General features: G+C 50.0%; 3 protein-coding genes across 3 annotated transcripts; 2 read left to right on the forward strand and 1 right to left on the reverse strand.

The window, feature by feature from the left end:
• Positions 1-6,671: 6,671 nt before the first annotated feature.
• Positions 6,672-14,946, reverse strand: LOC149436437 (acyl-coenzyme A thioesterase THEM4-like). The gene is made up of 7 exons (XM_089661625.1): positions 14,827-14,946; positions 12,861-12,949; positions 11,712-11,850; positions 10,817-10,970; positions 10,615-10,725; positions 9,187-9,311; positions 6,672-7,369 (listed from the first exon to the last, which is right to left on the reverse strand). The coding sequence occupies exons 1-7, from the start codon at positions 14,873-14,875 to the stop codon at positions 7,344-7,346; spliced, it is 693 nt and encodes a 230-aa protein (XP_089517751.1). The 5' UTR covers positions 14,876-14,946; the 3' UTR covers positions 6,672-7,343.
• A 196-nt stretch (positions 14,947-15,142) lies between these two features.
• LOC149436438 (acyl-coenzyme A thioesterase THEM4-like) lies at positions 15,143-29,088 on the forward strand. Its single transcript, XM_089661626.1, has 7 exons — positions 15,143-15,215; positions 22,507-22,607; positions 22,772-22,910; positions 23,964-24,117; positions 24,224-24,334; positions 26,274-26,398; positions 28,483-29,088. Exons 1-7 carry the CDS (start codon positions 15,164-15,166, stop codon positions 28,527-28,529), a joined length of 729 nt encoding a protein of 242 aa, XP_089517752.1. The 5' UTR covers positions 15,143-15,163; the 3' UTR covers positions 28,530-29,088.
• Positions 29,089-56,520: 27,432 nt separating this feature from the next.
• On the forward strand, positions 56,521-59,106 carry LOC149436439 (C2 calcium-dependent domain-containing protein 4C-like). The gene has a single exon (XM_089661631.1). The coding sequence runs from the start codon at positions 56,544-56,546 to the stop codon at positions 57,666-57,668; it is 1,125 nt and encodes a 374-aa protein (XP_089517757.1). The 5' UTR covers positions 56,521-56,543; the 3' UTR covers positions 57,669-59,106.
• Positions 59,107-71,804: the final 12,698 nt, after the last annotated feature.

The following is a 71,804-nucleotide window of genomic DNA, read 5'->3' on the forward strand; positions in this document are numbered from 1 at the left end:
TCATATCCAATTAGAAATGTGTGAATCTTGGATGAATCTGAAGACCTCCACTCTGGTGAACAGTTGTGTTTGTCCAACCCTGATGCTCGGGAGAAAGGGGGTGGGGCATGCTGTGCCTGTGCTCCGCCCACAATGCTGAATGTCCTCTGCACTTCGAATGTAAGGAAAATCCCAACCCAGCCACTAGATGGGGCCGTCCCGGGAAAGAGGTGATCACCAGAGCGCCATCTAGTGGCCGTCATGAAGTATTTCCACATTCACACCTCCAAGTGCCGACCGTCCAACCGCAGAACATTCACCTTCCCCGTCCGCACAACATGCATGTACACCCAGCTGTGCGGGACCTTCATACACACGCCAGAGGGGGAGGGGAGACTGAGGAAATGACTCCTCCCCCTTCTACAAAGTTACAATGTACAGTCTGATCACTGGGGGAGGGGAGACTGAGGAAATGCCTCCTCCCCCTTCTACAAAGTTACAATGTACAGTCTGATCACTGGGGGAGGGGAGACTGAGGAAACGCCTCCTCCTCCTTCTACAAAGTTACAATGTACAGCCTGATCACTGGGGGAGGGGACTGAGGAAACGCCTCCTCCTCCTCCTTCTACAAAGTTACAATGTACAGTCTGATCACTGGGGGAAGAGTGACTGAGGAAATGACTCCTCCTCCTTCTACAAAGTTACAATGTACAGTCTGATCACTGGGGGAGGAGACTGAGGAAATGACTCCTCCTCCTTCTACAAAGTTACAATGTACAGTCTGATCACTGGGGGAGGAGTGACTGAGGAAATGACTCCTCCTCCTTCTACAAAGTTACAATGTACAGTCTGATCACTGGGGGGAGGAGAGACTGAGGAAATGACTCCTCCTCCATCTACAAAGTTACAATGTACAGTCTGATCACTGGGGGAGGAGACTGAGGAAATGACTCCTCCTCCATCTACAAAGTTACAATGTACAGTCTGATCACTGGGGGAGGAGAGACTGAGGAAACGCCTCCTCCTCCTCCTTCTACAAAGTTACAATGTACAGTCTGATCACTGGGGGAGGAGACTGAGGAAATGACTCCTCCTCCATCTACAAAGTTACAATGTACAGTCTGATCACTGGGGGAGGGGAGACTGAGGAAATGCCCCCTCCTGCCTGCAGCAGACCAATGACATCATTTCAGGAATGGTGGGATTCGCTCTCTGTGGATATATGTAGATGGAGGGGGCGGAGCTCTGCGATGACTCGGAGGTCAGAGAGGTGCGAATATTTCCCCGCCATTCCCGGATACAGAGAGCAAAGTCCGCCCAGTGTGAATTCCCAGAGGCCAAGTCTCCGCCCAGAATGTGCGACTTAAAGGAGCACTCCACCCCCCCCTCCGGTGTTTATATATCGGTAGATGCACCATGACGAGGAAAGGTCCAAAAAGGCCAACGTGCCCCTCCCCCCCATGCACTGTGAACCCCTCTTTGCACCCCCCCCACTGATGCCCCCAAGGCAGCGCCCCCTCTGCCCCGCCCAGAAGGAATAGATCAGAGAGGCCGCGCTGACTTCCTGCTTGTATGTGAGAGATAACACGCAATCTACATGGAATGGTGGGAGAAGCGTGACATGAGAGGAATGGGGGGGGGGGGTGATAGTGGGTGACAACATGAAAATCTGAAATCCGCAAAAGGGGGCGGAGACTTCTGTCACCTCTTGTCGACCATGGAAGGCATCACGGAGGGAGGGCCTTAACAGCCGCGTCCTCGGAGGCAGAGCTAGGGGGGCTCCGGATCACGTGATGGGCGACCTTAAAGGGGCGTGGCAGGCAGGAAGGGGGTGGATCTATGGAAGGGGGGGTTGGGAGAGCTCAACTCCAACTGATGAAGGGTTAAAAACCTCCGTGTCCCCGCTGGGGAGATTTCCATTTCCTGTCTGGACAGGATGAATATGCTTAGACCACACCCACTTAATGGGTGGTCAGGCTTAGACCACGCCCACTTAATTGGGGGCTATGATTAGACCACGCCCACTTAATGGGTGGCTATGCTTAGACCACACCCACATAATGGGTGACTATGTTTAGACCACACCCACATAATGGGTGAATATGCTTAGACCACACCCACATAATGGGTGAATATGCTTAGACCACACCCACTTAATGGGTGGCCATACTTAAAGCACATCCACTTAATGGGCGGCCATGCTTAGACCACGCCCATTTTACGGCACAGTGCCACCGATATATATGTAAGGAAAGCCCACTTTTTTCGGAGCTCCTGCACCCAATCAGCAATAAATATGGGCCTGGCTGCGATTCATGGACCCGGGACAGAGGGCAGGTCGTGGGACCGTCCCGGCAAACCCACCATCGCTGCGTATCTGTGGGGGGTGGACTGCTGTCTGTCCGTCCCGGTGACAACCCCTCACCTTCTTTCTGGTATGGGTGTCACCGGGACAGGAAGTGGGGAATAATCTCTCTAATGGGGGGGTGGGGGGGGTCACCTGCGCAATCTAAAAAAAAAAATCACAAAAAGACGTCCCTTTTGGCCGGCGTCTGGCTTTAAGGGCTCCGCAGGCCGCCATGTTGGAAGAGTTCTCCCAGCTGTGCAAACATTGGCGCGGAGGGCGTGGCTCGGGCGGAGGGATTTTCCAGGTCCGCTGGAATGCAGAAGAGCGGAAACAACATGAGGAGGGCGGAACTTTCCGTGGTGGCGGAGCGCGTTCCCTCGCCAGCTGGGCCCGCTTGGTGTTGGAATGACCCCCCTCCCCCCTCCACGCTGTTTGGGGAAAATAACCGCCGTTTCCACGGCGATGCTCGCCAACAGACGGGTGTGCTGACAGCTCAGGGTGAATCACAGGAAAATGACGCTCCGTGACGCAACACGCAGGGATTTCCTCCGATGGGTTAACCCCTCGCCTCCCAGGTGCACAAATGGCGGTTTACAGCACGGGACGCCGAAAAGGGGCGTGAACCGCGGTCGCCGTTAGAAGCGGAGGAGGGGTAGCAGATGCGACTTTGTCACGTTGCAAGCGCGCTAAAAAACCGCTAGGCCTTCTACGGCCGCAAAAGATTCTGGAGCTTCCGCGGGGCGTTTTTCACCCATAGGGCGGTCCCAGGCGCGACGCACGTTCACCCGCGAAAACCGCTGATGGCTCTGCAAAGTCGACCTGACAGGGGAGCAGCCAACCAGCTCGATCGGCTGCTCTGGAGGGCGGGAGGGACAGCAGGGGTCCAATAGAAGAGGACCTGTCACCTGCCAAAGGAGCTCACAAGGGAGCTTGTTCACTTCCTTGTGATAGCAATAAAGCTAAATTGAAACAAAAGTGTAAAAAAATTTTTTAATTTGAATAAAATAAATAAATAATAGTTAAAAACGCATTGGAATGCATCAAAAACACACTGGAACGCGTAAAAAATGGACTGGAACTCGTCAAAAAACGCACTGGAACGCGTCACAAAACGCACTGGAACGCGTCACAAAACGCACTGGAATGCATCAGAAATGGACTGGAATGCGTCACAAAACGCACTGGAATGCATCAGAAATGGACTGGAACTCGTCAAAAACACACTGGAAGGCATCAAAAACGCACTGAAAATCGTCAAAAAAGCACTAGAATGCGTCAAAAACACATTGGAACTCATCAAAAATGTACTGGAGCTCGTCAAAAACGAACTGGAACGCATCAAAAATGCACTGGAACGCGTCACAAAATGCACTGGAACGCATCAAAACGCACTGGAACTTGTCAAAAACGCACTGGAATGCATAAAAAACGCACTGGAACGCATCAAAAATGGACTGGAACTCGTCAAAAACGCACTGGAACGCATCAAAAACACACAAACTTGTCAAAAACGCACTGGAATGCGTCAAAAACGCACTGGAATGCGTCAAAAACACACTGGAACTAGTCAAAAACACACTGGAACTCGTCACAAAACGCACTGGAATGCGTCAAAAACACACTGGAACGCATCAAAAATGCTCTGGAACTTGTCAAAAACGCACTGGAACGCATCACAAAATGCACTGGAACTTGTCAAAAACGCACTGGAATGCATAAAAAACGCACTGGAACGCATCAAAAATGTACTGGAGCGCGTCAAAAACGAACTGGAACGCATCACAAAATCCACTGGAACACGTAAAAAATGGACTGGAGTGTGTAAAAAACGCACTGGAACGCATCAAAAATGGACTGGAGTGTGTAAAAAACGCACTGGAACGCATCAAAAATGGACTGGAACGTGTCAAAAACGCAATGGAACGCGTCAAAAACGCACTCTAACGCGTCAAAAAAATATCTGGGGTGAACCGGAGCTGGACACGGAGGGTAACAATATTCTCAGCGGCTGACGTGGCCCCTCGCTTAGACCAATCAGCAGGGAGTACAAGCTTTACGGACTAGAGCAAGGGCCCTCCGAACCAGGGCCCTCCAGATGTTGAAGTACTAAAAGTCCCATCATGCCTCTGGGTGTCTTGCCCGTGGCTGTCAGAGTCTTGCAAGGCCTCATTCGAACCGTTCGAGGTTCCTGCGAATGAACACGGGGATTTGCGCGGCCTCATGAAGCTGCCTGCATGCTGTCCTGCCACTGTGCGATGTTTGTGGCTGCGATCTCTCAGATAATACACTCAGCTGTTTATTGCTGGATCCGGCCTCGTCTCTCCTTCTTGTATTGAGGCTCAATAAAGCTGCTTACATACAATACAGCCACTGAACACGATTTCTAACTATTGTCTCTTAGATAACACACTAATTTTTAATGCAAGATAAATCCGGCCTCATCTCTCCTTCTCGTCTTGAGGCTCAATAAAGCTGCTGCTTGCATACAGTACAGCCACTGAACACGATTTGTAACTATTGTCTTGTTTATTACTACATGAAACCTGTTTCTCCCTCTTCTATTGTGGCCTAATGAGGCGGTTTACATCATGTCCAGCCACTGCACAATATTTGCAACTATTGTCTCTCCGATAATGCGTTCATTTTTATTGCAAGATAAATCCTGCCTCGTCTCTTCTTATACTGAGGCCCTATAAAGCTGCTGCTTACATACAGTCCAGCCACTGAACAATATTTGCAGCTATTGTCTCTGGGATAATACTCTCTAATTTGCATTGTCAGATAAAACCTGATTGGTCGCTTCCTCTTACACTGCAGCCTAACCTTACTGCAAGATAAATCCTGCCGGGTCTCTCCCTCTTATATTGCGGCCTAACCAAACTGCTTACATGTTTTCCAGCCACTGAACAATATTTGTGGCTGTTGTCTGACAGATAATACTCTCCAAAATAATTGGGGATATAGGAAGGGGAGGGAGTTCAGGGAAGGCGGGGTTGTGGTTTTTGAAGTGTTCTTGTGCACTCTGTTTTGACTTTTTAATAAACTTTAAAAAAAAACATAACATACAGTGTTGTAGAGTCCGTGCCATGTCTGTGTTTTGTTTTATTCCCACTGTTGCTTTCACTTCCATTTCTTACAATGTGGTCTTCCTTAGTTGCCATTTTTCAGTAGCTCCGCCTCCTTACAGGCTCCTGACGCTGCTTGCACCAAGATGAAACAGATAGCCTCAACCCGCTCCCCCATCCTCCACCCACTTCCCTGCTACCCCGTCCTACACCCACTTCTCTGCTCCCCTGTCCGCCACCCGCTCCTCTGTCTTCCACCCGCTCCCCCCTCCTCCACCCGCTCCCCTGTCCTCCACCCGCTCCCCCATCCTCAAACCACTCCCCCGTCCTCCACCTGCTCCCTCATCTTCAACCCACCCACCCCTCCTCTGCTCCCCGTCGTCAACCCGCTCCCCCCTCCTCCACCCACTCCCCCGTCCTCAACTCGCTCCCCCCTCCTCCACCCACTCCTCTGCTCCCCCCGTCCTCCACCCACTCCCCCCTCCTCTACCCACTCCCCTGCTCCCCTGTCCTCCACCCGCTCCCCCGTCCTCCACCCACTTCTCTGCTCCCCCGTCCTCCACCCACTTCTCTGCTCCCCTGTCTTCCACCCGCTCCCCCCTCCTCCACCCGCTCTCCCATCCTCCACCCGCACCCCTGTCCTCCACCCGCTCCCCCATCCTCAAACCACTCCCCCGTCCTCCACCCACTCCCCCCTCCTCTACCCACTCCCCTGCTCCACCATCCTCAACCCGCTGCCCCATCCTCCACCCATTCCCCCAACCTCAACCCACTGCCCCGTCCTCCACCCGCTCCCCTGTTTTTCACCTGCTCCCCCATCCTCAACCCGCTCCCCTGCTCCCCCATCCTCCACCCGCTCCCCCATCCTCCACCCGCTCCCCCATCCTTCACCTGCTCCCCTACTCTCCCGTCCTCCACCCGCTCCCCTACTCTCCCGTCCTCCACCCGCTCCCCTACTCTCCTGTCCTCCACCCGCTCCCCTACTCCCCCATCCTCCACCCACTCCCCTGCTCCCCCGTCCTCCACCCACTCCCCTGCTCCCCCCCGTCCTCCACACGCTCCCCCATCCTCAACCCGCTCCCCTGCTCCCCCGTCCTCCACCCGCTCCCCTGCTCCACCCTCCTCCAAACGAGTCACTGCCAGTGGCTGAAGCCTGCGCCCTCCGTGGTCCTCTGCGCATATGAAGGACAGAACCAATCAATGCAGGAGCATGATCTGTGGGATTTTTTTCTCTCTTTTAGATGGTGGCAACAACAGTAACAATAATGATTTCCATGGGATTGTTTTATCATTTTAATTGATATTTTAATCATTTTGTTCTTAATAACAAGTCCACGTGACTGCAGGAGCACTATTTGGACCCGTGCAGCACCCCCCCTACCCCTCCCTTCCCCCGGGACAAGTAACAACACTGACATCTGCAAGCAGGACGCGTCACATGCTACCACAGGGTACCCGGTGCAGCGGATTTACTAAAGGAGTGGAATGTAGTCACTACGAGAGGGATTTTCACTTACTCTCCACAATGTGTTGGAAAATTCTCTTTGCAAAAAAATGCGAAATATTGTACAAAAAGCTTCACTCGTTTAGTAGATCGTCCAATCGGGGATGGGGGGAGGGGGGGAGGGGTAAGACATCGAACACACTGCTGAGGTTCCTGTTCAGAAGTGCTGGAGGTCGGCTTCGGAGAGCATGGCACCCACGGTGAGGTAGAGCGGATAATGAAGTAGGCACGGTTGAGGTTATTGGACCCAGAGGGGGCCCCGTGACAAGGGCCCGCCGGTCTGCAGTATGGAGTGATCTTCTCCCCTGCGTCCTACATTGCAGGATCTGCTGCCCTCTACTGACAGGCAGGACACACTACAGTGCAAAGTGCAGCTGCCAGCCAACAGAATAGGAAATGTTTCCAGATGTCTGTCATGTGTTACAATTTGTAGTTCGGCCGCAGATTCTCACAAACAAAACTTTATGTACAAAGCTGGAGGGGGACACAAAAAAAATGTCAGTATCCTTTACAGGGCAGGACAGAGGAAGGGTGACAGAGGAAGAGTGACAGGAGTGACAGAGGAAGAGTGACAGGAGTGACAAAGGAAGAGTGACAGAGGAAGAGTGACAGGAACAACAGAGGAAGAGTGACAGGAACGACAGAGGAAGAGTGACAGGAGTGACAGAGGAAGAGTGACAGGAGTGACAGAGGAAGAGTGACAGGAACGACAGAGGAAGAGTGACAGGAGTGACAAAGGAAGAGTGACAGGAGTGACAAAGGAAGAGTGACAGGAACAACAGAGGAAGAGTGACAAGAGTGACAGAGGAAGAGTGACAGGAGAAGAGAGAGATGAGCAGTGACAGGAGCGACAGAGGAGAAGAGAGATGAGCAGTGACAGGAGCGACAGAGCAGAAGAGAGATGAGCAGGGACAGGAGCGACAGGAGAAGCAAGATGAGCGACACAGGAACAGAGAGAGATGAACAGTGACAGGAGAAGCAAAGGCAGGAGCGACAGAGGAAGGCTGACAGAAGAAACAGAAGAGGAGGAGACAGGAGAGATAAATGAGCAGTGACAGGAGCAACAGAGGAGAAGCGAGATGAGCAACAGAGGAGAAGCGAGATGAGCGACAGAGGAACAGAGATGAGCAGTGACAGGAGCAACAGAGGAAGAGCGACAGGAGCAACAGAGGAGAAGTGAGATGAGCGACACAGGAACAGAGAGAGATAAGCAGTGACAGGAGCAGCATAGGCAGGAGCGACAGAGGAAGGGAGACAGAAGAAGCAGAAGAGAGGAAGACAGGAGCGATAGATGAGCAGTGACAGGAGCGTCAGAGGAGAAGAGAGATGAGCGACACAGGAACAGAGAAAGATGAGCAGTGACAAGAGCGACAGAGGAAGAGTGACAGGAGCAGCAGAAGAGGGGGATACAGAAGAGATAGAGGAGCAGTTACAGGGGTGACAGAGGAGCAGAGAAAGGAGCTACAGAAGGGTGACAGGAGAATCAGAGGAGGACGAGCAGGGGCGACAGAAGAGGAATGACAGGAGCGACAGAGGAGAAGAGACAGGTGCAACAGAGGAGAAGGGACAGGTGCAACAGAGGAGAAGGGACAGGAGTGACAGAGGAGAAGGGACAGGAGTGACAGAGGAGAAGGGACAGAGTGACAGAGGAGGAGGGACAGGAGCGACAGAGGAGAAGGGACAGGAGCGACAGAGGAGAAGGGACAGGTGCAACAGAGGAGAAGGGACAGGTGCAACAGAGGAGAAGAGACAGGAGCGACAGAGGAGAAGAGACAGGAGTGACAGAGGAGAAGGGACAGGAGCGACAGAGGAGAAGGGACAGGTGCAACAGAGGAGGATGGACAGGAGCGACAGAGGAGAAGGGACAGGAGCGACAGAGGAGAAGGGACAGGAGCGACAGAGGAGAAGGGACAGGAGCGACAGAGGAGAAGGGACAGCAGCGACAGAGGAGAAGGGACAGGAGCGACAGAGGAGGAGAGACAGGTGCGACAGAGGAGGAGGGACAGGAGCGACAGAGGAGAAGGGACAGGAGCGACAGAGGAGGAGAGACAGGTGCGACAGAGGAGGAGGGACAGGAGCGACAGAGGAGAAGGGACAGGAGCGACAGAGGAGAAGGGACAGGAGCGACAGAGGAGGAGGGACAGGAGCGACAGAGGAGGAGGGACAGCAGCGACAGAGGAGGAGGGACAGGAGCGACAGAGGTGCTACAGTAGTAACTGAGAAGAAGTGACAGGAGCGACAGAGGAGGATGAAGCAGAGTTATGGAATGAAGATGTCAAAGCAGCCCTCACCGGTGGCCTCGTTGTGCAGCACAGCGTCATCATGGCTGCGGACCTGGCAGCTTGCGTAGACTTTCCGGCCGTCTACCTTCTCCACTCGGCTGTCTATGATGACTGTGGATCCCAGAGGAATGGGACTACAGACAGGAGGAGAAGATCATCACACCTCTCTGGTGTCACAGCGTCATATCATCAATAGACCCTAAATGTCCCCTCATGAGTCTCCCCATTATTATCTTTCTTTCCCAGTCACTATCACATCTCTTACGGAAGGTTCCTCCAGCCTCCTCCTGAGGAAGGTTCCTCCAGACCTCCCCCTGAGGAAGGTTCCTCCAGACCACTCCCTGAGGAAGGTTCCTCCAGACCTCCCCCTGAGGAAGGTTCCTCCAGACCTCCCCCTGAGGAAGGTACCTCCAGACCTCCCCCTGAGGAAGGTACCTCCAGACCTACCTCTGAGGAAGGTTCCTCCAGACCTCCCCCTGAGGAGGGTCCTCCTGACCTCCCCCTGAAGAAGGTTCCTCCAGACCTCCCCCTGAGGAAGGTTCCCCCAGCCCTCCCCTGAGGAAGGTTCCTCCAGACCTCCCCCTGAGGAAGGTTCCTCCAGACCTCCCCCTGAGGAAAGTTCCTCCAGACCTCTCCCTGAGGCAGGTTCCCCCAGCCCTCCCCTGAGGAAGGTTCCTGCAGACCTCTCCCTGAGGAAGGTTCCCCCAGCCCTCCCCTGAGGAAGGTTCCTCCAGACCTCCCCCTGAGGAAGGTTCCTCCAGACCTCCCCCTGAGGAAAGTTCCTCCAGACCTCTCCCTGAGGCAGGTTCCCCCAGCCCTCCCCTGAGGAAGGTTCCTGCAAACCTCTCCCTGAGGAAGGTTCCTCCAGACCTCTCTCTGAGGAAGGTTCTTCCAGACCTCCCCCTGAGGAAGGTTCCTCCAGACCTCTCCCTGAGGAAGGTTCTTCCAGACCTTTCCCTGAGGAAGGTTCCTCCAGACCTCTCCCTGAGGAAGGTTCTTCCAGACCTCTCCCTGAGGAAGGTTCTTCCAGACCTCTCCCTGAGGAAGGTTCTTCCAGACCTCTCCCTGAGGAAGGTTCTTCCAGACCTCTCCCTGAGGAAGGTTCTTCCAGACCTCTCCCTGAGGAAGGTTCCTCCACACCTCCAATCTCATCTTGTCTTCTTCACTACTACATCTCAACCCCCCCCCCCCTCACCTCCAGCCACTATTTTCACAAGGAGGAGTTTTCTGTCACCCTCGGGATTTCCTGCAGGGACCCCGACTGTGACTACGCTCCATTTCTCATAGGACTTGATTTGGGTAATTATATCTAGAGCTGGCCACACACATTACAATCTCCGGACAACTATATAGTGTGGAAGTCTACCTGAACACTCCACTCGATGTCTATCCAGCCAGGTAGGTCCTCGCATCATGCCGCCCACCGTGTGCACTCACCTCCGAAAGTTGATGTTCAGGTTGGCCGTCATAGCCGGTCCATAGCTCCGTACTATTCCCGTCCCCACCGTGGCGTCTATCAAGGAAGCGATGCAGCCACCGTGGGCGTACCTAGAGAAAGCAAAAGGGACAGGAGAGGTGGAGGCGGAGCAAGATGACCAAAGGATTCTGGGTAGGACAGGCTGGAGAAAAGAACGCTCACCCTGAGTAGCCCCCCAGATAGGGCCCGGGCTGGAATATGCAGACCGTCCTCTTCTCCGCCTCGTTATAGAACATACAATACTCGAAGCCGACTCCGTCCTGATCGATGTTCCTGGTGAAGAGGCGGGTTTTCCTGTCCACCTCCGGAGACATACCTGTACAGAGGTCACCTGACCAGTCACAGGAGCTTACACTCTAATGTCCCCTCCCCCACAGTCCCATCAATCTGTACCAGAGGAGCTTACGCTCTAATGTCCCCTCCCCCACAGTTCCATCAGCCTCTGTACCAGAGGAGCTTACACTCTAATGTCCCCTCCCCCACAGTCACATCAGTCTCTGTACCAGAGGAGCTTACGCTCTAATGTCCCCTCCCCCACAGTTCCATCAGTCTCTGTACCAGAGGAGCTGACACTCTAATGTCCCCTCCCCCACAGTCACATCAGTCTCTGTACCAGAGGAGCTTACACTCTAATGTCCCCTCCCCCACAGTCCCATCAGTCTCTGTACCAGAGGAGCTTACACTCTAATGTCCCCTCCCCCACAGTCCCATCAGTCTCTGTACCAGAGGAGCTTACACTCTAATGTCCCCTCCTCCCACAGTCACATCAGTCTGTACCAGAGGAGCTTACACTCTAATGTCCCCTCCCCCACAGTCACATCAGTCTGTACCAGAGGAGCTTACACTCTAATGTCCCCTCCCCCACAGTCACATCAGTCTGTACCAGAGGAGCTTACACTCTAATGTACCCTCCCCCACAGTCCCATCAGTCTCTGTACAGAGGAGCTTACACTCTAATGTCCCCTCCCCCACAGTCACATCAGTCTCTGTACCAGAGGAGCTTACACTCTAATGTCCCCTCCCCCCACAGTCGCACACTGTTATCACTGTACTGTACTCTGTCTGCTGCGGGTGAACTCCTCGTAGGACGGCAGTCTCCTCCAGCTCGGGTCTCGGCACAGTTGCTCGTGCAGTCTCCTGGTGTCGGGGTTCCAGGTGGAGTTGGGCAGAGCGTAGTCCCGCGGTTGGTGGGCGACCTGCGGATATCGGAGATGTCAGACTCGCGTTTTTCGGCGGTTTCTATGATTGGTGTAATAATAGTGACAGAGCGGTTTGGGGCGGAGTCTTTTTCCCCATTATTGGTTACGTTTCCCGTGCGGCGTAGCGGCCTGTGTATGGGGGAACAGATCGCTGTCATGTGATCACCTCCCGCTGTCATGGGATCACCTCCCGCTGTCATGGGATCACCTCCCGCTGTCATGTGATCACCTCCCGCTGTCATGGGATCACCTCCCGCTGTCATGGGATCACCTCCCGCTGTCATGTGATCACCTCCCGCTGTCATGGGATCACCTCCCGCTGTCATGGGATCACCTCCCGCTGTCATGGGATCACCTCCCGCTGTCATGGGATCACCTCCCGCTGTCATGTGATCACCTCCCGCTGTCATGGGATCACCTCCCGCTGTCATGTGATCACCACCCGCTGTCATGGGATCACCTCCCGCTGTCATGGGATCACCTCCCGCTGTCATGGGATCACCTCCCGCTGTCATGGGATCACCTCCCGCTGTCATGTGATCACCTCCCGCTGTCATGGGATCACCTCCCGCTGTCATGGGATCACCTCCCGCTGTCATGGGATCACCACCCGCTGTCATGTGATCACCTCCCGCTGTCATGTGATCACCTCCCGCTGTCATGGGATCACCACCCGCTGTCATGTGATCACCTCCCGCTGTCATGGGATCACCACCCGCTGTCATGGGATCACCACCCGCTGTCATGTGATCACCTCCCGCTGTCATGGGATCACCACCCGCTGTCATGTGATCACCTCCCGCTGTCATGGGATCACCTCCCGCTGTCATGGGATCACCTCCCGCTGTCATGGGATCACCATCTCAGAGTCGCTGTGTGTGGCCCCTTCCAGAGGTCCTGTAGCCGAGGGCGCATGCTGGTAGCAGCTCCTGGGGGGTGTGGCAACACATGGACAGTCCCTCCCCCACTGACGGGGTAAACCCCTTCACCAACCAATCAGTACTCACGGAGAAGTGGCGTTGTTCCCCGGCGGTGGTTTGGCGGCAGACGGCGGCGCCCCCCCAGATGATCCTGGCCAGTCGGTACAGCATGGTGCCTGTGAGAGGAGACAGGAAAATGAGACGCTGGCATTCTATACATCACCTGAGCGGGGGGAGGGGCCAACACACGTCACATGACCATACAGAGGTGACACGGTTCAGACATGAGGGGGGGAGGGGCTGCCAGACACACAGGTCATGGATGACAGGGCGGCATATCGCCAACATGGTCTGTGGAGCTGCACAAAGTTCACGGGAATGATACAAATACATGAGCTCCGCCCCCGAGGAATGCCACCTGGTGTCAGCTCCTCCCACTACAAACACTGGGGCACTACATATCCCAGCATGCCTCATGTACCCTCCCCCACCAGAGCACTACATATCCCAGTATGCCTCATGTACCCTCCCCCACCAGAGCACTACATATCCCAGGAATACCAGATCCTCCGCCTAGAATTGAACTAAAAGTCCCAGGAATGACAGAACCTCCACCAAGAACTGAACTACAAGTCCCAGGAGTGACAGATCCTCCACCTAGAACTGAACTACAAGTCCCAGGAGTGACAGAACCTCCACCAAGAACTGAACTACAAGTCCCAGGAATGCCACAACCTCCACCTAGAACTGAACTACAAGTCCCAGGAATGCCACAACCTCCACCTAGAACTGAACTACAAGTCCCAGGAATGCCACAACCTCCACCTAGAACTGAACTACAAGTCCCAGGAATGCCACAACCTCCACCTAGAACTGAACTACAAGTCCCAGGAATGCCACAACCTCCACCTAGAACTGAACTACAAGTCCCAGGAGTGACAGATCCTCCACCTAGAACTGAACTACAAGTCCCAGGAGTGACAGAACCTCCACCAAGAACTGAACTACAAGTCCCAGGAATGACAGATCCTCCACCTAGAACTGAACTACAAGTCCCAGGAGTGACAGATCCTCCACCTAGAACTGAACTACAAGTCCCAGGAGTGACAGAACCTCCACCAAGAACTGAACTACAAGTCCCAGGAATGACAGATCCTCCACCTAGAACTGAACTACAAGTCCCAGGAATGCCACAACCTCCACCAAGAACTGAACTACAAGTCCCAGGAATGACAGATCCTCCACCTAGAACTGAACTACAAGTCCCAGGAGTGCCACAACCTCCACCTAGAACTGAACTACAAGTCCCAGGAGTGACAGATCCTCCACCTAGAACTGAACTACAAGTCCCAGGAGTGACAGAACCTCCACCAAGAACTGAACTACAAGTTCCAGGAGTGACAGATCCTCCACCTAGAACTGAACTACAAGTCCCAGGAGTGACAGATCCTCCACCTTGAACTGAACTACAAGTCCCAGGAATGACAGATCCTCCACCTAGAACTGAACTACAAGTCCCAGGAGTGACAGATCCTCCACCGAGAACTGAACTACAAGTTCCAGGAGTGACAGAACCTCCACCAAGAACTGAACTACAAGTCCCAGGAATGACAGATCCTCCACCTAGAACTGAACTACAAGTCCCAGGAGTGACAGATCCTCCACCTAGAACTGAACTACAAGTCCCAGGAATGACAGAACCTCCACCTAGAACTGAACTACAAGTCCCAGGAGTGTCACAACCTCCACCTAGAACTGAACTACAAGTCCCAGGAATGACAGATCCTCCACCTAGAACTGAACTACAAGTCCCAGGAGTGACAGATCCTCCACCAAGAACTGAACTACAAGTTCCAGGAGTGACAGATCCTCCACCTAGAACTGAACTACAAGTCCCAGGAGTGACAGAACCTCCACCTAGAACTGAACTACAAGTCCCAGGAATAAGCCTCAGCAAGGCCTACAATCTCCAGAGTCCAGCGCATAGCCTGCTGGGAGTTGTAGTTCCCCTGTTGCTATATATGAATGAGGAGCTCCCCTGCCCCCTCCTCACCAGTCCCACCAATGTCCTCCTTGACAGCATCTTCCAGGACTGTTCTCATTCTCAGCTGTCTCTATATCGGGAGACATTTTCTTGAAGCTAGCTTACGGATGACAGAGCCTGGGCTACAACAACATGGCCGCCACACGGTGAATACTGTACAAGACAGTGCGGCCTCTAGCGGTGATATTGCTATTCTCTGATGTACGGCCTGCGGTCACCGCTAGAGGGCGCACTGTCTTGTACAGTATACACTGTGGGGCGGCCATGTTGTTGTAGCCCGAGCTGCCTATCTCCAGGCAGAGGCTCCAGAAAAATGTCTCCTGCCACAGGGACAGGGAAGAGGGTGATGGTCCTGGAAGATGCTGATAAGGAGGACATTGCTAGGACTGGCGGGACTGGTGAGGAGGAGGGCAGGGGCAGCTCTACAGGAACAGGGGAACTACAACTCCCAGCAGGCCATGGGATGGATAGAGCATTCTGGGACCTGTAGGCCAGCAGCACAGGGCCATGCTGAGACTTCTAGTCCCTCAGCTGGGTGGTTTAGTTCTAGGTGGAGATTCTGGTGTTCCTGGGACCTGATACAGAGAATGCTGGGCTATGTAGTGCCCCAGTGTGGGGGAGGGGAGGTGATGCAGGGAATGCTGGGATATGTAGTACCCCAGTGTGGGGATGCAGGGAATGCTGGGATATGTAGTGCCCCGGTGTGGGGGGAGGGAATGCTGGGATATGTAGTGCCCCAGTGTGGGGGAGGGGGTGCAGGGAATGCTGGGATATTAGTGCCCCAGTGTGGGGGAGGGGATGCAGGGAATGCTGGGATATGTAGTGCCCCAGTGTGGGGGAGGGGATGCAGGGAATGCTGGGATATGAAGTGCCCCAGTGTGGGGATGCAGGGAATGCTGGGATATGTAGTGCCCCGGTGTGGGGGGAGGGAATGCTGGGATATGTAGTGCCCCAGTGTGGGGGAGGGGGTGCAGGGAATGCTGGGATATTAGTGCCCCAGTGTGGGGGAGGGAATGCTGGGATATGTAGTGCCCCGGTGTGGGGGAGGGGTGATGAGAGCAGACGCTCAGCTTAGTCCATTATAAAGGGGGGTGATGCTCCTTTCGGGGGGGATATATAAAGGGTCACCTGATTGGCCGGCTGATCTTTTGCAGCTCATTATCTGTCCCGGTGATTTTATTGTTTTGTCTTTTATTGAATGCCTTCATTTGATATATTTTATCCCCAATTTTAATTTCACCCCCATCCTGGTCATCGCTGATCTTAGATTTTGTCCGTTATTTTATTCTTATATTATTTTTAATTTTTTATATGTTAATAAAGTTTCATATTTATGTAGAATATTAATAAGTACTTATAGTGTATCATGTCATTAGATTTATTCTGTAGTCACAAATGTGCTGATATATTAACCCCTCCCAGTCCGGACACTCCCCCCCCCTTCCAGTCCGGACACTCCCCCCCCTCCCAGTCCGGACACTCCCCCCCCTTCCAGTCCGGACACTTTCCCCCCCTTTCCAGTCCGGACACTCCCCCCCCCCCCTTCCAGTCCTGATACTCCCCTTCCCCCCCCCCTTCCATTCCATACACATCCCCCCTTCCAGTCCGGACACTTTCCCCCCCTTCCAGTCCGGACACTTTCCCCCCCCCTTCCAGTCCGGACACTTTCCCCCCCCCTTCCAGTCCGGACACTTTCCCCCCCTTCCAGTCCGGACACTCCCCCCCCTTCCAGTCCGGACACTCCCCCCCCCCCCCCCTTCCAGTCCGGACACTTTCCCCCCCTTCCAGTGCGGACACTTTCCCCCCCCCTTCCGGTCCTGATACTCCCCCTCCCCCCCCCTTCCAGTCCGGACACTTTCCCCCCCTTCCAGTCCGGACACTTTCCCCCCCTTCCAGTGCGGACACTTTCCCCCCCCCTTCCGGTCCTGATACTCCCCCTCCCCCCCCCTTCCAGTCCGGACACTTTCCCCCCCTTCCAGTCCGGACACTTTCCCCCCCTTCCAGTCCGGACACTCCCCCCCTTCCAGTCCTGATACTCCCCTTCCCCCCCCCTTCCATTCCATACACATCCCCCCTTCCAGTCCGGACACTTTCCCCCCCTTCCAGTCCGGACACTTTCCCCCCCTTCCAGTCCGGACACTTTCCCCCCCTTCCAGTCCGGACACTCCCCCCCCCTTCCAGTCCGGACACTCCCCCCCCCCCCCTTCCAGTCCGGACACTTTCCCCCCCTTCCAGTCCGGACACTCCCCCCCCTTCCAGTCCGGTCACTCCCCCCCCCTTCCAGTCCGGACACTTTCCCCCCCTTCCAGTGCGGACACTTCCCCCCCCCCCTTCCGGTCCTGATACTCCCCCTCCCCCCCCCTTCCAGTCCGGACACTTTCCCCCCCTTCCAGTCCGGACACTTTCCCCCCCTTCCAGTCCGGACACTTTCCCCCCCTTTCCAGTCCGGACACTCCCCCCCCCCCCTTCCAGTCCTGATACTCCCCTTCCCCCCCCCTTCCATTCCATACACATCCCCCCTTCCAGTCCGGACACTTTCCCCCCCTTCCAGTCCGGACACTTTCCCCCCCTTCCAGTCCGGACACTTTCCCCCCCCCCTTCCAGTCCGGACACTTTCCCCCCCCTTCCAGTCCGGACACTTTCCCCCCCCCCTTCCAGTCCGGACACTTTCCCCCCCTTCCAGTCCGGACACTTTCCCCCCCTTCCAGTCCGGACACTCCCCCCCCTTCCAGTCCGGACACTCCCCCCCCCCCCTTCCAGTCCGGACACTTTCCCCCCCTTCCAGTGCGGACACTTTCCCCCCCCCCTTCCGGTCCTGATACTCCCCCTCCCCCCCCCTTCCAGTCCGGACACTTTCCCCCCCCTCCAGTCCGGACACTTTCCCCCCCTTCCAGTCCGGACACTTTCCCCCCTTCCAGTCCGGACACTTTCCCCCCCTTTCCAGTCCGGACACTCCCCCCCCCCCTTCCAGTCCTGATACTCCCCTTCCCCCCCCCTTCCATTCCATACACATCCCCCCTTCCAGTCCGGACACTTCCCCCCCCTTCCAGTCCGGACACTTTCCCCCCCCCCTTCCAGTCCGGACACTTCCCCCCCCTTCCAGTCCGGACACTTTCACCCCCTTCCAGTCCAGACACTTTCCCCCCCTTCCAGTCCGGACACTTTCCCCCCTTCCAGTCCGGACACTTTCCCCCCCTTCCAGTCCGGACACTCCCCCCCCCTTCCAGTCCGGACACTCCCCCCCTTCCAGTCCGGACACTCCCCCCCCCCTTCCAGTCCGGACACTCCCCCCCCCTTCCTGTCCGGACACTCCCCCCCCCCCCTCCAGTCTGGACACTCCCCCCCCCTTCCAGTCCGGACACTCCCCCCCCCCCCCTTCCTGTCCGGACACTTTCCCCCCCTTCCAATCCGGACACTCCCCCCCCCTTCCTCCCCCCAGGCCAATTTTCAGCTTTCAGCGCTATCACACTTTGAATGACAATTGCGCGGTCATGCAACACTGTATCCATATGAATTTTTTAGCATTTTTTTGAGACAGACAAAGCTTTATTTGGGTGGTATTTATTCATCACAGGGATATTTATATTTTTTTTTGCTATGTAAATGAAAAAGTCCAAAAATTTTGAAAAAAAGTGTTTTTCTTATAAAATGTTGCAAATAATAATATTTCACCATAAATCTCGGCCAAAATGTATTCCGTTATCTTTTTAGTAAAAAAAAAAAAGAACCCAAATTAGCTTAAAAATTATGATTTTTGAACATTTGTTTTACTTTTTTTATATTATTATTTATTTTTTACATACTGTCACCCTAGCAGTGTGGGGTCACCATGGTGACACTGTACTACTTGTGGGGGGGTGATGAAGATTTTTTTTTACACTGATTGCTTTTACACCCATAAAGGCTGTAAGAGGAATCATTTCTCCTTCTCTCTGTCTGCATTCTTGCAGCCATTGAGAACTACTGAGTGAGCTGTGATTGGTCACAGCTTGTCACATGGTACAAGGCTGTTGTGAATGGCCCTGTACCATGTGACCTCTGTGATCATTCACAGATTTCACACGTAGTAAGCAATGGTCTCAGAAGTGACATCATTGCTTACTACTCTGCATGTGATCACTGATTGGCCAATCAGTGATCGCATGATCGGGACCTCGCAGAGAGGTCCCGCCCGACGATCGGTGTTCCGCTGTGGAACAAATTGGGATTGTGGATATCAGTATACATCCGCCATTGGATGTCATGTTAACTTCTATGCGCACGACAGGTTAATCTTGCATGCATACGTATTCGGGCTCCATTGCGCATGCGCTGTGGTTGTTCTGGGACGGGTCTCCATTGGATACCGCATTCTAATAGCCCCCGTTACAAATACACCATCACTGATATCAGAAGAAGCGATTCTGACACTTTTGCACCGACTTTAGATATTATAACAAACCTTTCTACTTACTTCCTGGTGATCTCGGTGGCAATAACTACGTCTTCTCTTCAAAAAGATGGCGCCGTTAACGATCTATAACAAAATGGCGCCGGATACGGAGACGCGGGTCTCCAACAAAACGCGCATGCGCCATTTTCACTATATAAACACGCTGACGCATGCCCCCTATGATTATGTGCAATAGCACGAAACGCGTCAGAGAGGAGCTACAGCGTCGTGACGTCACGCCGCCGGCACCACGTGGGTCCCGGCGGCCATCTTTGATTTCTGCTTATGGTTAGTAGCTTTTGTTCTGTTCCCTATTTTTTCTTGCCATCTACGTTGGAATAAACATACGCCTTACCAAACGGGATCACGCTATTGGCCTCCTCTTTTCTGGGCTCCCTGCGAGCTTCTAGAGCTACAGGGAAGGAGTGATAAAGCCATACGGACAGCGGAGCGAGGGGAATACCTGACCAGACCATATCCATCCGTAAAGGGGCCTCCAGTTCATCTACTGAGAGTATTGTCGCTAAATGCGCTCGCTGATTGCGCATCTGGTGAGTGCGCAGTCTTTATACCTGGTGATGTGACCAATGGTGTGAAGACTGCGCACTCACCAGATGGAACACCTATAACTGAAGATGATCAGATCTTCCATACGCTTCTATTTGGAGAATATTTTAGCGCCATCGGTCACTATACCGTGACGGACTTCACCTTACCGCCGAGTCACTTTAATTTGAATGACGTATTTGGCACCTTGTCACGAGTCACTTTATTTATATATTCATATGTTCGTTGATATGTATCACGTATGGAGTTTTCACATACGCGCTTGGAGCGCCGCGCCTTATTTGTATTGATGCTCTGGAGGGTATTTGGTATCTGTGACGGAGGGTTGGCAGGACAGAACACACAAGGCGGATGGCAAAAACACACAAAGCTTTATTGAGACGAATGACAGTCACTCAATGGGGGGATTGCAGGGAGTGGGGCAGTGCCCAGTGTGGGGAAGAGCAAGGAGAGGGCCCAAAAGACTTGTAGTCCGGCCCCCAGGGGCAAAGGTAAAGTCTCTACAACAGTTTGTAATCCAAACAGGGAGGTGGAGGGGGAGTACAAGAACAGTTCGGGGAAAACGGGAGCATACACTCACGGATCCGACAGGGACGCCCTGGTCCACCGGGGAGCAAGATAGTATGGCACAAGTACCTGTCCGGAGTCCGGAGTATGCGTGGCGTAGTCCGTGGTGATATTCCCCCCGAGTCCTGGGAGCCTGCAGCGGGCAGCTGGTGTGGTTCTCCCCCTTATCCTTGGGGGGTCTTTACAGAGTGGCAGCTTGCTGAGACCCCCCCTTATACTTGGGGGGTCTTTACAGAGTGGCAGCTTGCTGAGGCCCCCCCGTATCCTTGGGGGGTCTTTGGCAGAGTGGCAGCTTGCGGAGGCTCCCCCGTATCCTTGGGGGGTCTTTGGCAGAGTGGCAGCTTGCTGAGGCCCCCCCTTATACTTGGGGGGGTCTTTGGCAGAGTGGCAGCTTGCTGAGGTTCCCCCGTATCCTTGGGGGGTCTTTGGCAGAGTGGCAGCTTGCTGAGGCCCCCCCTTATACTTGGGGGGTCTTTGGCAGAGTGGCAGCTTGCTGAGGTTCCCCCGTATCCTTGGGGGGTCTTTGGCAGAGTGGCAGCTTGCGGAGGCTCCCCCGTATCCTTGGGGGGTCTTTGGCAGAGTGGCAGCTTGCGGAGGCTCCCCTTATCCTTGGGGGGTCTTTGGCAGAGTGGCAGCTTGCGGAGTCTCCCCCGTATCCTTGGGGGGTCTTTGGCAGAGTGGCAGCTTGCTGAGGTTCCCCCGTATCCTTGGGGGGTCTTTGGCAGAGTGGCAGCTTGCGGAGGCTCCCCCTTATCCTTGGGGGGTCTTTGCAGAGTGGCAGCTTGCTGAGGCTCCCCCGTATCCTTGGGGGGTCTTTGGCAGAGTGGCAGCTTGCGGAGGCTCCCCCTTATCCTTGGGGGGTCTTTGGCAGAGTGGCAGCTTGCTGAGGTTCCCCCGTATCCTTGGGGGGTCTTTGGCAGAGTGGCAGCTTGAGGAGGCTCCCCCGTATCCTTGGGGGGTCTTTGCAGAGTGGCAGCTTGCTGAGGCTCCCCCGTATCCTTGGGGGGTCTTTGGCAGAGTAGCAGCTTGCGGAGGCTCCCCCGTATCCTTGGGGGGTCTTTGGCAGAGTGGCAGCTTGCGGAGGCTCCCCCGTATCCTTGGGGGTCTTTGGCAGAGTGGCAGCTTGCTGAGGTTCCCCCTTTTCCTTGGGGGGTCTTTGCAGAGTGGGAGCTTGCAGAGGCTCCCCCTTATCCTTGGGGGGGTCTTTGCAGAGTGGCCACGAGGGTCCCGCCGCAGCTGGGATCCCTCAGTGGCTTGGCAGCGGAAAGGATGACTGGGAAGAGCCCGGCATAGGTCGCTTAAACCGATGCAGGACGCCTCCTGGTCGTCCTGGCAACAGTGGGTGGGCCGTGGGTGGCGTGCCTCATTGCCGATCAACGAGGCACGCCCCCTGGACACGGGTCGTGCTCTCGTGAGCGCGGCCTTTGTCCTGGCAGCATCCGCAAGCGCGGGAACTCCCGTGCCCGCGCTGCGGATGCCGGGACCGGAACACCTATGCAGGAGGTTCGCACCTCTCCGCAGAGAGGTGTGAACCTCCCTATCTTTTCCTCCCTGGATGAGGAGAAGATAATGGTGGAGGTGAGAGGAGCCGCGGCAGGACGAGAGGCAGCAAGGGGGGGGGGAGGTCATCCTGATGGGGGGGGGGGAACAGCTGGGAGCTGCTTACTAATCAGATGACAATGTGCTAAATGAATTTGGGGGGAAACTGGCTAATGAAATTGGGACTGGAATGCACTTTATTTGAGGGGCTGCAATGTCCTATTTTCGGGAGGGGGACATGACTGGGTTGGACACCCTGGCAGCACCTATTCTGTGACAGTTTCCTTTGGTGTTCCAGCAGCTTTGTAGACTTTTGCCGCTGACTTGCCCTATTCTGCGTTTCCTCACCCCGATGACATATTTGTATCGCTCACATGAACTTTGTACAGCTCCACAGCCCATGCTCGCGACAAACTTCTCATCCATGACCTGTGTGTCTGGAAGCCCCTCCCCCTCTCTGTATAAAGGGCTCGTGTTTGAACCCCGTGTCACCTCTGTATGGTCATGTGATGTGCGTTGGCCCCTCCCCCCGCTCAGGTGATGTGTAGAATGTCGGCGTCTCATCTTCTTGTCTCCTCTCACAGACACCATGCTGTACCGACTCGCCAGGATCATCCAGGGGGGCGCCGCCGTCTGCCGCCAAATCACCGCCAACACCGGGGTACGGAGCGGACGCCACCTCTCGGTGAGTACTGATTGGTGGGGGATGGGGTTATAATGCGCACTCACTGAAGGACTGTGTATTGCGGAGCGGTACGCCGGTATCGCGGGCTACATGGGCATCGGGGGGACTTATCCTTTAAGTGGCATAATAAGATCACCAACCTGACACCCCTCTGATATCCGCAGGTCGCCTGCCAACCGCGGGACTACGCTCTGCCCAACTCCACCTGGAACCCCGACACCAAGAGAATGTACGAGCAACTGTGCCGAGACCCGAGCTGGAGGAGACTTCCGTCCTACAACACCACCGTCCATCACCTAGATGGTGAGACAGAATGGGACTGCGGGGGAGGGGACATTAGAGTGTAAGCTCCTCTGGTACAGAGACTGATGTGACTGTTGGGGAGGGGACATTAGAGCGTAAGCTCCTCTGGTACAGAGACTGATGGGACTGTGGGGGAGGGGACATTAGAGTGTAAGCTCCTCTGGTACAGAGACTGATGGGACTGTGGGGGAGGGGACATTGGAGTGTAAGCTCCTCTGGTACAGAGACTGATGGGACTGTGGGGGAGGGGACATTAGAGCGTAAGCTCCTCTGGTACAGAGACTGATGGGACTGTGGGGGAGGGGACATTAGAGCGTAAGCTCCTCTGGTACAGAGACTGATGTGACTGTGGGGGAGGGGACATTAGAGCGTAAGCTCCTCTGGTACAGAGACTGATGGGACTGTTGGGGAGGGACATTAGAGCGTAAGCTCCTCTGGTACAGAGACTGATGGGACTGTGGGGGAGGGGACATTAGAGTGTAAGCTCCTCTGGTACAGAGACTGATGGAACTGTGGGGGAGGGGACATTAGAGTGTAAGCTCCTCTGGTACAGAGACTGATGGGACTGTGGGGGAGGGGACATTAGAGTGTAAGCTCCTCTGGTACAGAGACTGATGGGACTGCGGGGGAGGGGACATTAGAGCGTAAGCTCCTCTGGTACAGAGACTGATGGGACTGTTGGGGAGGGACATTAGAGCGTAAGCTCCTCTGGTACAGAGACTGATGGGACTGTGGGGGAGGGGACATTAGAGTGTAAGCTCCTCTGGTACAGAGACTGATATGACTGTGGGGGAGGGGACATTAGAGCGTAAGCTCCTCTGGTACAGAGACTGATGGGACTGTTGGGGAGGGACATTAGAGCGTAAGCTCCTCTGGTACAGAGACTGATGGGACTGTGGGGGAGGGGACATTAGAGTGTGATGGGACTGGCTCAGTGATCTCTGTACAGTGCTGCGGTATATGTCAGAGCTATATAAATGTATAATAATAATATATTGGGGGGGGGGCATTGGAGTGTAAGCTCCTGTGACTGGTCAGGTGACCTCTGTGCAGGTACGTCTCCGGTGGTGAACAGGAAAACTCGACTCTTCACCAGGAACATCGATCAGGACGGAGTCGGGTTCGAGTATTGTATGTTCTATAACAAGGCGGAGAAGAGGACAGTCTGCATATTCCAGCCCGGGCCCTATCTGGAGGGCCCCATAGGGTGAGCATTCTTTTTCTTTTGTCCAGCTTGTCCTTCCCAGAGTCCTTTTTGTATCTTGGCCATCTTGTTCTGCTTCCACCTCTCATGTCCCCCGTGCCTTCTCCAGGTACACACACGGCGGCTGCATCGCCACCATCATAGATGCCACCGTGGGGACCGGAGCTGTGTATACCTACGGAGCGGCTATGACGGCCAACCTGAACATCGACTATCGCAAGTAAGTGCGCAGGGTGGGAGGAGCTACCTAACGTACATTGACTGGAGGCGGACTTCCACACTGCATAGATTTCCAGAGAGTGAAATAGGAGATGGTAGTAGTCGCATTCAGGGAGATTATTTCATCTGACCTTCCTCAGGATAGGGGTTGGGCTGGAGGAACATTCCTCAGGGGAAGGGCTGGAGGAACCTTCCTCAGGGGAAGGGCTGGAGGAATCTTCCTCAGGGGAAGGGCTGGAGGAACCTTCCTCAGGGGAAGGGCTGGAGGAACCTTCCTCAGGGGAAGGGCTGGAGGAACCTTCCTCAGGGGAAGGGCTGGAGGAACCTTCCTCAGGGGAAGGGCTGGAGGAACCTTCCTCAGGGGAAGGGCTGGAGGAACCTTCCTCAGGGAAAGGGCTGGAGGAACCTTCCTCAGGGAAAGGGCTGGAGGAACCTTCCTCAGGGAAAGGGCTGGAGGAACCTTCCTCAGGGAAAGGGTTGGAGGAACCTTCCTCAGGGAAAGGGCTGGAGGAACCTTCCTCAGGGAAAGGGCTGGAGGAACCTTCCTCAGGGAAAGGGCTGGAGGAACCTTCCTCAGGGAAAGGGCTGGAGGAACCTTCCTCAGGGAAAGGGCTGGAGGAACCTTCCTCAGGGAAAGGGCTGGAGGAACCTTCCTCAGGGAAAGGGCTGGAGGAACCTTCCTCAGGGAAAGGGCTGGAGGAACCTTCCTCAGGGAAAGGGCTGGAGGAACCTTCCTCAGGGAAAGGGCTGGAGGAACCTTCCTCAGGGAAAGGGCTGGAGGAACCTTCCTCAGGGAAAGGGCTGGAGGAACCTTCCTCAGGGGGAGGGCTGGTGGAACCTTCCTCTGGGGGAGACTTGAAGGAACCTTCCTCTGGGGGAGACTTGAAGGAACCTTCCTCTGGGGGAGACTTGAAGGAACCTTCCTCAGGGAGGGCTTGAAGGAACCTTCCTCAGGGGTGGGTTGAAGGAACCTTCCTCAGGGGAAGGCTTGAAGGAACCTTCCTCAGGGGAAGGCTTGAAGGAACCTTCCTCAGGGGAAGGCTTGAAGGAACCTTCCTCAGGGGAAGGCTTGAAGGAACCTTCCTCAGGGGAGGCTTGAAGGAACCTTCCTCAGGGTAAAGGCTTGAAGGAACCTTCCTCAGGGTAAAGGCTTGAAGGAACCTTGCTCAGGGGAAGACTTGAAGGAACCTTGCTCAGGGGAAGACTTGAAGGAACCTTGCTCAGGGGAAGACTTGAAGGAACCTTGCTCAGGGGAAGACTTGAAGGAACCTTGCTCAGGGGAAGACTTGAAGGAACCTTGCTCAGGGGAAGACTTGAAGGAACCTTGCTCAGGGGAAGACTTGAAGGAACCTTGCTCAGGGGAAGACTTGAAGGAACCTTGCTCAGGGGAAGACTTGAAGGAACCTTGCTCAGGGGAAGACTTGAAGGAACCTTGCTCAGGAGGAGGCTTGAAGGAACCTTCCTCAGGGGGAGGCTTGAAGGAACCTTCCTCAGGGGGAGGGCTGGAGGAACCTTCCTCAGGGGGAGACTTGAAAGAACCTCCCTCAGGGGGAGGCTTGAAGGAACCTTCCTCAGGGGGAGAGCTGGAGGAACCTTCCTCAGGAGGAGGTCTGGAGGAACCTTCCTCAGGAGGAGGTCTGGTGGAACCTTCCTCAGGGGGAGAGCTGGAGGAACCTTCCTCAGGGAAAGACTTGAAGGAACCTTCCTCAGGGAAAGACTTGAAGGAACCTTCCTCAGGGAAAGACTTGAAGGAACCTTCCTCAGGGAAAGGCTTGAAGGAACCTTCCTCAGGGAGAGGCTGGAGGAACCTTCCATAAGAGATGTGGTAGTGACTGGGAAAGATAATAATGGGGAGACTCATGAGGGGACATTTAGGGTCTATTGATGATATGAAGCTGTGACACCAGAGAGGTGTGATGATCTTCTCCTCCTGTCTGTAGTCCGATTCCTCTGGGATCCACAGTCATCGTAGACAGCCGAGTGGAGAAGTTAGACGGCCGGAAAGTCTACGCAAGCTGCCAGGTCCGCAGCCACGATGACGCTGTGCTGCACAACGAGGCCACCGGTGAGGGCTGCTGGGAAATCTTCATTCTGTAACTCTACTCCTTTCTCTTCTGTTGCTCCCCTGCCTCTCCTGTATTCTCCTTCCCCTCCCGTCATCTCCTTCCCCTTCCTCTCCCGTCATCTGCTTCCCCTGCCTCTCCCGTATTCTCCTTCTCCAGCCTCTCCCGTATTCTCCTTCCCCTTCCTCTCCTGTCATCTCCTTCCCCTTCCTCTCCCATCATCTCCTTCCCCTTCCTCTTCCGTCATCTGCTTCCCCTTCCTCTCCCATCATCTCCTTCCCCTTCCTCTCCCATCATCTCCTTCCCCTTCCTCTCCCGTCATCTGCTTCCCCTGCCTCTCCCGTCATCTCCTTCCCCTGCCTCTGCCGTCATCTCCTTCCCCTTCCTCTCCCGTCATCTCCTTCCCCCTTCCTTTCCCGTCATCTCCTTCCCCTTCCTCTCCCGTCATCTGCTTCCCCTGCCTCTCCCGTCATCTCCTTCCCCTTCTTCTCCCATCATCTCCTTCCCCTTCTTCTCCCGTCATCTCCTTCCCCTTCTTCTCCCGTCATCTCCTTCCCCTTCTTCTCCCGTCATCTGCTTCCCCTGCCTCTCCCGTCATCTCCTTCCCCTTCCTCTCCCGTCATCTCCTTCCCCGGCCTCTCCCATCATCTCCTTCCCCTTCCTCTCCCGTCATCTCCTTCCCCTTCCTCTCCCGTCATCTTCCCCTTCCTCTCCCGTCATCTCCTTCCCCTTCCTCTTCCGTCATCTGCTTCCCCTTCCTCTCCCATCATCTCCTTCCCTTTCCTCTCCCGTCATCTCCTTCCCCTTCCTCTCCCGTCATCTCCTTCCCCCTTCCTCTCCTGTCATCTCCTTCCCCTTCTTCTCCCGTCATCTCCTTCTCCTGCCTTTCGTCGTCTCCTTCTCCTGCCTCTTCTGTCGTCTCCTTCCCCTTCCTCTCCCGTCATCTCCTTCCCCGGCCTCTCCCGTCATCTCCTTCCCCGGCCTCTCCCGTCATCTCCTTCCCCTTCCTCTCCCGTCATCTCCTTCCCCTTCCTCTTCCGTCATCTGCTTCCCCTTCCTCTCCCATCATCTCCTTCCCCTTCCTCTCCCGTCATCTGCTTCCCCTTCCTCTCCCGTCATCTCCTTCCCCCTGCCTCTCCCGTCATCTCCTTCCCCTTCCTCTCCCGTCATCTCCTTCCCCTTCCTCTCCCGTCATCTCCTTCCCCGGCCTCTCCCATCATCTCCTTCCCCTTCCTCTCCCGTCATCTCCTTCCCCTTCCTCTCCCGTCCTCTTCCCCTTCCTCTCCCGTCATCCCCTTCCTCTTCCGTCATCTGCTTCCCCTTCCTCTCAGATCATCTCCTTCCCCTTCCTCTCCCGTCATCTCCTTCCCCCTTCCTCTCCTGTCATCTCCTTCCCCTTCTTCTCCCGTCATCTCCTTCTCCTGCCTCTTTCATCGTCTCCTTCTCCTGCCTCTCCCGTCGTCTCCTTCCCCGGCCTCTCCCGTCATCTCCTTCCCCTTCCTCTCCCGTCATCTCCTTCCCCGGCCTCTCCTGTCATCTCCTTCCCCTTCCTCTCCCGTCATCTCCTTCCCCTTCCTCTCCCGTCATCTCCTTCCCCTTCCTCTCCCGTCATCTCCTTCCCCCTTCCTCTCCCGTCATCTGCTTCCCCTTCCTCTCCCGTCATCTCCTTCCCCCTTCCTCTCCCGTCATCTCCTTCCCCTTCCTCTCCCGTCATCTCCTTCCCCTTCTTCTCCCGTCATCTCCTTCTCTTGCCTCTTTCGTCATCTCCTTCCCCTGCCTCTTCCATCATTCCACCTCTGTTGATCCCATTGTCCTTCTCCTGCCTCTCGCCTTGTCCCTCCCCTGCCTTTCCTGTTGCCCCTCCCCTGCCTTTCCTGTTGCCAATCCCCTGCCTCTTCCATCATTCCCCCTCTGCCACTCCCCATGTTCCCCCTCTGTCTTTCATTCCCCCCCCCCCCCCGCCTCCATCACTGACCATTGTCCTCTTGTTTCCCCCACTCCCCATGTTCCCCCTCTGTCTCTCATTCCCCCCCCCCCCCCCCCCGCCTCCATCACTGACCATTGTCCTCTTGTTTCCCCCCCTCAGGTTTGTTCATTCGGGTGACCCTGGGAGACCCTGAAGCCAAGTTGTAACTAGTTTTACATTCCTGACATCTTGAAATATTCACTTTTATTTTCCCATCCTCCACCTCAGGCCTGACACCAGTCTGCCTGTCCTGCACTTTTATTGGTCGGCAGCTCCGCATTGTACTGTAGTGTATCCTGTCTGCCTCTAGTGGGCGGCAGATCCTGTATTGTAGGACCCCTGAGAGTCGTGTCCTAGGGGCCACCTCCTTTGTAGTGTAGTCACCCGCTCCTCTTCTGTACTGTAGACCGGCCGTTGGTTCCTGTCCCGGGTCCAATAACCCCGAACATCCCGACTTCAATATCTGCTCTACCTCACGATGGGGGGCCACGCTGCCCCCCGCAGGTGTCAGCCAGCACTGCTGTGCAGGAACCTCGTCAGTATGCTCGAACGTTCGATGTCTGTGTTCTCCGTTACATTGTGTGCCTTTTAGTCGTGTTATTTATTATTCTTCGCAGGATATTTCAAGGATTTGACTTCTTTTACCTCCCGATACTTTCATACCGTTTTAGCCGCGAACAAAACTCCCCCTGGAAATGTCAATAAAGTTTTCTTCTTTTGAAGGTTGCGGCTGTTGTCGGTGTCTTTGCTGTTTATACCGGATTTATCGGGAGGTGCCATGCTGGGGGGGGTGACAGGTTCTCTTTAACCGCTTCCCCATAGCAGAGATATTGCAACAGGGCGGCACGGGTGCGCAAAATCACGTGTATAGATTTCTGGGTAGGGGGCGCGCACCGCCCTATCCGCGCCGCCATTGGCTGCTACAGAGGTCAATCACCGGGTCCCGGACGGAGATTCCCCACCGGCACCCAGTGATCGCCGAGAAACAGTGACTGGGGAGAGACCTCTACAGGGGCGGACTGACAAGTCATGGGGCCCCCGGGCAATAGGGAATCATGGGGCCCCTGTGTCCTCACCCACACTCAAACCACATCCAAAAAAGCCAATGAATGGTACCAGGGGCCATGCAAGATCTCACCTCGTGGAGTGTCAATGATCATGAGAACAGTGAGGAATCATCCCAGAACTACACGTGAGGATCTTGTCAATGATCTCCAGGCAGCTGGGACCACAGTCACCAAGAAAACAATTGGTAACACACTACGCCGACAAGGACTGAAATCCTGCAGTGCCCCCGCACGGTCCCTCTGCTCAAGAAAGCACATGTCCAGGCCCGTCTGAAGTCTGCCACTGAACATCTGAATGATGCCGAGGAGGACTGGTGGGAAGTGTTGTGGTCAGAGGAGACCAAAATCCAGCTCTTTGGTATCAACTCAACTCGCCGTGTTTGGAGGAGGAGGAATGCTGCCTATGACCCCAAGAACACCATCCCAACTGTGAAACATGGTGGTGGAAACATTCTGCTTTGGGGGTGTTTTTCTGCTAAGGGGACAGGACAATTGCACCACATCAAAGGGACGATGGACGGGGCAATGTACCCTCAAATCTTGGGTGGGAACCTTCTTCCCTCAGCCAGGGTATTGAATATGGGTGGTGGATGGGTGTTCCAGCATGACAATGACCCAAAACACACGGCCAAGGCAACAAAGGAGCGGCTCAAGAAGAAGCACATTAAGGTCCTGGAGTGGCCTAGCCAGTCTCCAGACCTTCATCAGATTGAAAATCTATGGAGGAGCTGAAAGTTCGAGTTGCCAAACGTCAGCCACCAAACCTTAATGACCTGGAGAGGATCTGCCAAGAGGAGTGGGCCAAAATCCCTCCTGAGATGTGTGCGAACCTGGGGGCCAACTCCAGGATACGTCTGACCTCTGTGATGGCCAACAAGGGATTGGCCACCAAGTACTAAGTCATGTTTTGTGAAGGGGATCAAATCCTTATTTAGAGTGTAAGCTCCTCTGTACAGAGACTGATGGGACTGTGGGGGAAGGGACATTAGAGTGTAAGCTCCTCTGGTGCACAGACTGATGGGACTGTGGGGGAAGGGACATTAGAGCGTAAGCTCCTCTGGTGCACAGACTGATGGGACTGTGGGGGAGGGGACATTAGAGTGTAAGCTCCTCTGTACAGAGACTGATGGGACTGTGGGGGGAAGGGACATTAGAGTGTAAGCTCCTCTGGTGCACAGACTGATGGGACTGTGGGGGAGGGGACATTAGAGTGTAAGCTCCTCTGGTACAGAGACTGATGGGACTGTGGGGGAGGGGACATTAGAGCGTAAGCTCCTCTGGTACAGAGGCTCAGTGATCTCTGTACAGCGCCGTAGTATATGTCAGAGCTATATAAATGTATAATAATAATAGTGTGGGGGAGGGGGCATAAGAGTGTAAGCTCCTGTGACTGGTCAGGTGACCTCTGTACAGGTGCGTCTGGAGGTGGACACTTATATATATATATAAATAAGTCATCGCTGATCGCCGTCATTACTATATATATATATATTCTTTCTACTAGTAATGACGCCGATCAGCGACCTCCAGTGACACCAATACAGGGATCGGTGCTAATAAAAAGTACTGACACCGTACTAATGGCACTGGTCAGGAAGGGGTTAACATGCGGGGCGATCAAAGGGTTACCTGTGTGCTGTGTGTCTTTCACTGTACGCATGCTGCTATGCAGAGCCATACAAAGCAGAGAGATCTGTGTTGTTTATACACAGGTCTCTCCCCTGTCATTGATACCCGGTGATCACCGGCCGGGACCCCGTGATCGACAGTCGAGGCCGCCAGGTAGGGAAGTGCAAAATCATGTATATATACCCATGCTGCCCTGTAGCAGTGTAAGCGGTTAAATGTTTTTTCCTCCCCCCCCCCCCCACGAAAGTGGAGTTACCCTTTAAATGCTTTGTTTCTGTAACTACAAGGAGATTTTCCTGTGTGGTCACCAAGACAGGAAGTGGGATAAAATCATCTCTCCCATGGGTATGTAAAGTCTGGAGCTGTTTTCTGCAGTACATCTTTTCTGCCACCAGGTGTCCTCAGTGTTCCGAGTTGAAGGACACCCAGCGTCTTTCAGCATGAGGACATACAGTGAGTGCGGGGCCACAGTGGAGGGGGCGTTGGGTGGGGGATGTTGACGGGGGTGTTTGGTGGGGGACGAGGGGAGGGGGCGTTGGGTGGGGGATGGGGACAGGGGTGTTGGATGGGGGGGAGTTGGGTGGGGGATGTTGGGTGGGGGATGGGGGGGAGTTGGGTGGGGGATTGGGACGGGGGGAGGGTGCGTTGGGTGGGGGATGGGGGGGAGGGGGCGTTTGTTGGGGGTGATGGAATCCAGAGCTGACCCTGGTAAAGGATTGGAGTGTTTGTGTTGCTCTCCGGAGGCGGCAGTCACAGATCCTCGTGTTCAGCAATGTGAGGAACCGGGAAGTGCGTGACGGCGCGCCGTAGCGTCAGCCAAGTTCCGAGGACCCCTCCCCCGTACACGTGGCCCCGGGCTGTTGTTCTGATCTCAGTACACACATGTCGGAGTCAGAGGAACACAAAGCACATTGGGGATTACACGCCTGACAGGTACAGTACGGGGAGCTGGGCCAGCGCCAACTGTAACCGCAAATACTTCCGCTTTCTTTACCCACAATGCCCTCTGCCTGCGCCAATCACACCAACAGTCCATGTTTCCACATGTATACGACCCCGTGCAGGAACCCCCCCCCAAGGTGGGGACTGCAGAGAGCGATGGGCCCCCGATGGGCCGGGACCTGAACTGTATTACAGAGGAGGAGGAGAGCAGCAGATGGCATCTTAAGTCGCCTCCATGATAATGACCCCTCTGGAGATCCCGCCATGGAGGTCCTTGTTCAGCCACTTCCTGTCGTAGGGTGACAACGATCTGTCCTTGTCTCCTGATTGTGCTCCTGCATTGTTACCCTGTCCTGTGGCTGACTCGGCACACAGCTTGAAGTTGGAGGGTCTCCATTGTGCCGTTCTCCTCCTTCACAGCCGGTACATAACATGGGGCTGGTTGCGGCACATTTCCATTATAACCCCATGACTCTCCTGGGCTCTGAAGGGGCGGGGCTTACTGCAGTGGGTGGTCTTGTGGGCAGGGCTTGGACTTCAGGTAATGTTTAAAAACATACATGAAGAGGCGGGGCTTATGGCAATGGGTGGAGTTCTTATGGGCAGGGCTTCTACTTCTGGTGATGATGATAAACATATATGAAGAGGCGTGGCTAATGGCAATGGGTGTGGTTCCTGTGGGCAGGGTCTGGACTCCAGGTGATATTTGTAAACATACATGAAGAGGCGGGGCTTATGGCAATGGGTGTGGTTCCTGTGGGCAGGGCTTGGACTTTGATGTTTATAAACATGCATGAAGAGGAGGAGCTTATGGCAATGGGTGTGGTTCCTGTGGGTGGAACTCAGATGTGTGGTGATGTTTGTACGCATACAGGTGCTATTTGTAAACAAACAGAGGCGGGGCTTATGGCATCAGGTGGAGTCCTTGTGGGCAGGGCTTGGACGTCTGGTGGTTTATAAACATACATGAAGAGGCGGGGCTTATGGGAATGGGTAAGGTTTCTGTGGGCAGGGATTGGACTGCTGATGTTTGTAAACATACATGAAGAGGCGGGGTTTATGGCAATGGGTGTGGTTCCCGTGGGCGGATCTCGAACTCCTGGTGATGTTTGTAAACATACTTGTAGCGGCGGGGTTTATGAGAATGGGTGTGGTTCCCATGGGCGGATCTCAAACTCCCGGTGATGTTTGTAAACATACTGGAAGAGGCGGGGTTTATGAGAATGGGTGTGGTTCCCGTGGGCGGATCTCAAACTCCCGGTGATGTTTGTAAACATACTGGAAGAGGCGGGGTTTATGGCAATGGGTGTGGTTCCCGTGGGCGGATCTCAAACTCCCGGTGATGTTTGTAAACATACTGGAAGAGGCGGGGTTTACGGCAATGGGTGTGGTTCCCGTGGGCGCATCTCGAACTCCCGGCGATGTTTGTAAACATACTGGAAGAGGCGTGGTTTACGGCAATGGGTGTGGTTCCCGTGGGCGCATCTCGAACTCCCGGCGATGTTTGTAAACATACTGGAAGAGGCGTGGTTTACGGCAATGGATGTGGTTCCCGTGGGTGGATCTCAAACTCCCGGTGATGTTTGTAAACATACATGAAGAGGCGGGGTTTATGGCAATGGGTGTGGTTCCCGTGGGTGGATCTCAAACTCCCGGTGATGTTTGTAAACATACATGAAGAGGCGGGGTTTATGGCAATGGGTGTGGTTCCTGTTGGTGGATCTCAGACTCCCGGTGATGTTTGTAAACATACATGAAGAGGCGGGGTTTAAGGTAATGGGTGTGGTTCCCGTGGGCGGATCTCGAACTCCCGGTGATGTTTGTAAACATACATGAAGAGGCGGAGTTTATGGCAATGGGTGTGGTTCCTGTTGGTGGATCTCAGACTCCCGGTGATGTTTGTAAACATACATGAAGAGGCGGGGTTTATGAGAATGAGTGTGGTTCCCGTGGGCGGATCTCGAACTCCCGGTGATGTTTGTAAACGTACTTGTAGAGGCGGGGTTTATGGCAATGGGTGTGGTTCCCGTGGGCGGATCTCGAACTCCCGGTGATGTTTGTAAACATACTGGAAGAGGCGGGGTTTACGGCAATGGGTGTGGTTCTTTTCGGCAAAGCTCAGACCCCTGGCCATGTTTGTAAACATACATAAAGAGGCGGGGCTTACTAAAGTGGGTGGTTCCTGTGGGCGGGGCTCAGACTCCCCTGCAATGTTTGTAAACACACAAGTAGAAGAAATGACGTAGAATCGTTCTCATGAACAGGCAGTCAGGGGCCCCGAGGTATTCCCTCTCTGTGTCCCCCCTCCCCCGCTCCTGGACCCAGCTTAATAATATATATTTTTTGGTTTTGCTTTTACTGTGGGCTCCAATAATCTAGTTCTGCCCCCAGACCCATCGGAAAATAACTGTCACTTTTTGCTATGGGACCTCATTCTCTGTATTTATTACTCTGGACCAGGGGCGGACTGACCATTTGGAAACTTGGGCACTGCCCGAGGGCCTGGGGTCAGTAGGGGGCCCCATGAGATGCCCCTGGTACCTTTTTCATAGGCTTTTTTGAGTTTGGGCAAGGACACGGGGGCCCCATGATCCCCTATTGCCCAGGGGCCCCATGATCCTTCTTTTTTTCTTTTTTGCTATGGGATCCGGTAGTTATACTGGACACAGCTTAAAATAACTGCCACTTTTTTCTACCTAGGGTACCTTGTGATCTGAATTTACGCCCCTGAACCCAACTGGAAAAAACTGTCACTTTTTTGCTATTGGACCCCATGATCTGTATTTATAGAACCAGCTAACAATAACTGTCACTTTTACTGTGGGCCCTCATACTCTGTATTTATGTTTCTTGACCCAGATGAAGATAACTGCCTTTTTTTTTTTTTTTGCAGTTGAATCCCACTACCCATACTTATGTTCCTGGACCCAGCTTACAATAACTGTCTTTTTTTTTGCTATGGGAGTCAATGATCTGTATTTATGCCCCTGGACCCAGCTGAAACTAACTGTCCCTTTTTTTTTGTCTAGGGTACCTTGTGATCTGACTTTACGCCCCTGAACCCAGCTAAAAATAACTGTCACTTTTTGCTGTGGGACCTCTCGCTCTGTATTTATGCCTCTGGACTCAGATGAAGATAACTGCTTTTTTTTTTTTTTTCTTTTTGCAGTGGGATCCTAAGACCCATACTTATGTTCCTGGACCCAGCTTACAATAACTGTCTTTTTTTTTCTTGCTATGGGACCCCATGAAGATAACTGTCTTTTTTTTTTTTTTTTTGCAATGGGATCCCACAATCTGTAGTTACGCTCCTGGACTCAGCTTAAAACAACTGGCACTTTTTTTTGCTGTTGGATCCCACAATCTGTATTTATGCCCATGGAACCAGCTAAAAATAACTGTCACTTTTTGCTGTGGGACCACCTGCTCTGTATGTATGCCTCTGAACCCAGATGAAGATAACTGCCTTTTTTTTATTTTTGCAATGGGATCCTATGACTTGTAGTTACGCTCCTGGACCCAGCTTAAAATGACTGTCACTTTTATTGCTGTTGGACCCCACGATTTTTATTTATACCTCTGGACCCAGATGAAGATAACTGTCACTTTTTGCTGTGGGACCCAGATGAAGATAACTGCCTTTTTCTTTCTTTTTTTTTTGCAATGGGATCTTATGATTTGCAGTTACGGTCCTGGACCCAGCTTAAAACAACTGTCACTTTTTTTGCTGTTGGACCCCATGATTTGTATTTATACCTCTGGACCCAGATGAAGATAACTGTCAATTTTTTTTTTTTTTTAGATCAGTAGTTTTGCTCCTGGACCCAGCTTCCGATAACTGTCATTTTTTTTTTGTTTTTTGCTATGGGACCCCATGATCTGTATTTATGCCCCCCCCCCCCCCCGGGCCCCTGCTGTAAATAACTGTCACTTTTTGGAGAGAATGTTCTGTATCTTGTCACATGGGAATTGTGACTTGAGCCTCTCCTGTCCTTCGGAGGACATCCTCCGTCATGAGAACAGATCGTCTCTGCGGTAGCGTGTCCCAGGCCTGGTCTGTCTAGGAAGGGTGACACGTGTGTGTGTGTCTTCCTCGTGTTCGGAGGACGGCGGGGAGGAACCAGGAAGGTCCTCAGAGTGACAGCGGCCCAGCCGTGATCTCAGCCGTGTTTGGTTTGGCGCGGCTCCCTGGTGGTGCACCCGATGTACAGTCACATGACCCTCTTCCCTGTACAGTCACATGACCCCGTTACCTGTACAGCTTCCTTAAAGGAGGCCTCCACCTTCAGAGGACTTTCCTCCCCTCACCTGACCTCCTCTAATGCAGGCCATACACGGTTCGAATTCCAAACGATTTTTTATCCGAATTTCATGCGACTTTGGAGGGTTTGCATTGAAGTCTATGGCCCTCAAGCCGCATGTGCGACACCCAGGTGCGAATTTCATGCGACTTTGGAGGATTTTGCATTGAAGTCTATGGCCCTCAAGTCGCATGTGCGACATCCAGGTGCGAATTTCATGCGACTTTGGAGGGTTTGCATTGAAGTCTATGGCCCTCAAGTCGCATGTGCGACATCCAGGTGCAAATTTCATGCGACTTTGGAGGATTTTACATTGAAGTCTATGGCCCTCAAGTCGCATGTACGACATCCAGGTGTGAATTTCAAGCGACTTTGAAGGATTTTACATTGAAGTCTATGGCCCTCAATTCGCATGTGCAAAATCCAGGTGCGAATTTCATGCAATTTTGGAGGGTGTACATTGAAGTCTATGGCCCTCAAGTCACATGTACAACATCCAGGTGCGAATTTCATGTGACTTTGGAGGGTTTTATATTGAAGTCTATGGCCCTCAAGTCGCATGTATGACATCCAGGTGCGAATTTTATGCGACTTTGGAGGGTGTACATTGAAGTCTATGGCCATCAAGTGTCATGTGACTTTAGACCCCCAAGTGTGAATGAAGCTGTCAACATCACTCTTTGGGGAAGCAGTGGTCTCTCTGCCGAGGTCCCCCCCCCCCCCGATCCAGAGCCCTAGAGCTCTCCAATCCGTCACGCTCATTCTCTCTGATTGCAAAGTTCCATTTCCATGCAGACCTATGCGGAGAGACCGCTGCTTCCCCACACACAGCAAGGGGCTTCTCTTTTTGCCACCAATCACAGTCCAGCATCCAAGGCAAGGTTGCATCCGATTGGCGGCTGTGAGAAACTTGTCACATGTCTCTTTCATCAGGCGTTTAGTTGGTGAGGAGCGCTTATGCCGGCCATAGACGGGCCGAAAACTGGCCGAAAAATCGGTTGTTCGATCGGCCGACGTTACCACCCACGGTAAAAAAATCGGCCAATTTTTGTCCCGTCTGCGGCCCCCATCTGATGACTTCTGTCCCTGCAGAGAGCGCCGAAGTTATATTCTACATGAAAGTCTTGCGGATGCAACAATGTATCCATTTGTATCCATTTGTATCAATTTGTATCTATTTGTATCCGTTTGTATCCATTGCGGATACAGATGGTTTTATTCAGATACTTTCATGTAAAATATAATAGCAGACTGGAATTCTTCCTTCTTCCTTCTTCTTCCTCCTTTTCTCTTTCATCTTCTATCTCTTCTTTCTTCTTCTTCTTTCTTCTTCTGCTTCTTCTTCCTCCTCTTCTTCTCCTTCTTCGTCTTCCTTTCTTTCTTTTTCTTCTTTCTTCCTCTTCTGCTTCTTCTTCCTCCTCTTCTTCTTTCTTCTTCCTCTTCTTCTTTCTTCCTCTTCTTCTTTCTTCTTCCTCTTCTTCTTCTTCTTCCTTTCTTTCTACTTCTTCTTCTTTCTTCCTCTTCTTCTTCTTCTTCATCTTCCTTTCTTTCTTCTTCTTCTTCTTCTTCTTCTTTCTTCTTCTTTCTTCCTCTTCTTCTTCTTTCTTCCTCTTCTTCTTCTTCTTCTTTCTTTCTCTTCTTCTTCTTCTTTCTTCCTCTTCTGCTTCTTTCTTCTTCTTCTTCTTCTTCTTCTTCTTCTTTCTTTCTCTTCTTCTTCTTCTTCTTTCTTCTTTTTCTTTCTTCCTCTTCTTCTTTTTCTTTCTTCCTCTTCTTCTTTTTCTTTCTTCCTCTTCTGCTTCTTTCTTTCTTCTTCTTCTTCTTCTTCTTCTTCTTCTTCTTCTTCTTCTTTCTTCTTTCTTCTTTCTTCTTCTTCTTCTTTCCTCTTCTTCCTCTTCTTCTCCTTCTTCTTTTTCTTCTCCTTCTTCTTCGTCTTCCTTTATTTCTGCTTCTTCTTTTTCTTTCTTTCTTTCCTTCTCTCTTTCTTTCTTTCTTTCTTTCTTTCTTTCTTCTTTTTCTCTCTCTCTATTTCCTTCCTTCCTTCCCTCCTTCTTCTTCCTTCTTCCTACCTTCTTCCTTCCTCCTTCTTTCTTCCTCTTCCTTCTTTCTTCTTCTCCTTCTCCTTCTTCTTCTGCTTCCTCTCAGCTCATGTGCAGATTTTTTATCATCATTGCCGGGAAAATCGTCCGATCGTCAAAATTGGCCACGAATTTTCCAACATGCCCGATAAAAAAAATGTGCAAAAAGCCCAAAAAACGGCCGACCAATTAACACACTAACTGTGCGAAAATCGGCCGATTTTCGACCCGTCTATGGCCGGCATTAGTGGGCATGTCCGGGAATTCGTCTCCTCATCACAAGCCGGTGTTCCCAGGCCGCGCACGGACCAGGGCGCTGGATGGGAAAACTGCAGCTTCTTTCTCTTTGAAGGTTTCCATTTCTAAAGCCGCCCCCGGAAGCTCTTGAACCATTGATGCTCATTGAGGGCCGGGGGCGTCTATTATCCGGCGTGGCGTGGGCGTCTTTGTCGCGGTCGCACCTGGCCGGGGGCTCAATCGGGAGCTCTTTGGTATGCGGCAGAAGACGTATAATGATCGGTAACCCAGAGAGACGGAGACACCTTTTGTATCCGCAGAACCTCTCATTGTACTATATATAGAGCCTAATCGTCCTCTGATAGGCCAACCCAGGGGCCCGGGGACACGACTGCCGCGCAGGACCGGGGTAACGCAACGCATGCCGAGCGACCTTTCCAACTTAAGCTGCCGCAGGGGGGGGTGCTTCACGTGTAATGTGCACAGAAACGGCCAACAGAAGCCCGGGTGACAACGCAGGAAAACAACTGGGAGACGTTGTCACCCTATGACGGGAAGTGCCTGAACAAGGACCTTCGTGGCAGGATCACCAGGGGTTTGTTTTGTAGCATGTTTGAAAAAAAAATGAAAATTACTTCTTTGAGATTTTACCGATTTGGGTTTCGCATTGACTTTACAGAACCACCGAATATGAGAAGAATAAAAATGAACGGCTCATAAAAATGCTGCCATATCCCCCCGCGATCCACAGATTTCCCCGCAGGACTTCCTTTTTTCCGGCGCTAGATGTCCTCAGTCTGATGGCCGGCACCTTTCAACCCACTTCCTGTAAACTCCAGGCCATCCCGGACGAGCCCCCAACCTGGGACTGGACAGTGAAAGGAGAAGCAGCGCAGCGATGAAATCGACTCTCTGTCACTCTGCTCTCTTCAGCTGTCCGCATGCTAACCCGTCAACACATGACCTGATTGGCTCCTTTTGCTGCTTCTTTCACCCAGTCTCAGCTCTGCTGTGTGTGTGTGTATATATGTATGTATATGTGTGTATATGTATGTATGTATGTGTGTATATGTATGTATGTATGTATGTATGTATGTGTGTATATGTATGTATGTGTGTATATGTGTATGTATATGTGTGTATATGTATGTATGTATGTATGTATGTATGTATGTGTGTATATGTGTATATAGGTATGTATGTATGTATATGTGTATATGTATGTATGTATGTGTGTATATGTATGTATGTATGTGTATATGTGTATATAGGTATGTATGTATATGTGTATGTATGTATGTATGTATATGTGTATGTATGTATGTATGTATGTATGTATATGTGTGTATGTATGTGTCTATATGTGTGTATATGTATATGTGTATGTATATGTGTATATATGTATGTGTTTATATATGTATGTATATGTGTGTATATGTATGTATGTATGTGTATATGTGTATATAGGTATGTATGTATATGTGTATGTATGTATGTATGTATATGTGTATGTATGTATGTATGTATGTATGTATATGTGTGTATGTATGTGTCTATATGTGTGTATATGTATATGTGTATATATGTATGTGTTTATATGTGTATGTATGTATGTGTATGTATATGTATGTATGTGTATATATGTGTGTATGTATGTATGTATGTGTATGTATGTATGTATGTATGTGTATGTACAGTTGCAAGAAAAAGTATGTGAACCCCTTGGGATTACGTGGAGTTTTGCATGAATTGGGCATAAAATGTGCTCTGAACGTCATCTAAGTCACAACAATAGAAGAACACAGTCTGCTGAACATAATACTACACAAACATTAGATGTTGCCATGGTTTAATTGCACATAACATGTAAACATTCACAGTGCAGGGAGGAAAAAGTATGTGAGGCCCTAGCTTAATGACTTCTCCCAGAGATAATTGGAGCCAGGAGTGAGCCAACCTTGACTCCAATCAGTGTGATGATATTGGATGTGTTGCTGACAGCTGTCCTGCCCTTAAAAAACACACACCTGTTTTGGGTTTACTGGTTTCAAGAAGCACTGTCTGATGTGAACCATGCCTCGCAGAAAAGAGCTCTCAGAAGACCTATGATCAAGAATTGTTGACTTGCATGAAGCTGGAAAGGGTTACAAAAGTATCTCCTTGAGCCTTGATGTTCATGTGTCCACGGTAAGACAGACTGTCTACAAATGGAGAAGGTTTAGCACTGTTGCTACTCTCCCTTGGCGTGGTCGTCCTGTAAAAATGACTGCAAGAGCCCAGCGCAGAATGCTGCATGAGGTAAAGAAGAATCCCAGAGTGTCAGCTAAAGACCTACAGAAATCTCTGGCACATGCTAACATTTTTGTTGACACATCTACAATAAGGAAAACATGAAACAAGAATGGAGTACATGGGAGGACACCACGGAGGAAGCCATTGCTGTCCAAAAAGAATATTGCAGCACGTTTGAAGTTTGCAAAAGAGCACCTGGATGTTCCACAGCACTACTGGCAAAATATACTGTGGACAGATGAAACCAAGATTGAGTTGTTTGGGAAGAACACACAACACTATGTGTGGAGAAAAAAAGGCCCAGCACACCAACATCAAAACCTCATCCCCACTGTGAAACATGGCGGAGGGAGCATCATGGTTTGGGGCTGCTTTGCTGCCTCAGGGCTGGACGGATTGTTGTCATTGATGGGAAAATGAATTCCAGAGTTTATCAAGACATTTTGCAGGAAAACGTACGACCATCTGTCCGCCAACTGAAGCTCCGCAGAGGATGGGTGATGCAACAGGACAATGACCCAAAGCATACAAGTCATTCAACAAAACAATGGCTGCAACAGCACAGAATACGCCTTCTGGAGTGGCCCAGTCAGAGTCCTGACCTCAACCCCATTGAAATGCTGTGGCATGACCTTAAGAGACCGATTCACACCAGACATCCCAAGAATATTGCTACACTGAAACAGTTTTGTGAAGAGGAGCGGTCCAAAATGACTCCAGATCGTTGTGCAGGTCTGATCTGCAACTACAGGAAACGTTTGGTTGAGGTTATTGCTGCCAAAGGAGGGTCAACCAGTTATTAAGTCCAAAGGTTCACATACTTTTTCCTCCCTGCACTGTGAATGTTTACATGTTATGTGCAATTAAACCATGGCAACATCTAATGTTTGTGTAGTATTATGTTCAGCAGACTGTGTTCTTCTATTGTTGTGACTTAGATGACGTTCAGAGCACATTTTATGCCCAATTCATGCAAAACTCCACGTAATCCCAAGGGGTTCACATACTTTTTCTTGCAACTGTATGTATGTATGTGTATGTATGTATGTGTATATATATATAAAATCTATTATATGTCTGCTTTGTAACACAATGTATCGGGGATTGGAGAACATTTGATCAGATGGTTACATTGTTTGTTTCAAAGGATCATCATTTCATGTTTCCTGTAACTCTCCATCTTTTGTTAAGAGGAAACTTCAATGGTGGGGGGGGGGGGATATTTTTTCCTACGGGTAGAGGAGGGTGGTGGGACGGTGTGGGAAATCCAACGTTCGGGCAGGCTGGGTGCAGCTGTGCCAGCGGTAGGAGAGGGGCGGGGCAGAGCCCGGGGTGACGTCGCGGAGTGTGGCTTTATAAAAGGTGGCGGGACTACAGGAGAGCCAGAGAGAGAGAGAGAGAGAGAGAGAGATCACTCCGCTGTCTGCAGAGCAGGTGAGACTCCACCGCTATGTACTACACTCTGATAACTCACACACTATTATCATACAGGGATAGAGCTCTGACATATACCACAGCGCTGTACAGAGATCACTGAGCCAGGAACATCAGTCTCTGCACCAGAGGAGCTTACGCTCTAATGCCCCCCCCCCCACAGTCACATCAGTCTCTGCACCAGAGGAGCTTACGCTCTAATGTCCCCTCCCCCACAGTCACATCAGTCTCTGCACCAGAGGAGCTTACGCTCTAATGCCCCCCCCCCACAGTCACATCAGTCTCTGTACCGGAGGAGCTTACGCTCTAATGTCCCCTCCCCCGCAGTCACATCAGTCTCTGTACCAGAGGAGCTTACACTCTAATGTCCCCTCCCCCACAGTCACATCAGCCTCTGTACCGGAGGAGCTTACGCTCTAATGTCCCCTCCCCCGCAGTCCCATCAGTCTCTGTACCAGAGGAGCTTACGCTCTAATGTCCCCTCCCCCACAGTCCCATCAGTCTCTGTACCAGAGGAGCTTACACTCTAATGTCCCCTCCCCCACAGTCACATCAGTCTCTGTACAGAGGAGCTTACACTCTAATGCCCCCTCCCCCACAGTCCCATCAGTCTCTGTACCAGAGGAGCTTACACTCTAATGTCCCCTCCCCCACAGTCACACATATTATTATTAGACCTGTATATAGCTCTGACCTATGCAGTAGCGCAGTATCAGACTAGAATGGTGTGTATTGTGGGGTTCCCTCGTGTTGTTGGGGTAATGTTCCTCCAATCATTATTCTGTTATCATTACAAGTTGTATCTTGCAGCCAATGGCGGTTGAGTCACGGGGGGGTCTTACTTATTATGGCGAAGATCAAAGGGGACGCGTTGCTATGGTAACCGCGGTAAAGCGCAGTAGAAGGGGACATTAGACGTTCATTATATTGGGACCTCGTTAGCTCAGCCATCACCATCCCCCCATCCAGGGATCCTCTCCGTATATCTCTGTATATGACGCCCTCCAATCACAGCGGGGTCACTGATCAGGCTGCAGAATGAAAGGTTTCATTGATTCCCCCCCCAGTAGTTGGTGTCTCTGCCCCTCCCACAATGGGGAGATTTCCTGCAGTAGTTGGTGTCTCTGCCCCTCCCACAATGGGGAGATTTCCTGCAGTAGTTGGTGTCTCTGCCCCTCCCACAATGGGGAGATTTCCTGCAGTAGTTTGTGTCTCTGCCCCTCCCACAATGGGGAGATTTCCTCCCAGTAGTTGGTGTCTCTGCCCCTCCCACAATGGGGAGATTTCCCCCCAGTAGTTTGTGTCTCTGCCCCTCCCACAAAGGGGAGATTTCCTCCAGTAGTTTGTGTCTCTGCCCCTCCCACAATGGGGAGATTTCCTCCCAGTAGTTTGTGTCTTTGCCCCTCCCACAATGGGGAGATTTCCTGCAGTAGTTTGTGTCTCTGCCCCTCCCACAATGGGGAGATTTCCTGCAGTAGTTTGTGTCTCTGCCCCTCCCACAATGGGGAGATTTCCTGCAGTAGTTTGTGTCTCTGCCCCTCCCACAATGGGGAGACCTCCCATCGTTGGTGTCATTAGGATGTATTTTGCCCCTTCATTGGTGTCAATGGGAGGACGTATGCCAAATTGTTGGTGTCAGTGGGATAAATTGTGCCCCATTGCTGGTGTAATTGGGACAGAGGCCAGTGGGAGTAGACATTGTCCTGGTGTGAGTGGGAATATCCCATCGTTGGTGTCAGTGGCAGGAATACTGCTCCATCGTTGGTGTCATTAGGAGGTATTTTGCCCCTTCATTGGCGTCAATGGGAGGATATATGCCAAATTGTTGGGTGTCAGTGGAAGGAATAGTACCTCGTTGTTGGTGTCAGTGGGAGGAATAGGGCTCCATTGCTGGTGTCAATGGCAGGAGTAGTGCTTCATCGTTGGTGTCAGTGGGATGAATTGTGCCCTATTGCTGGTGTCATTGGGACAGAGGCCAGTGGGAGTAGACATTGTCCTGGTGTCAGTGGGAATATCCCATCATTGGTGCCATTAGGATGTATTTTACCCCTTCATTGGTGTCAATGGGAGGTCATATGCCAAATTGTTGGTGTCAGTGGGAGGTCATATGCCCGATTGTTGGGTGTCAGCGGGAGGAATAGTGCCTAGTCATTGGTATCAGTGGTAGTAATTGTGCCCTATTGTTGGTGTCATTGGGACAGAGACCAGTGGGAGTAGACATTGTCCTGGTGTGAGTGGGAATATTCCATCGTTGGTGTCAGTGGTAGGAATATTGCTCCATCGTTTGTGTCATTAGGAGGTATTTTGTCCCTTCATTGGCGTCAATGGGAGGACGTATGCCCGATTATTGGGTGTCAGTGGGAAGATTAGTGCCTTGTTGTTGGGTGTCAGTGGGAGTTATAGTGCCTCGTTGTTGGTGTCAGTGGGAGGAATAGTGCCCCATGGCTCGAGTCAGTGGGATGAATTGTGCCCCATCATTGGTGTCAGTGGGAGGAATAGTGCCCCATGGCTCGTGTCAGTGTGATGAATTGTGCCCCGTTGCTGGTGTCATTGGGAATAAATAATGTCCCATCATTGGTTTCAGTGGTAGGTATACTGCCCCATCGCTGGAGTCATTAGGAGGTATTTTGCCCCTTCATTGGTGTCAATAGGAGGACATATGCCCAATTGTTGGGTGTCAGTGGAAGGATTTGTGCCCCATCGTAGGTGTCATTGGGAGGAATTGTGCCCCTTCCTTGGTGGCAGTAGGAGGATATATGCCCAATTGTTGGTGTCAGTAGGAGGACACATGCTTAATTGTTGGTGTCAGTGGATGGAATAGTGCCCCAAGGGCCAGGTAAAGGGCCACAGTTTGGAGACCCCATCTTCGAGACCCCCTTTAGCTCTTTCAGTTGAGGCCAAATCCCTTGCCTTGTTGTCGGGAACCTCTATGGCCACTCTATTTGACTTTTAGGGCACTGCCTGCAGGGGCTGGAGGCCATCTCTGACCTCCCTGTGACCTTTCCACAGAACAGACCACTGATCGATGTGACCATCTCTGACCTCCCGGAGGCCTTTCCACAGACCAGGCCACTGATCGATGTGACCATCTCTGACCTCCCTGAGGCCTTTCCACAGACCAGGCCACTGATCGATGTGACCATCTCTGACCTCCCTGAGGCCTTTGCACAGACCAGGCCACTGATCGATGTGACCATCTCTGACCTCCCTGAGGCCTTTGCACAGACCAGGCCACTGACTGATGTGACCATCTCTGACCTCCCTGAGGCCTTTGCACAGACTAGGCCACTGATCGATGTGACCATCTCTGACCTCCCTGAGGCCTTTCCACAGACCAGGCCACTGATCGATGTGACCATCTCTGACCTCCCTGAGGCCTTTGCACAGACTAGGCCACTGATCGATGTGACCATCTCTGACCTCCCTGAGGCCTTTCCACAGACCAGGCCACTGATTGATTTGACCATCTCTGACCTTCCTGAGGCCTTTCCACAGACCAGGTCACTGATCGATGTGACCATCTCTGACCTTCCTGAGGCCTTTGCACAGACCATGCCACTGATTGATGTGACCATCTCTGACCTTCCTGAGGCCTTTGCACAGACCAGGCCACTGATCGATGTGACCATCTCTGACCTTCCTGAGGCCTTTGCACAGACCAGGCCACTGATCGATGTGACCATCTCTGATTCAGAATGCCAGCAGTCTATCTCTGAAAAGACTGTCCTTGAGGCATTGGTGGTGAGGTTGTCTCAGAACTTCAAGGGGTCTTTTTTAACCTTTTTAGTAGTGTGTGTACTGCCCTGCGTTTGGAGGATCAGCCTGTTCTCTCCAGCATGGATTCTTACAGAGGTTCCACAGACCTTTCCACTGTCGCCATTGGAGGGATCTCTTGATGTGGACTAGAAGCACTGCAAAGGGTCTTGGGCTCTGCTTGGGGGTGTTCTGCAACTCTTTCCTCCTTCTTGAGGGAACTTGTTAGTGGGCCCTTTCTGTCTGTTATGTGTCTTCATATCATACAAGAGTCCCCAATGTGCTTAGGAGGCCACTGGTCTACCTCATCGAGATCGCCTTCAGCTCTGTCGGTTGAGGCCAATGCCAGGACTCCGTTGGCTCCTGTTATGTAATCTAAGAATGAAATGAATCCTGAAGCGGGAGGTTGAGAGTGTCAGTGTGTTAGATGGTTCTGGATTTCATTCTTGTCCTGAAGTATGATGGACGAGCACATTGGAGTGTGGGAGGAGGAGATGGCTCAGTGGTACGTCCTCCAGCTTCAGACCCTGGAGCTGTAGGATCAAATCCCAGAGCTGACATCTCCTGGTGACCCTGAATGGGTTGTCTCACCTGTCAGTAGTAGCAGGTGCCTCCAGCATGTGAGATGAAGGAATCCCAGTGTTGGGTGTCTCACAGGTGCACCAGAATGTGGTCAGGCACTGTGGTGTCACAGGTGAACTAAGAGGTGGGACTCCAGCCCCTGGATCACCTAAGGGGTAAAATGGTGGAGGTCCCTTGAGATATGACTTAAAAAATTTAAGGAGCTAATCAAGACCAGCTATCAGCTTTTGCTGACATATGTCTTCTTTATCATTTGAGGTCAACATCTTATGTGATGCTAGGCACAGCCCCATTGACTTGCCTGGGGTCACCTTGCACACTGGAGGCACCTTGTGCCTAGGACACTGGTGGTGCCTTGACTGGGGCCACCTTGCACAATGGAGGTGTCCTGACTTGTCACAGGTTTGAGACCTGCTCACTTACATGAGGCCAACATCCAGCACTGGACCTGAATGTGGGGTGACTTGACCAGCATCACCAGGAGTCTGCTCAGGGTTTTGAACTCTCAGCCCCACTGTGCCATCAGCCTTCATTGTGGGCTATGAGTCCTCTGAGCCATCTCCTCCTCACATCTAACAATGTGTTCGTCCTCCTATTTGTCCAGAACAATGACTGGTGGAATCATAAAGAGGTAAAGGAATGGTTTGAACCCAAGATGCCTGCTCACCAGCCAGAGTACTTACCTCCAAGCCATCTCTTTACATTGCATGGTGTCTCCTATTTATCCAAGGCAAGGATTGGTGGAATTATTAAGAGGTTAAAGGAAGGGTTCAAACCCACACCATCTCCTCACCATCCAGAGCACTTACCTCCAAGCCATCTCTTTACATTGCATGGTATGTCCGTCCTCCTAATTCTCCAAGGCAAGGATTGGTGGAATTATCAAGATGTTAAAGGAAGGGTTCAAACCCACACCACCTCCTCACCATCCAGACCACTTACCACCAAGCCAGCTGCTCCTGAGGCAGCTTGATGTGCTTGTCCTCCTATTTCTGCAGGATTGAGGCTGGTGGCATTATTAAGCAGTAAAGAAATGGTTTGAATTCACACGGCCACCACACCAGGCAGGTCACTTACCACCTAACCAACCACTCCATTACGTAGCTCGTCCTATTTCTTCACAACAAGAGCTGGAGGTAAAGGAAGGGTTTGACCTCTTATCATCTTCTTGCTGCCTAGAGAACTTACCTCCAAACTATCTGCTCCCAAAGGTGCTTGTTCTCCTGTTGCACCAGGACAAGAACTGGTGGAATTATGAAGAGGTAAAGAAATGGTTTGAACTCACAGTACCATGTTAGAAGCTGGAGCACTTACCTCCAAGCCACCCCCTCTTTACGTAGCATTGAGTGCTGCTCCTCCTCCTATTTCTTCAGGACAAGGACTGGTGGAATTATGAAGCAGTTAAAGAATGGTTTGGCCTTCAAAGCAACTACTTACCAACCCAAGTACTTACCTCCTAGTCATATCCATCTCTCACAGTAAGGTGCCTTCAACATTTTTTTCTCTGGTGGAAGTATAAAGCTGTAAAGGAATGGTTCAAGCTCACTGTCGGTATCTACATAACTTACCTCCCATCTGCTTCTCGCAGGGTGTGGTGTGGTTGTCCTACTTCTCCAAGGCAGTTGCTGGTGGATTTATAAAATGGTAAAGGAATGATTTGAACTCACAGCTCCTGCTCACCATCTCAAGCACTTACCTCTCAGCCATGTGCTTGGCTCAGGTGGCAACTGGCCATTCTGAATTTTGAATCTCTCCAATGCTCGGTGTGAAAACATCAGTAAGAGGGTTTGAACCCGGGGCTATAAACCACCAGTTGTCTCCATTAACCTGCTGAGCCACCTCAGATGTGGGCCCCTGCCATTAAAAAAAAAACTAAATCACGTTCAGGTAATGAGGTCTCAGGTGAGGAACCTCCTTCTTCTCGGTAATTCGGCTCCAATCTTCATGAAGAACAAAATAATTCAGAAATGATACCTTCTAAGCATCTGGAGCACTTACCTCCCAGCCATCCCCTTCTCACACAGTGTGGGGTGCTCCTTCTCCTGGACAAGGACTGGTGGAATTATGAAGCAGTAAAGGAACGATTCAAACTTACGTCACTACTTACCTCCTAGACTTCTCCTCAAAGTGTAATGGTCTCATCTTGAGGACAAGGACTGATGGAAAAATAAAGTGACAAAGGAATGGTTTGAACTCTTGTTATCATTTCACTGTCCAGAGCACTTACCTCCAAACTATCTGCTCCTGAAGGGGGCTGTGCTGATCCATCTCCTATTTCTCCATGACTGGGAATGGTGGAATTATAAAGTTCTAAAGAAAGGGTTCAAACTCATCAGGCCATCACAGCAGCCAGAGTACTTACCACCCCCACCAACTGCTCCTAATGTAGTATGGTTAGATTGTCCTGTTTCTCCAGAACTGGGACTGGTGGAATTATAAAGTGGAAATGAAAGGATTTCATACTCATGGTGCCTTCACACCAGCCAGAGCACTTACCACCTAGCCCACTAATCCAGGGTTGTCCTGTGCCCGTCTTTGGTCTGATATTGTAACACAACAAGGACTGGTGGACTTATAAAATTGGTGTGAATCCACGGTGCCATCACACCAACCAGAGCACTTACCACCCCACCGACTGTTCCTTACGTATTATAGAGCGATTGTCCTCCTATTTCTCCAGGACATGAACTGGTGGATTTATAAAGTGATAAAGGAATGGTTCAAAATCCTATCACTCTCATACTTACTGTCCAGAGAACTTACCTCCAAACTATCTGCTCCAGGTAGAGTTACCATGCTTGTCCTGGTATTTATCTAGGACCAGGACTAGTGGGGTTATAAAGTGGTAAAGGAACAGTTAGAACTCCTATCACTCTCGTACTGTCCAGAGCACTTACCTCTAGACTATCTGCTCAAGATAGAGGTAACCTGCTTTTCCTCCTATTTCTCTAGGACCAGGACTTGTGAAATTATAAAGGAAGGGCTTGAACTCCTATCACCCACTCACTGTGTAGAGTACTTACCTCCAGACTATCTGCTCCAGATAGAAGTAACCTGCTTTTCCTCCTATTTCTCTAGGACCAGGACTTGTGAAATTATAAAGGAAGGGCTTGAACTCCTATCACCCACTCACTGTGTAGAGTACTTACCTCCAGACTATCTGCTCCAGATAGAAGTAACCTGCTTTTCCTCCTATTTCTCTAAGACCAGGACTTGTGAAATTATAAAGGAAGGGCTTGAACTCCTATCACCCACTCACTGTGTAGAGTACTTACCTCCAAACTATCTGCTCCTGGCTGAGTTGATGTGCTTGCTCTCCTATTTCTCTAGGACCAGGACTTGTGGAATTATAAAGTGGTAAAGGATTGGTTTGAACTCCTGTCACCCACTTACTGTCCAGAGAACTTACCTCCAAACTATCTGCTCCAGACGGAATGCCATGCTTGTCCTGGTATTTTTCTAGGGCCAGGACTTGTGGAATTATAAAGCGGTAAAGCATTGGTTCGAACACATGGCACCATTACACTAGGTGGAGAACCTACCGCTGTACCAGCCGCTCTTCGTGGATTGTGCTGAGCTCCTCCGCCTATTTCTGTAGGCCTGGGACTGGTGGACTTAGTAAAGGAATGGTTCCATCACACCAAACTAGATGGACTTTTCTCTTATTTTCAGTCAGACTAACTATGTAACACCAGTGAAGGGCTCCTTACATAGTACACTGTGCTTGGCCTCCTACTTCTCCAGGACAAGAGTGGGTGGACTCATGAAGTGTTTAAAGGAATGATTTGAATTCCTATCATCTTATTACCATCTAGAGCACTTACCTCCAAACTATCCACTGCAGACAGAGCTGTCATGCTTGTCCTCCTATTTCTCTAAGACCAGGACTTTTGATATTAAAAGCGGTAAAGGAATGGTTTGAACTCCTATCACCCTCTTACTGTCTAGAGCACTTACCTCCAAACTATCTGCTCCAGGTGGAGCTGTCATGCTTGTCCTCCTATTTCTCTAAGACCAGAACTTGTGGAATTATAAAGTAGTAAAGGAAAGTTTTGAATGCCCAACACCCACTCAATGATCAGAGAACTTGCCTCCAAACTATCCGCTCCAGGTGGAGCTGTCATGCTTGTCCTCCTATTTCTCTAAGACCAGGACTTGTGGAATTATAAAGTGGTAAAGGAATGGTGTGAACGTCTAACACCCAATCACTGTCTAGAGCACTTACCTCCTAACTATCTGCTCCAGGCTGAGATGACATGCTTGTCCTCCTATTTTTCTAGGACCAGAACTTGTGAAATATAAAGGAATGGCTTGAACTTCTATCACTGACTAGAGCACTTACCTCCAGACTATCTGCTCTGGACAGAGTTGTTGTTCTTGTCCTCCTATTTCTCTAGGACCAGAACTTGTGGAATTATAAAGTAATGGCTTGAACACACGGTTCCATCACACCAGCCTGAGAACCTACCACTGTGCCAACTGCTCTTTATGGAGTGCCCTGTGCTCATCCGCCTATTTCTGTAGGCCTGGGACCGGTGGACTTAGTAAAGGAATAGTTCCATCACACCAAACTAGATGGACGTTTGTCTTTTTTTTTAGCCAGACTAACTATGTAACACCAGCGAACTGCTCCTTACATAGTATACTGTGCTTGTCCTCCTATGTCTCCAGGACAAGAGTGGGGGGGCTCTTAAAGGAATGGTTTGAAATCACAGAACCTTCTTGGTACCTGGAGCTCCTACCTCCCAGCCATCACCTCACATGGTGTGTGTGGTGTCCTCTTTCTCCTGGATAAGATTGGGTGGACTCATAAAGGAAAGGCTTGAACTCACAGCACCTTCTTGGTACCTGGAGGTCCTACCTCCTAGCCATCACCTTCTCACATGGTGTGCTCCTTCTCCTAGACAAGAGTGGGTGGACTTATAAAGTGTTAAAGGAATGGTTTGAACTCACAGCAGCTTCTGAGGTATCTGGAGCTCCTACCTCCTAGCCATTGCCTTCTCACATGGTGTGCGTGGTGTGCTCCTTCTCCTGGACAAGGACTGGTGGAATTATGGAATAATAAAGCAGTAAAGAAATAATTCAGACTCGCGTCACTACTTAGCATCCAGAGCACTTACCTCCCAGACTTCTCCTCCTCTAAAAGTTTAATGAGGTGCTCATCTCGAGGACAAGGACTGGTGGAACTATAAAGTGGTAAAGGAAAGGCTTGAATTCCTACCACCAGCTCACTGTGGAGAGGACTTACCTCTGAACTATCAATCCAGACAGAGTGGAGCTGCTTGTCCTCCTACTTCTCTAGGACCAGGACTGGTGGAACTATAAAGTGGTAAAGGAAAGCTTTGAACTCATATATCTTGCTCATCATCAAGAGCACTTACCACCAAACTCTACTCCTGAAGGAACTGATGTGCTTTGTCCTCCTATTTCACTAGGACAAGGACTGGTGGAATTATGAAGCCATAAAGGAATGGTTCGGCCTTCACAGCACCTTTTCACCGGCCCAAAATATGTGATTATGGGCCTCAAGATATTTACAAAGCCGATATAGAGTCCCATTGAAGTTTAACTGGAGCAAAAACTTTCATTTTGCTTGAGATAAAGCAAGGAAGGGTCGTCTGCGTCCCCATCCGGCCAATGTCTCTTCAGCTCCTGTGTGGTCACCGGGACAGGAAGTGGGGGAAATCTCCCCAATGGGGACTCGGGGACACAAGACTTAACCATTCACACCACCACCCTGAAACAAAAAAGAAATGTTGTCCAGAGTTCCACTTCTAACCAAAATCTGATCCTTCGGATCTCCACGATATTTGGTTGGGAGCGAGCGATGAGTCGTATTTTAGAACATTTCTGGCGTGTCACCCTCTCGTGTTGTCACTCGTTTAGTCTTTTCATTGGACGACTGTTCGGCCCGCCAACGCATACCCCAGTGCCAGTCTTGTGTGGAATTTTCTGGCACAGAGAACGTGCCGCCAGGCTCCACCGCGCCCCGAAACTGATTCCGGCACAGCTCAGGACTCCGAAACCCTGTTACTGTGTCTTCAAAAAGCTGGACTTCTAGCACAGAGCTGAATGTGCAGAGGAAATACCAAGATGGGCCAAAAAGGTGTATTTTCATCCATCCAGTCCTGAGATTTACACAGCTCTGCCACACAGCACAAATGTAAACCAAGCCTGAGGGACTTCTTTTCTTGAAATGAATGGGCCGCCCTATACACGACACATTGAGAATGAACCTTCACCATTATGAATGATTAATCTAATGTCATGGCTCTTGTAGACCATGTGACATTCATGATCATTCACCTTTGCCCGTCCCCTGATGAAGCAAAGTTTACTTCCGAAACATGTTCGGAATGAGCCCTCACCATTAGAATGGTTGATCCAATGTCATGGCTTGGGTAGACCATGTGATGTTCATGATCATGCACCTTTCCCTGTCCCCCCATGAAGCAGTTTACCTGAGAAATGTGATGGGAATGAACCTTCACCATTATGAATGGTTCATTTAATATCATGGCTCGTGTAGACCATGTGATGTTCATGATCATTCACCTTTGCCTGTCCCCCGATGAAACAAAGTCTATCGGAGAAATGCTTTGGAAATGAACCTTCACCATGCTGAATGGTTCATTTAATATCATGGCTTGTGTAGACCATGTGATATTCATGATCATTCACCTTTGCCCGTCCCCTGATGAAGCAAATTTTATCTGAGAGACGTATTGGGAATGAGCCTTCACCATTATGAATGATTCATCCAATGTCATGGCTCGTGTAGACCATGTGATCTTCATAATCATTTTTTTTCCCTATCCCCTGATGAAGCAAAGTCTGTTGGAGAAATGTGTTGGGAATGAACCTTCACCATTTTGAATGATTTCCCAATATCATAGCTTGTGTAGACCATGTGATGTTCATGATCATTCACCTTAGTCCATCCCCAGATGAAGCAAATTTTATCTGAGAATCATGTTGGGAATGAGCCTTCACCATTATGAACGGTTCATCCGATGTCATGGCTCGTGTAGACCATACAATGTTCATAATCATTCTCATTTCCTGATTCCCTGATGAAGCAAAGTCTACTGGAGAAATGCGTTGGGAATGGACCTTCACCATTAGAATGGTTGATCCAATGTCATTGCTTGGGTAGACCATGTGATGTTCATGATTGTGGTCCTTTCCCTTCCCCTAATGAAGCAAAGTCTATCGGTGAAACATGTTGGGAATGATCCTTCACCATTATGAACGGTTCATCCAATGTCATTGCTCGTGTAGACCATGTGATGTTCATGATCATTCTCACTTTCCAGTCCCCTGATGAAGCAAAGTCTATCGGAGAAATAGTTCATCCAGTGTCAGGGCTCATGTAGACCATGTGATGTTCATGGTTGTGCTTCTTTCCCCATCCCCCGATGACACAAAGTCTGCCCGAGAAACGCATTGGGAATGACCCCTCGCCATTACGAATGGTTGATCCAATATCATGTCTCTTGTAGACCATGTGATGTTCATGATTGTGGTCCTATCCCCATCCCCTGATGAAGCAAAGTCTACCTGAGAAACATGTTGGAAATAAACCTTAATTATTATCAATGGTTAATGTCATGGCTTGTGTAGACCATGTGATGTTCATGATCATTCTCCATTTTCCAATCCCCTGAGGAAGCAAAGTTTGTCTGAGAAACACGTTGGAAACAAGCCTTTGCCATTATGAATGGTTCATCCATTGTCATGGATCGCGTAAACCATGTGATGTTCATGACAATGCACCTTTCCCCATCCCCTGATGAAGCAAAGTCTATCTGAGAAACGAGTTGGAAATGAACCTTCACCATTATAAATGGTTGATCCAATGTCATAGCTTGTGCAGACCATGTGATGTTCATGATAATGCACCTTTCCCCAGCAGCCCCTGATGAAGCAAAGTCTATCAGTGAAATGTGTTGAGGGTGAACTTTCACCATTATGAATGGCTGATCCAATGTCATGGCTCATGTAGACCATATGAGGTTCATGATTGTGCTTCTTTACTGAATCCCTGATGAAGCAAAGTCTACTTGAGAAACATGTTGGAAATATGCCTTCATCATAACGAAAGGTTCATCAAATGTCATGGCTAGTGTAGACCATGTGATGTTCAGGATCATTCTCTGTTTTCCGATCCCCTGATGAAGCAAAAGTCTGTCGGTGAAATGCGTTGGGTATGAACCTTCACCATTATGAATGGTGAACCCAATGTCATCGCTCGTGTAGACCATGTGATGTTCAGGATCGTTCTCTGTTTTCCGGTCCCCTGATGAAGCAAAGTCTGTCGGTGAAATGCGTTGGATATGAACCTTCACCATTATGAATGGTTGATCCAATGTCATCGCTCATGTAGAAAGTATGAGATTCATGATTGTTCATGATTGTGCTCCCTTCCTGATCCCCTGATGAAGCAAGGTCTACTTGAGAAACATGTTTTAAATATGCCTTCATCATTATGAATGATTCATCAAAGTCATGGCTCACGTAGACCATGTGATGTTCAGGATCATTCTTTGTTTTCTGATCCCCTGATGAAGCAAAGTCTGTTGTTGAAACACATTGGTTATGACCCTTCACCATTATGAAGGGTTCATCAAATGTCATGGCTCGTGTAGACCATGTGATGTTCAGGATCATCCTGTTTTCCGATCCCCTGATGAAGCAAAGTCTGTCTGTGAAATGCGTTGGCTATGAACCTTCACCATTATGAATGATTCATCAAATGTCATGGCTTGGGTAGACCATGTGATGTTCAGGATAATTCTCCAGTTTCCGATCCCCTGATGAAGCAAAGCCTTTCAGTGAAACGCGTCGGAAATTACCCTTCTCCATTATGAATGGGTCATCCAATGTCATGGCTCGTGTAGGATTGTGGTCCTTTCCCTTCCCCTGATGAAGCAAAGTCTACCTGAGAAGCATGTTGGAAATATGCCTTCATTATTATGAATGGTTCATCAAATGTCATGGCTCGTGTAGACCATGTGATGTTCAGGATCATTCTCCAGTTTCCGATCCCCTGAAGAAGCAAAGTCTTTCGGTGAAACGCGTCGGAAATGACCCTTCTCCATTATGAATGGTTGATCCAATGTAGACCATAGATCTGATCCAATGTAGACCTGGTGCCCTCAGCAATCAGCACGCCATGTATCACGTGGATTCTTCCAGTGAGAACTTTTTACTGATTTCAAAGTCAAATTTAGAATTTTTTATACCTTTTTCTGATGCCGAAATATCTCTCCGTAATTTCCCAAAATTGTAATTTGTGCTCAGTAATTGTTGGAGGACCCCCTCCCGGTCCGTACGAAGCTGACGTCCGGGTTTTGGCCCGAGGATCAAAGAGGAAAATAGTTCATGCGAATCAATGAACACAAAAAACGATCGGCAATTATTCGCCCCCGCCTTGTTGAATCGGCGAGGTGATTACCCCGTGAATGGAAGGGATTGAATGGACGCTATTTCCTCTGATCATTACCACAGGGGGGGAGGGGGGCGCCGAAGCTGATGGGAGCTATTAAAGATTTAATTAGAGAGATAAAAGCGGAGGAGTCACAGGGAGGACCAAAAATAGTCACCGAGGACTGAGAGAACTTCACTTTATTGATGGGTAAGGAGTACACTCATGGGTCTACAAAGTTACGATGTACAGTCTGATCGCTGGGGGAGGGGAGACTGAGGAAATGCTTCCTCCTTCACTTTGAATAGAAAACTCCAAGCTTGTTTTGTTATATTTTCCAAACAATCTTTGATGGGTACGTTATGTGGCCACTAGAGGGCGCAAAACACTAATTTTTCTTTTTTCCTCCTTCTCAGATCTTCTTCTAGACCCTCAGATCATCATGTTCTGCTCCAAGAAGAAACTGCTGCCGTCCTGTCCAAATATTCTCACACCGGATCAGATCCCTTCTTTCTTCATCCCCCCAAAGCTGTCCCCATTACCGGACAGAGGTGGGAACGTTGGGAAGTGGTTCCAGAAGAAAGTTTCAGAAGCGGGATCCAAGTCCACCTCAAGGGCTCTGCTGAGGTCAGCCAGCCGTCACATCATTCAGGTGGAAGATGTAGAGCAGGAATGCGGTAGTCCAAAGCAGAAGCACGGTTCCAGCATGGCGGCCTCCATTATGGGGGGTCCATACCTGTCGGAGAGCCCGCATACCCGACGGAGAGAGTCTCTCTTCCACCAGATGTGTCCTGCGCATGGACCTTGTGAGCTGAAGATGGGCTCTCCATCAGATCCAGACTGTTTTTTGAACTGGAAGGCCTCTTCCCATGACCTTCATTTTACGACCCCGGACAGTGACACCACGTCTTCTACAGAGTCTTCCCCGTTTAGCTCCCCCCTTTTGAACCGGTCTTTCGACAGGCGTCCGGTAGGTCAAACCTCCAGCAAACCCCCAGCCTTTTCTCGCACTTTGACCATAAAGTCTTTGACGCGGGCCAGCTCCCTGTCCACTGAGGAAACCAGCTCAACGGACACCAGTCCAAACCTACCCACCAAGAAGGACCATGAGAACCCTCGAGCCTCTATGGTCCACCTGGTCCCACCACCCATCTTCCACTTTGACTTTATCTGTTGCCAGGACCACTTGACCAAAGAGACTGAGGTCCCGCTAAGCAAGGGCGGTCTTGTCCGCTTGTCCGTGGAGTATATGAAGGAGCTGGGGCGTCTAAGGGTGAAGCTAGTCAACGTCGAGGACCTCTACCTCTCATACCAAGACCCCAAGGCCATCAGCTGCTGCGTCGTGATGTGCCTCATGCCGGGGAAGCTACAGAAGCAGAGGAGCACCGTCATCCGCCGGAGCAGGAACCCCATTTTTAACGAGGACTTTTACTTCGAAGGCATCGAGAAAGGGGAACTGGAGCATCTCAGGCTGAAGGTGAAGGTGGTCAACAGAGGGACAGGAGTGAAAAGGAACGTCCTACTGGGGAACAACGAAATCCAACTCTCTGCTATTCTGCCCCAGTAATCCGGGGGGAGGGGATGGGTGAAAACCCTGGACTGATACATTTTATAATATACAAGTAGGTGATGCTCCTTTAAGGAGGCCAATCTACAGAGTATAGAGGCCTGGTTATGGTCCGTGGCGGTCAAGGAAGATGAACCGCTCCTCAGACTGGTCTTGGGAACCTTGAAAAATGGCCGTTTAGCCCGGCGATTCGGATAAAACAGTTATTGCCGAAGATCATCATATAACGTGTTTTGGGGGGGAAAGGTCCCTTCTTCAAGGCGAATATATTTTCATAGTTCATTTCCTTTTTTTTATCGTTTGAAGAAGGGGCCTTCGCCCCCCCGAAACTCGTTGTCTGTACCTGATGCTCTTAGCCAATAGATGTTTACTATGACTCAGGAAGCCAAAGCCCCGTTCTTCCTATGTTCTCCTCAACCCCAGACCCAAACATCAGTCATATGGGTGGGATGGACCTCTTTGGGGGTAGGGATCAGTGGGCTGTGGGTGATGGGTCCCTTCTTCGAGGCTAATATATTTTCATAGTTCATTTCCTTTTTTTATCGTTTGAAGAAGGGGCCTCCACCCCCACGAAACTCTTGGCTGTACCTGATGCCAATAGATGTCCACTATGACTCCCCAAGCCAAAAGCCCGTTCCTAGGTTCTCCTCAACCCCAGACCCAAACATCAGTCATATGGGCGGGATCTCTTTGGGGGTAGGAATCAGTGGCTACGTCTGGACTACGGTGGGGTAAAATATATCGGGGGGGGGATGGGTGAAAACCCTGGACTGATACATTTTATATCATACCAGTAGGTGATACTCCTTTAAGGAGGCCAATCAACAGAGTATAGAGGCCTGGTTATGGTCCGTGGCGGTCCAGAAGTATGAATCGCTCCTCAGGCTGGTCTTGGGAACCTTGAAAAATGGCCGTTTAGCCCGGCGATTTGGATAAAACACTTATTGGTTAAGAGAATCATATAACGTGTTTCGTGGGGGAAAAGGTCCCTTCTTCGAGACGAATATATTTCCATAGCTCATTTCCTTGTTTTTAATCATTTGAAGAAGGGGCCTTCGCCCCCCCGAAACTCGTTGGCTGTACCTGATGCCAACAGATGTCTACTATGACTCCCCAAGCCAAAGGCCCGTTCTTCGTGGGTTCTCCTCAACCTCAGACTCAAACATCAGTCATGTGGGCGGACCTCTTTGGGGGTAGGGATCAGTGGGCTGTGGGTGATGGGTCCCTTCTTCGAGGATAATATATTTTCAATGTTCATTTTCTTTTTTTTAATCGTTTGAAGAAGGGGCCTCCGCCCCCCGAAACACATTGGCTGTACATGATGTCAGTAGATGTCTACTATGACTCCCCAAGCCAAAGACTCGTTCTTTTTAGGTTCTCCTCAACCCCAGACCCAAACATCAGTCATGTGGGCGGGACCTCTTTGGGGGTAGGGATCAGTGGGCTGCGTCTGGAATATTTATATGGGGGTGGGGAGGGGAGGGGTATACACACAACAATGCATACATGTTTAGTGTCCAATATACTCATTATATCCCGCGCTGCCCCCCCGAGGAGGATATTTCTCATGCTTCGTATGTTGATATTCTGTATTCTGTCTGATTTTCTTTTATTAAAGTGGACCTGTATATACAGGAAATGCTTCCTCCTCCTTCTACAAAGTTACAATGTACAGTCTGATCACTGGGGGAGGAGACTGAGGAAATGACTCCTCCTCCTTCTACAAAGTTACAGTGTACAGTCTGATCACTGGGGGAGGAGACTGAGGAAATGACTCCTCCTCCTTCTACAAAGTTACAGTGTACAGTCTGATCACTGGGGAAGGGGAGACTGAGGAAATGCCTCCTCCTCCTTCTACAAAGTTACAATGTACAGTCTGATCACTGGGGGAGGGGAGACTGAGGAAATGCCTCCTCCTCCTTCAACAAAGTTACAATGTACAGTCTGATCACTGGGGGAGGGGAGACTGAGGAAATGCCTCCTCCTCCTTCTACAAAGTTACAATGTACAGTCTGATCACTGGGGGAGGGGAGACTGAGGAAATGACTCCTCCTCCTCCTACAAAGTTACAATGTACAGTCTGATCACTGGGGGAGGGGAGACTGAGGAAATGACTCCTCCTCCTCCTACAAAGTTACAATGTGCAGTCTGATCACTGGGGGAGGGGAGACTGAGGAAATGACTCCTCCTCCTCCTAAAAAGTTACAATGTGCAGTCTGATCACTGGGGGAGGGGAGACTGAGGAAATGACTCCTCCTCCTCCTAAAAAGTTACAATGTGCAGTCTGATCACTGGGGGAGGGGAGACTGAGGAAATGACTCCTCCTCCTCCTAAAAAGTTACAATGTGCAGTCTGATCACTGGGGGAGGAGACTGAGGAAATGTCTCCTCCTCCTCCTAAAAAGTTACAATGTACAGTCTGATCACTGGGGGAGGGGAGACTGAGGAAATGCCTCCTCCTGCCTGCAGCAGACCGATGACATCATCTCAGCCTAGGCACAGTCACTGACCGTAGCTCGGAGACGTGGGATGACACTCACACAGCTTTCAATGCGCCCAGCGCCCCCTGAATGCACCAAGTATATGGGGGAGGGGCCGGCCAAAATGGTGGAAAAGCCTTTTTCAGAGATAATGACTTCAGAATGATGCAGAATCTTTGCATCGTTTATAATATATGAAAGAAATCGATCCGATTCACAGACAACCAAATCGATGCGGAATATAAATGCGGAAAATATGGCGGTCCACTATGGAGTGTAATGTGCACAGAGCCCACTAGAGGGCGCCCCAGACACATTGTATTCCTATAGAACCACCTGAGGATGACATACACAGACAGATATACAGATGATATACTGCAGTATACAGCAAACTGTCATATAACCGACACGGGGAGCACGACACGTGTATATTGTGGGTGCAGGCAAGGGCGGACTGATCATTTGAAAACTGGGGCACTGCCCGAGGGCCCGGGGTCAGTAGGGGGCCCCATGAGATGCCCCTGGTACCTTTTCCATAGGCTTTTTTGAGTTTGGGCAAGGACACAGGGGCCCCATGATTCCCTATTGCCCGGGGGCCCCATGAGTTGTCAGTCCGCCCCTGGGTGCAGGAAATGTATATGCAGCTATAAATGAGTCCAATGTTCACCCCTGCACCCCCTCGTATACCGCTCACCCCTGCACCCCCTAGTCTACCGCTCACCCCTGCACCCCCTCGTATACCGCTCACCCCTGCACCCCCTCGTATACCGCTCACCCCTGCACTCCCTCGTATACCGCTCACCCCTGCACCCCCTCGTATACCGCTCACCCCTGCACCCCCTAGTCTACCGCTCACCCCTGCACCCCCTCGTATACCGCTCACCCCTGCACCCCCTCGTATACCGCTCACCCCTGCACTCCCTCGTATACCGCTCACCCCTGCACCCCCTCGTATACCGCTCACCCCTGCACTCCTTCGTATACCGCTCACCCCTGCACCCCCTCGTATACTGCTCACCCCTGCACCCCTTCATCTACCGCTCACCCCTGCACCCCCTAGTCTACCGCTCACCCCTGCACCCCCTCGTATACCGCTCACCCCTGCACCCCCTCGTATACCGCTCACCCCTGCACTCCCTCGTATACCGCTCACCCCTGCACCCCCTTATCTACCGCTCACCTCTGCACCCTCAAGTCTACCGCTCACCTCTGCACCCCCTTATCTACCGCTCCCCTCTGCACCCCCTAGTCTACCGCTCACCTCTGCACCCCCTAGTCTACCGCTCACCTCTGCACCCCCTTATCTATCGCTCACCCCTGCACCCCCTAGTCTACCGCTCACCCCTGCACTGCTTTGTTCACCTCCTCATCTGCTCACCTTTGCACCCCTCTTCCACTGTTCAGGACAGCACCCCATCATCTACCACTCCCCTCTGCACCCCTTTGTATACTGCTCACATGTGACCTCCTGGCTTACTGCTTACCTTTGCACCCCTCATCCAGGGTTACCTACAGCACCCCATCATGTACTGCTCACCTCTGCACCCCCTCATCTGCTGCCTATCTCTGCACCCCTTTGGACCCCTGACCTACTGCTGACCTTTGCACCTCTTTGCATATGTAATGCCATAAGTGCTGTGTGGATAAGCAGCGCCCCCCTCTGCCTGAGGAAGTGTATGACATGCAGTATATGTGGTGCCATTGGTTTCAGATAAGGGACGGGGTTAGGTTTTCTAAGGGTAAGTCTGGATGAAGGAACACAGGAGGCACAGCGGACAGCAGCATTGTCAGAGGGGAGTGTTAGATGGACTAGCAGATTTAGATACACTAACACATTGAAGCCGAACTCCACCCCACACTTTATAATCCATTACAGTCACAGTTTTTGTTCCTTTTGGGATACCGGTTTTATATAAATAAAAAAATAACGCTCCCCCCCCTAAGCGTGCAGTGGTTTGTCTCTTCCATATAAACTGGGAGAGCTTGTCCTGTGAAGAAACAACAGACTTGCTGGCCGGATCACCAGACGAGAAGAGAAGAAAGAAAGCCTAAAAGGGAAAAGGAATGCAGCCGTCCCATCGAGGAATTGGAAAGCCCCGACGCAATAAATGCTTGATTTGGGGTTTATCACTGCTGGGTTCATTTTTGGGAGGGGGGGGGTCGGGGATACGATCAAGGATATAAGGAATTTATTCTTGGTGTGATTTGGGGTTCAGGTAAAGGGGTAACGGGGGGGGGGGGGGATTCTGTACGGTGATCAGGGTCAGGCGTGAAGAAGGTTTGTTCAATTTCAGGGTTCGGTTTTTGGTTTGTGGGTGAAGGGGGGGGGGGTGGTACTAGTCTGATGCTAGGTTTGGATTTGGGGAGTTCCTTGAGGTCAGAGGAACCCACAACAGGCAAATTAGGCTCTATGACTATCTCAAGCCTTTTTCTGGCTGGGAGGCGGAGGGCTCCTTTACGGTAACAGTGGTTTGGGAAGACCCTGTGCCCCCCCCATCCCCCCCCCCCTCGGACAGGGTTTTCTGGGGACACAATTGTGCTTAGAAAGGGGGAAAGTGTTGCTGTGAGTCTGAGAAGTAGAAGGGGGGAAGGTGCTGTGGTTTCCCTCTGTCGTGTGACTGCGTCTGTGGTGGTGACAGGCGAGAGAACGCAACTTCATTTTCCATCGCGCTTCCCACGGACCAGAGAGAGAGATGGCTGCCGAGATAACGCCGCGACAACGGCGCTGCAATCAACGCGCTCAGCGACCGGACAGATGTACTGCTGACCCCTCCCCCCCAGACTGCACCATACATGGTACAACCCCCATCAGATTTATATCTGGAGGGCGGTGATGTCACTCTGTATAATATATCTTATATCTGGAGGGTGGTGATGTCACTCTGTATAATATATCTTATATCCGGAGGGCGGTGATGTCACTCCTGTATAATATATCTTATATCTGGAGGGCGGTGATGTCACTCCTGTATAATATATCTTATATCTGGAGGGCGGTGATGTCACTCCTGTATAATATATCTTATATCTGGAGGGCGGTGATGTCACTCTGTATAATATATCTTATATCCGGAGGGCGGTGATGTCACTCCTGTATAATATATCTTATATCTGGAGGGCGGTGATGTCACTCCTGTATAATATATCTTATATCTGGAGGGCGGTGATGTCACTCTGTATAATATATCTTATATCTGGAGGGCGGTGATGTCACTCTGTATAATATATCTTATATCCGGAGGGCGGTGATGTCACTCTGTATAATATATCTTATATCCGGAGGGCGGTGATGTCACTCTGTATAATATATCTTATATCTGGAGGGCGGTGATGTCACTCTGTATAATATATCTTATATCTGGAGGGCGGTGATGTCACTCTGTATAATATATCTTATATCTGGAGGGCGGTGATGTCACTCCTGTATAATATATCTTATATCTGGAGGGCGGTGATGTCACTCTGTATAATATATCTTATATCTGGAGGGCGGTGATGTCACTCTGTATAATATATCTTATATCTGGAGGGTGGTGATGTCACTCTGTATAATATATCTTATATCTGGAGGGCGGTGATGTCACTCTGTATAATATATCTTATATCCGGAGGGTGGTGATGTCACTCTGTATAATATATCTTATATCCGGAGGGCGGTGATGTCACTCTGTATAATATATCTTATATCTGGAGGGCGGTGATGTCACTCTGTATAATATATCTTATATCTGGGGGGCGGTGATGTCACTCTGTATAATATATCTTATATCCGGAGGGCGGTGATGTCACTCCTCTATAATATATCTTATATCCGGAGGGCGGTGATGTCACTCCTGTATAATATATCTTATATCCGGAGGGCGGTGATGTCACTCCTGTACAATATATCTTATATGTGGAGGGCGGTGATGTCACTCCTGTATAATATATCTTATATCTGGAGGGCGGTGATGTCACTCTGTATAATATATCTTATATCCGGAGGGCGGTGATGTCACTCTGTATAATATATCTTATATCCGGAGGGCGGTGATGTCACTCTGTATAATATATCTTATATCTGGAGGGCGGTGATGTCACTCCTGTATAATATATCTTATATCTGGAGGGCGGTGATGTCACTCCTGTATAATATATCTTATATCTGGAGGGCGGTGATGTCACTCTGTATAATATATCTTATATCTGGAGGGCGGTGATGTCACTCTGTATAATATATCTTATATCTGGAGGGCGGTGATGTCACTCTGTATAATATATCTTATATCTGGAGGGCGGTGATGTCACTCTGTATAATATATCTTATATCTGGAGGGCGGTGATGTCACTCTGTATAATATATCTTATATCTGGAGGGCGGTGATGTCACTCTGTATAATACATCTTATATCTGGAGGGTGGTGATGTCACTCTGTATAATATATCTTATATCTGGAGGGCGGTGATGTCACTCCTGTATAATATATCTTATATCTGGAGGGCGGTGATGTCACTCCTGTATAATATATCTTATATCCGGAGGGCGGTGATGTCACTCCTGTATAATATATCTTATATCTGGAGGGCGGTGATGTCACTCTGTATAATATATCTTATATCTGGAGGGCGGTGATGTCACTCTGTATAATATATCTTATATCTGGAGGGCGGTGATGTCACTCTGTATAATATATCTTATTTCTGGAGGGCGGTGATGTCACTCTGTATAATATATCTTATATCTGGAGGGCGGTGATGTCACTCTGTATAATACATCTTATATCTGGAGGGCGGTGATGTCACTCTGTATAATATATCTTATATCTGGAGGGCGGTGATGTCACTCCTGTATAATATATCTTATATCTGGAGGGCGGTGATGTCACTCCTGTATAATATATCTTATATCCGGAGGGCGGTGATGTCACTCTGTATAATATATCTTATATCTGTGATGTCACTCTGTATAATATATCTTATATCTGGAGGGCGGTGATGTCACTCCTGTATAATATATCTTATATCTGGAGGGCGGTGATGTCACTCTGTATAATATATCTTATATCTGGAGGGCGGTGATGTCACTCTGTATAATATATCTTATATCCGGAGGGCGGTGATGTCACTCTGTATAATATATCTTATATCCGGAGGGCGGTGATGTCACTCCTGTATAATATATCTTATATCTGGAGGGCGGTGATGTCACTCTGTATAATATATCTTATATCCGGAGGGCGGTGATGTCACTCTGTATAATATATCTTATATCCGGAGGGCGGTGATGTCACTCTGTATAATATATCTTATATCTGGAGGGCGGTGATGTCACTCCTGTATATTATATCTTATATCTGGAGGGCGGTGATGTCACTCTGTATAATATATCTTATATCCGGAGGGCGGTGATGTCACTCCTGTATATTATATCTTATATCTGGAGGGCGGTGATGTCACTCTGTATAATATATCTTATATCTGGAGGGCGGTGATGTCACTCTGTATAATATATCTTATATCTGGAGGGCGGTGATGTCACTCTGTATAATATATCTTATATCTGGAGGGCGGTGATGTCACTCCTGTATAATATATCTTATATCTGGAGGGCGGTGATGTCACTCTGTATAATATATCTTATATCTGGAGGGCGGTGATGTCACTCTGTATAATACATCTTATATCCGGAGGGCGGTGATGTCACTCCTGTATAACAGTCTATATTGGGGTGCCCCTCCCCCCAGGTCTGGACCCTCAGCTGACTTTCTCGCGGTGTTCGGTTGTCTGGCAGCGATCGGCGCGGTGGATCCGGTGGCGCCGGGTATCGGGTGTTGTGTTCTCGCTGATATTGGAGATCAGTTACAAGAATCTCAATTAACAGAAGCAGCCAGAACAGCGAAGGATCCAAGCGAACTTTTAATTAATTGCTCGATGGAGAAGATAATGTTTCCGGAAGGTGCCGTGATTGCCAGCTGGGCCGGATTCAATCATGTCGGATGGATTCCAAGGCGGAATTCTGAGCAGGATATCCCGCGCCGACGCAGAATCTGTCCCGCTGCCACACGACGCGCGTTATCCTGGGAGGAGACACACAAAACTACAAACAGTGCAAGTCCCTGAATGTGACCCGGGATCAGCTGCCTGCAGTCCCTGTACAGCAGAGCTCAGACTGGGGGAGGGAGAAGCAGCACAAGGAGCCAATCATTTCCTGTGATGACAAGGAGCGTGCTGATAGGAGGAGAGAGCAGAATGACAGGGATGAGCTCATCAGTCTGCTGCTTCTCATTTCTCTGTCCAATTATAAGCTGGGGGCGGTAAGGGTGACCTGGGCTCAGAGGAAGCTGGTTGAATGATACTGGCCATCAGAGTGAGGACATCTAGTGGCTGGAGTACTACGGGGGACATAACAGTCCCCCCCCCCCAGGCTCACTGCAGTCTCTAATGACGTGAAACACCCCCAATGCATCTGGGGGTCAGAAATCACGCCATCATTGCCTAGCTTAGTTATCATGGGGTCACTGCAGTCTTTAATGACGTGAAACACCCACAATGCATCTGGTAGCCAGAAATCATGCCATCGTTGCCTAGCCTACTTATCATGGGGTCACTGCAGTCTCTAATGATGTGAAACCCCCACAATGCATCTGGGGGTCAGAAATCACGCCATCGTTGCCTAGCCTAGTTATCATGGGGTCACTGCAGTCTCTAATGATGTGAAACACCCACAATGCATGCGGTAGCCGGAAATCACACCATCGTTGCCTAGCCTAGTTATCATAGGGTCACTGCAGTCTCTAATGACGTGAAACCCCCACAATGCATCTGGGGGTCAGAAATCACGCCATCATTGCCTAGCTTAGTTATCATGGGGTCACTGCAGTCTTTAATGACGTGAAACACCCACAATGCATCTGGTAGCCAGAAATCATGCCATCGTTGCCTAGCCTACTTATCATGGGGTCACTGCAGTCTCTAATGACGTGAAACCCCCACAATGCCCAGTTATGTTGAAGCCAATAACATTTTTTGATGTGATTTTTCGCCATAAAGGGCGTGGCTGGCCAATGCCGGCGTTGCGCTGATGGCGTGCGGCGGGATTTCAATGACAGGTCCCCCTGGATGGGCGGTTGTGCCCCTTCGGAGGGGATTTCTGGGTATTTGAGGTCCTTACCCAGCATCCCCCGCTCCCCCATCGGACAGGCGGTATGACAGAGACCGTGGCGGTGTACAGAGGGGAGGATGTGGCCGGCTCCTCTTCATCGTCCCCCCTCCCCCCCCCACCAATGCTATCAGGGCAAATCTGCGGCTTTGTCACTAGAGCTGCCAACTACGCATATCGCTCAATTCTCCCCTCCCCCCCCCAATGGGACACGGCCAGGTCTGTATACATGACAACAGTCCTCTGAGCTACACGCAACCACAGAATCCTACACATGTACATGGCGTGTCATACACACTGTCTGGGGGCAATCAGGGGACCCCGGCACTTTAAATAAGGTACCCCCCCCCCCCATACTCCCAACTGACTCTGACGCGATGACAACAGTTTCATCAGACAGGAAGTGAGAAAGAAATCTCTGACATGAACACAGAAATATAGACGATGCATCTTGTTACAATGTACGCCGCGCTTTACATACATATTGTACATTCACAGCAGGCCCCGCCCCCGAGGAGCGTACAATAGAAGGGCCCTAACTCACCTTCATACACATGTTGTGGCCGATTAGCCTCCCAGGTTAACTTTGAGTGTGGGAGGAAACCGGAGCACCTGGAGGAAACCCGCACAGGGAGAACATGCAAACTCCATGCGGGTAATGCTGTGGTTGGGATTTGAACCAACAACCAGAGTACTGCCACTGCGCTGCCCTCATACATACAATAGAGGATACATGGAGGATACACAGGATATATGGAGGATACATAGTGGATACATGCAGTATACATGGAGGATACATGGAGTATAAACAGAGGATACACAGAGGATATATGGAGGATACATGGAGTATACATAAAGGATACATGGAGGATACATGAAGGATACACTGAGGATGCACAAAGGATACATGGAGGATACATGGAGTATACACAGAGGATACATGGAGGATACACAGAGGATACATAGAGGATACATGGAGGATACACAGAGGATACATAGAGGATACATAGAGGATACATGGAGGATACACAGAGGATACATAGAGGACACATGGAGTATACATGTAGGATACATGAAGGATACATGGAGGATACATAGAGTACACATGGAGGATACACAGAGGATACATGGATGATACATAGAGAATACACAGATGATAACATGGAGGATACATAGAGAATACATAGAGGATACATGGTGGATGGATACATGGAGGATACATAGAGGATACATGGTGGATACATGGTGGATACATGGAGGATACATAGAGAATACACAGAGGATACATAGAGAATACATAGAGAATACATAGAGGATACATAGAGAATACATGGAAGACACATGGAGGATACATGGAGGATATATAGAGAATACATAGAGGATACATAGAGAATACATGGAAGATACATGGAAGATACATGGAGGATATATAGAGAATACATAGAGGATACATAGAGAATACATGGAGGATACATAGAGAATACATGGAGGATACATAGAGAATACATGGAGGATACATAGAGAATACACAGAGGATACATAGAGAATACATAGAGAATACATAGAGGATACATAGAGAATACATGGAAGACACATGGAGGATACATAGAGAATACATAGAGGATACATAGAGAATACATGGAAGATACATGGAGGATACATAGAGAATACATGGAGGATACATAGAGAATACATGGAGGATACATAGAGAATACATGGAGGATACATAGAGAATACATAGAGAAAACATAGAGGATACATAGAGAATACATGGAAGATACATGGTGGATACATAGAGAATACATAGAGAATACATAGAGAATACATAGAGGATACATAGAGAATACATAGAGGATACATAGAGAATACATAGAGGATACATGGAAGATACATAGAGAATACATAGAGGATACATGGAAAATACATAGAGAATACATAGAGGATACATGGAAAATACATAGAGAATACATAAAGAATACATAGAGGATACATAGAGAATACATGGAAGATACATGGAAGATACATGGTGGATACATAGAGAATACATAGAGAATACATAGAGAATACATAGAAAATACATAGAGAATACATAAAGAATACATAGAGGATACATAGAGAATACATGGAAGATACATAGAGAATACATAGAGGATACATAGAGAATACATGGAAGATACATAGAGAATACATAGAGAATACATAGAAGATACATAGAGAATACATGGAGGATACATAGAGAATACATGGAAGATACATAGAGAATACATAGAGAATACATAGAGGATACATAGAGAATACATGGAGGATACATAGAGAATACATAGAGAAAACATAGAGAAAACATAGAGAAAACATAGAGAATACATAGAGAATACATAGAGGATACATGGTGGATACATGGAGGATACATAGAGAATACATAGAGGATACATGGTGAATACATGGAGGATACATAGAGAATACACAGAGGATACATAGAGACTACATAGAGAATACATAGAGGATACATAGAGAATACATGGAAGACACATGGAGGATACATGGAGGATATATAGAGAATACATAGAGGATACATAGAGGATACATAGAGAATACATGGAAGATACATGGAAGATACATGGAGGATATATAGAGAATACATAGAGGATACATAGAGAATACATGGAGGATACATAGAGAATACATGGAGGATACATAGAGAATACATGGAGGATACATAGAGAATACACAGAGGATACATAGAGAATACATAGAGAATACATAGAGGATACATAGAGAATACATGGAAGACACATGGAGGATACATAGAGAATACATAGAGGATACATAGAGAATACATGGAAGATACATGGAGGATACATAGAGAATACATGGAGGATACATAGAGAATACATGGAGGATACATAGAGAATACATGGAGGATACATAGTGGATACATGCAGTATACATGGAGGATACATGGAGTATAAACAGAGGATACACAGAGGATATATGGAGGATACATGGAGTATACATAAAGGATACATGGAGGATACATGAAGGATACACTGAGGATGCACAAAGGATATATGGAGGATACATGGAGGATACATGGAGTATACACAGAGGATACATGGAGGATACACAGAGGATACATAGAGGATACATGGAGGATACACAGAGGATACATAGAGGATACATGGAGGATACACAGAGGATACATAGAGGACACATGGAGTATACATGTAGGATACATGAAGGATACATGGAGGATACATAGAGTACACATGGAGGATACACAGAGGATACATGGATGATACATAGAGAATACACAGATGATAACATGGAGGATACATAGAGAATACATAGAGGATACATGGTGGATGGATACATGGAGGATACATAGAGGATACATGGTGGATACATGGAGGATACATAGAGAATACATAGAGGATACATGGTGAATACATAGAGAATACATAGAGAATACATAGAGGATACATAGAGAATACATGGAAGACACATGGAGGATACATGGAGGATATATAGAGAATACATAGAGGATACATAGAGGATACATAGAGAATACATGGAAGATACATGGAAGATACATGGAGGATATATAGAGAATACATAGAGGATACATAGAGAATACATGGAGGATACATAGAGAATACATGGAGGATACATAGAGAATACATGGAGGATACATAGAGAATACACAGAGGATACATAGAGAATACATAGAGAATACATAGAGGATACATAGAGAATACATGGAAGACACATGGAGGATACATAGAGAATACATAGAGGATACATAGAGAATACATGGAAGATACATGGAGGATACATAGAGAATACATGGAGGATACATAGAGAATACATAGAGAATACATGGAGGATACATAGAGAATACATAGAGAAAACATAGAGGATACATAGAGAATACATGGAAGATACATAGAGAATACATAGAGGATACATAGAGAATACATGGAAGATACATGGTGGATACATAGAGAATACATAGAGAATACATAGAGAATACATAGAGGATACATAGAGAATACATAGAGGATACATAGAGAATACATAGAGGATACATGGAAGATACATAGAGAATACATAGAGGATACATGGAAAATACATAGAGAATACATAGAGGATACATAGAGAATACATAAAGAATACATAGAGGATACATAGAGAATACATGGAAGATACATAGAGAATACATAGAGGATACATGGAAGATACATGGTGGATACATAGAGAATACATAGAGAATACATAGAGAATACATAGAAAATACATAGAGAATACATAAAGAATACATAGAGGATACATAGAGAATACATGGAAGATACATAGAGAATACATAGAGGATACATAGAGAATACATGGAAGATACATAGAGAATACATAGAGAATACATAGAGGATACATAGAGAATACATGGAGGATACATAGAGAATACATGGAAGATACATAGAGAATACATAGAGAATACATAGAGGATACATAGAGAATACATGGA

This window comes from Staurois parvus, unplaced genomic scaffold (assembly GCF_062004578.1).
Source record: "Staurois parvus isolate SC_StPar_1 unplaced genomic scaffold, SC_StPar_1.0 ptg001354l, whole genome shotgun sequence".
In the NCBI taxonomy this organism is placed as follows: domain Eukaryota; kingdom Metazoa; phylum Chordata; class Amphibia; order Anura; family Ranidae; genus Staurois; species Staurois parvus.

What these genes read in the sequence shown, in the direction of transcription:
- LOC149436437 (XM_089661625.1), bottom strand. Translation starts at nt 14,875, where the DNA reads ATGAGAACAGTCCTGGAAGATGCTGTCAAGGAGGACATTGGTGGGACT. An exon ending in GGGAACAACGCCACTTCTCC is followed by an intron (nt 11,851 to 12,860) that starts GTGAGTACTGAT and finishes CGATATCCGCAG; the next exon opens with GTCGCCCACCAACCGCGGGA. An exon ending in GTTCACCCGCAGCAGACAGA is followed by an intron (nt 10,971 to 11,711) that starts GTACAGTACAGT and finishes ACCTCTGTACAG; the next exon opens with GTATGTCTCCGGAGGTGGAC.
- LOC149436438 (XM_089661626.1), top strand. Translation starts at nt 15,164, where the DNA reads ATGGTCCTGGAAGATGCTGATAAGGAGGACATTGCTAGGACTGGCGGG. An exon ending in CACCGTCCATCACCTAGATG is followed by an intron (nt 22,911 to 23,963) that starts GTGAGACAGAAT and finishes ACCTCTGTGCAG; the next exon opens with GTACGTCTCCGGTGGTGAAC. An exon ending in GCTGCACAACGAGGCCACCG is followed by an intron (nt 26,399 to 28,482) that starts GTGAGGGCTGCT and finishes TCCCCCCCTCAG; the next exon opens with GTTTGTTCATTCGGGTGACC.
- LOC149436439 (XM_089661631.1), top strand. Translation starts at nt 56,544, where the DNA reads ATGTTCTGCTCCAAGAAGAAACTGCTGCCGTCCTGTCCAAATATTCTC.